The sequence below is a fragment of the Diadema setosum genome, chromosome 20 (assembly GCF_964275005.1).
Source record: "Diadema setosum chromosome 20, eeDiaSeto1, whole genome shotgun sequence".
NCBI classification, from domain to species: Eukaryota; Metazoa; Echinodermata; class Echinoidea; order Diadematoida; family Diadematidae; genus Diadema; species Diadema setosum.
The window spans coordinates 4,131,231-4,193,439 of NC_092704.1; the positions used below are offsets into that span (position 1 = coordinate 4,131,231).

The window sequence follows — 62,209 nt, forward strand, 5'->3', positions numbered from 1 at the left end:
TAAATAACCTCAATGCAGTAAATACGTATGGCCTTACCAGTGGTCTCCAACAACAGACGGAATGAATAAATCAAACGAAGGTTTATGATTATCACATGACATTAAACTTCCAATAGATGCCCTTCTCATGAAATTGAAAAGCAAAAGATATCATGATTATCTAGTGGCATTAAAAAAAAAGTTAAGTTGAAACGTAATTGCACAGCTTTTAAATGAAGCGTTCATCTCCCATTTCCGGATGTTGTCTGTGGACGAAGTTCGTAAGATGTTAACAACTGATGACTGTAAAGATGGCGAAGAATATTTCAGTTTTAGTAATAAACAAAAGTACTTATTGGCGCTTTCAGATAGGTATCACAAATTCTAGGAGTAGGACGTAGCACTCGTAAAAGCCTTTGGATATCATAGCATTTCCCATGTGTTTAAGGAAGTGCAATGAAGTCACAAAATGAAATTCGAAGTAGAATGAAATTCCCACCAGTCCCAGTTGACTTTAAAGGCCCATGCCACGGACAGACTCCAACCTTTCAAGGAGAAGAGGCTCTAAACAGACCAGCAATATCAGTTTTTGACGCAAAATGCAGACAAACTCACTAGTCATTGCAATCATAAACCAACAAGATTGACTACACAATCATTGCCGTTCAATATACGTGATGCAGAACAATCTTCAGACATCTCATCTAGTCAAACATCCAGCCAGAGCATCACGGCCATGATCTCGCAAAACTACGTATCTCGTTTGTGGCGATTTAGAGATATTCAAGTTATAAAGTTTAAACGCTTGCCGTTTTACACAAAGTGATTTACATAACTTGGAATTGTGTTCTATACCAAAAAGGGAACTTCTATGTCGTATTCAACTCGAAATACATGCTCATTATCACATTATAGATAAATTTTAGAGTTTTTTTTAAAAGATATGTAGTTATGACAGATCAATGCTGATCAGCTTAGAATCGTAGTTTTAACTTCTGTACAGTGTAGGACACGAAAAGTCTGAAATTCGAGAGTATATTATTGAGTGTAATGAGGTGCTGAGTAGGAATGTCTTCGACTTATATACATTTCAGTGTTACTAATACAATTCTTATCAAACTTCGTATACAATATGTGCAATTCAGGAATTCACACGATACGTATATCAAACAGTTTGAAAACGAGTAGAACCTGTGATCTAATCAAGTCACTTGTACGGTTCCTGTAGGGATAGTGTTCCTGATATTGGAATCAACAGTCACGTTTCCGCACACCATTCAAAGTTTCTTTACGTGTGAAATAAAAATATTCCGAAATGATACTGACTGACTATGCTTCTTTTTCACGTGTTCCCCTTTGACTCTTTCCATGAATACCCTTGAACAGGCTTGTCAGAAGTGAACAAAAGATGTGAAATTGCAGCAAAATCAAACAATTTTGTGGGTTGTCTTGCACAGTGTATCGTCATTGTGGGCTCCGGTAGGACGCACATGAGTTCAGAAAGTTTCCGCACACACCCAGAGGCTGATGTTCTATTTATCCTGACATGCATGAAGAAACGTCGTTTTTAGCGATATACAGTCATCATTAATCATGGGAGTTTTCATGTGAAGATATTAACCCTGTCAACACCTCTATATGTGCACTGTCTCTAGTGACGGTCTTCAGGGGGTTAAGTTGAGCGGATCCTATCGTTTCATCCCCCAAAGCACTATAGAAAACAAAGGAAGTTAAAGAGGAAGAATTATCAACAGAGGACACAAAATGAAACCCGTCCCCTCCTCTCTCTCTCTCTCTAAAAAAAAAAAAAATAAAAAAAAAAAAAATGAAAGTAAAAAAAAAATAGGGGAATCTTATCATTTCATTCATTCATCTATCAATAATTTACACACAACTATACCATGGCAGCCCGCATGCAGTCGAGTTGAGATAGTTTCATTAACATGATTACATATCAATATTGAACATCAAAATAGGAAACATGATGAAACAAAGTAATATTTCATGAAAAGGGGATGTCTAGATTTTAGATTTTAATAGTTAAAGCGCGTAGATACAACAACTGACGTGATGAGATTATCATGCAGGTGCAAATTAGGTGTACATTAACATTATTGTGGCATTATCATCAAAAAGACATGCCCGCCTTGAACTTTAAAATTGTCACCTATGAACGTTCTAGTCATGTTCGTTCGTGCCTGTTTCTGTTAGGACGTGTTGTCAGAAACACGCCTAGATTCCGTCTCAGCCTTTGAAGTTATCTGGGTTTACTTTTCTAATGTCATCCATACAGCCATCTCAGTCAGTTCTGTCTAATTTTTCGTCTTCTTCACTATATTCATATCATTGTATCAACAAAAATTCTCAGAGGTGTTCATACATAATAATTCATGTCGATGACTTAACGATTATGAAACCGATAAGTCCATATTTGAAGATTTTGAAGTACGATCTCTGTCATAAAGTACAAAATAATACCTTTTAAATGATATATTGCTCACTACATATACAGGTATATTTTTTAAGTTATGGCCAAAAGAAGCAAAGATTTTCTTATTATTCTCTTTATTTTTCTTGACCTTTAATCGCAAATATCTTCATTTGACAAATATGGACTTATCGGTTTTTGCAAACAAACTCTTCATATATATATATATATATATATATATATATATATATATATATATGTGTGTGTGTGTGTGTGTGTGTGTGTGTGTGTGTGTGTACTGAAAGAAATTAGACTGAGGCGGACGTTGCTCTCGATCTTGAGTCTCCCTTTTAATCAGTCGAGCTTTCGGCCTGTCATCAGGCCTTCCTCAGTCTAATTTCTTTCAATATATGCTACCCAAAATGAGGCACCGCGTACGTTTGGGAAGGGAACTATCTCTCGCACTATATATATATTTCATACCCATGGTGTACAAGTTTTTATTGTGTATTTGTCGTCGTCGTTATTTTGTTTGAATGTTAATATGTATATCGAGTGGACCCCTTTGAAAATCAGCCGTGCGGAAAGGGCTGTCCACCCTATTGCTGAAAATAAATAAATACACAAATAAATATACAAAATGTATACATGAAGAGCTTGTTTCCAAAAGGCGCTAAATCCATCATTTTCAATAGATTTAGCGCCTTTTGGAAGCAAGCTCTTCATATATAATATATATATATATATATATATATATATATATATATATATATATATATATAATATATGTACATGCATGTAGGTAATACTGTAAGCTAGTCAAATATTAAGATTGGTTGAAGCTAATTTAGGCATGACGTAATCTGAACATGCTAAATATACCAAAAGAAGTCTTTTAACGCCCACTTTCAACGGTATCTCAAAGTAACTTTCTTGCATGAAAAGTCTTGTACGCAAGAAGTCTTCTTTGTTTAATTAGCGATCTACCGTGCTCAGTGTCCTTTTTGTCTTTGTGCTCTTTTAATGATGATATCAGCTGGCGAAGCGATGACAATCAAAAGAATAAAAGGATGATCTTGGCCCGGATGTCAGGCACGTTTTTTAAAGACCGCGAGATTTTTCATTGCCATTGACCACAAAGTGTTAGTGGCAAAGTTTATAGAGTCCCATTGTAATTCTTAGCATTGTGACAAGTGACCTCGCATCCTCAAAAGGTGATAAATATGCTCGCTCAAGTTGAAAGACGAATCACTTGTCGCGCCTCGAAAGCTAACATTCTCACGACCACTGCTCTGGACTAACCATTACACACCGTCTACAGTCAGCCAAACGGCATTGAACGGGGGCCAATGGGGGTGCAGGAGACAACTACGCCCCTATGTTGCCGGGCATCGTATATGTGTCAAAGCAGACAGTAATACAATTTGAATACCGGTGCCTGTCATTGTTAAGTCATTGTATATTTTACTCTTTATGTGCACTAGTATCTCATGTATGTCCATTCTGGTAGTATTACTGGTCACAGTCATTCTGAAACAGAAGACGTTATGCTCAACACCAGCAAGGAAGTGGTCACCAGAGTTAAGCTGTATAAGTTTCTACAAACTCTCCTCTTTAAAAAAAAGAAAAAGAAAAAAAAAAGAACTGAAAGACCACGTTCACCAAATTTGATATCGACGATGTGATTTAAAGAAAAGATTCAAGTTTGCAAATGACTTTGATTTCTAGATCTACCCAGATTTCTTTTCTTCCTAGCATTCAGAGAGTTACATTTTCCTTGCACAAAAAATGACACCAAGAGCACGTAGGCCATCTTACAAAGAGAGGAAAACGTTCCACAATTTCACCGCACCCCCTTTTCTAAAAAATTGTTGGTTGCGCCCTCAGCGCCGGCCAAGCGTGACCCGTGAGTCACACCGTGTCATCGCCACACTCGACTTTGATGTGAAATGGGAAGCATTTATAAAAGTGACTCTTCTTAGATATGAATTTGTATTTTACCCCAGGGTATGCTATGAAAACACGACGGTGGACAAGATCAGAACCAAGGGAAAGCCCAACATTAAAGACTTAATCGTGAGTAAGTATCCTGTCTCGATTCTTGACACGGCGGCTGGTATGCTACTTTTGGTGTATGGCGGGTATTTGGTAGATCAAACCTTTCTACATTGTTAAGTTTACACTCAATCATTGTGTTCGCATTTGCTTGACCACAAGAAAACAAGCAAACGAACAAATAAAAAAGGTGCATAACAGTGCATAAGCTTAGTCTTATATTTTTGATGTACCTTACATTTCAATGACAAAATTATTACATAAACCTTTGCCATTATTTTGCAACCATCTATGACGTGTTTAAGATTATGATTTTCAAAGGTTTGGTTGAATTTCTCATCAACCCACCTTTCATATCTATGGTTAATATAACCGATGTACTATAGAGTCAGATAGTTTAGGGAGAACAAACGAAAAACATTTCTTAATGTTACTAAGCCAAAGAATAATCAAACGTGGTTGTGAATGCCCTTGTGTCAAACCGAACCACGCTAAATATCGTTGTATGCAAAGAACTTTGACGCAATTATCGACAATTCTTGGAATATCTAGGTCTACATTTGCTGGCATTACGGGCACCAAATCTTTCACTCATCAATTAGCCTATTGGTCTTAGCACACATGAATAATATAAAAGTATATTCACATTTTGACATTCAGTGATTATGTCAATCAATTAATTCCATACAGCACACGTTGCAGACTATTTCGGGCCGGTCTGAAGTAACGTTGTATCGCTTTTCTGCTTTTCTGCTGCAGGAAGAAAACCTAATGGTCTGTGACAAGGCGCTTTCTCACAAGTGAATCTCAGCACAGAGGAAGATGTTTCAAGGGTCTACAGAGCATACCGGAATATTGGACGATATTGCAAATACATTGTTTAGCGACAATTCATCCACACTTCTCCCATCGTCAACAGAATCTGGACAAAATCTAACACCGTTCATCGAAAGAATATTTGGCAATATGGTAATAAATGAATGTCATGCGAATGACTCGACAGGACTTGCCAAATATCCTCTGGATGATTTCTCAATCAGGGTTACCTTGGCAACAATAATATGCGTCATCTTCTCAGTTGGAATTTTCGGCAACACACTCGTCATTCTCGCAGTAGCCCTATCACGCAGACTTCAGGACACTACCAACGTTTTTGTTGTGAACCTTGCTGTCGCTGATCTCTTCACATGCTTGCTTCTTCCTGTTCACACAGCAACCCTGCTCCGCCAGGACAGCTGTAACATCCCTCCAGTTCTTTGCCAGCTGGTTGCTGCAGCCACGCTGACAACGCTGGGTTGCAGCGTTGTAACTATGGCCCTCATTGCCATTAATCGCTATCACATAATTCACGGCAGCTTGAACTCTCATTCGACGCTAACCAATGTCTTCAAGAAACAAAGCCTTGGGATTATGATCATCATTTCTTGGTTATACCCCATTGTGTTGATAGTTGTTCTCGTGCCTGTAGGGTTTGGCTCTCTCGGTTATTCGCATGAATACAGGGTGTGCATACAAGACACTGGTAATTTGCATTCCGACACTCTCAGTTTAACGGTGGGACTGCTCGTTCAGTTTCCCGCCTTCATCATCATTGTCGTTTGCTACTCGCTGATCCTCAGAACCGCGCGACGCAACAGCCGCGTCATGATGAGGCGAATGTGTGCATCTGCCAAGTCTATTTCCATAGTGCAGTCAGAGATGAACACTTACACAGTATCCGAAGAAGATATTTCTGTTGCATCCCTGCCGTACCGTAAACACGAATCATTTCCAGCACTGCCTCCTTCCAAACTCCTGACCCAGCATCCTTCCACGTCATCTCTTCAAGCTCCTCCGTCTCTTCATTCTTCTCTTCCAGCCCATCCTAACACCAAGCGATTCCTTCCTGCGAGTTGTCACCAGACATTGGAATACAAACCAGGGAGTCCTTTGCGGATATCCAAAATGTCCCCTCCCAGGAGGAAGGCTGTGACGTTGGAACGGATCGCTGGCGAGAAGATCAAGAGAGTGTACAGAAAGCAAATTCGGATAACGCTCAACTTGTTCATGGTGGTGTGCGTCTACACTTTGTGCGTGATGCCCGCGGCCGTAGCCATCGTGATACCCGCCAGCGAGCTGGTGATCCCTTGGATGGCCGTGCTGTTCCTTTGCAACTCCTGCCTTAATCCTATCATTTACGCCCTGAAACATCCTCACTTTGGGAAAACATTCGTCCGCATTCTTAAGTGTGATCTGAAGAACATACCAGAGCCTTCGCGATATCTTCAAAACTGTCGCTTGTGGTGCTGAAAGAACGGAAGTAGTAATCATTGCCTCCTCATTTGGAAATAAAAGGTGCTCACATCCTAAGCTTACGTCAAACATCGAAAGTATTTCAATTGCCTTTGAAAACAGCTTTCTCTTCTTTAAGTATTCCAGAATACTGCAGAATGCAAGAGAGAGAGAGAGAGAGAGGGAAGGAGAGATGAGAGAGAGAGACTAGCTAGACATTTTAGATCACGTCGATCGTCACCATCTAGGTGCAGGACTGACCGTATGTTAAGTCCAACCAGAGAGGGACAATGTATGGTATAAGGATTAAAGTTTGTAGTCCATGTAAATTTCATAGGTTTAAGCGATGGCATAGCAGACTCCTTTCACGAAGGATTCCAATGACGACCAACAGAGTGGTCTGAGATGCGCTTGAAGCTTTACCTCATGCTGTTGACAATAAGCCGTCGCTTGTAGACACATTTAGCAATATTCTATTCGAACCAGGCTTATTGGATTGCGATGAAGCAAAGATAGAGAAAAAATGAAGGAGAAGGAAAAAAAGTCGTAAATAGTAAAACACTGGGAATCTTCCTGTCAGATGGCACGCCAGTCTGCTAGTTTTAGTCTCATCAATTATTTATGTTCTAACTGTTCTCCGAAAATGTGTATCCCAAACCTAGTTCTAGACCTCTATAGAAGGGTAATGTCTCTTGCCCCCACTGTCAAATACAAAAGAACAGGACAAATCGAACCATCCAATGTATGTTGCGGAAAACTCGTCAAAACCAATGATCATGTCTGTGTTCTGTGAAGTGATTTTCACTCTCCAACTCAAAATCTCTTTCGTATGTAGTTGCATGAAAGTCGTCTCTCCACTGCAATATATAAATTCACAATAACTTTTTTTTTTCACATAATGCTAGCCTTGACATTTTTTTTTTCACTTTAAGTGACATAATTGAAAATTTATCATAACTGAAAAATGCATCCAACGGATAAAAAAAAAAAAAAAACTTGAAGAGGGAGAAACAAAAATAGTTAATTGTAATTCGAAGGAATGAAATACAAACATGTTTCGAAATCCTTGGAAAACCCCAACAACCGTTTTGCTCTTATTCCGATCTTTAATCTAGTAATCTCTTTAGACATTATAAATACCATTGCTTCTTGTGTATTTATTGCTTACTAATTACTGTAATGTAAACTACTAATGGAAATCGGACCATATTGTTGTGAACTGTGAATTTCCTGTTTGTAAAAAGTGTGAAAGTGTGAAAATTACAACAGCAAAATTGAGAAATCAAACACAAATTGATTACTGATAATTTGACAGTGACTTCAAATCGGTTTTTAACGGAAGCCAGTGGTAACTTCTTTAGGTCAAAATAGAGTTTTCTATGACGTGGTAATAAACAACAGTGTGAGATAGTCACTGTCCTCCAATTGTCTGTAACAATGTAGGCAGAGGTTTAAGCTTGAAGAGGACTTCAAAGGATACGGGATAAGTCTTGAAGTCTTCATCAGATCATGAAAATATAATAATCATTAGGAAACACTCGTTTGATCTGACACTTTTGTTTGCCAAGCGAGAGATTTAAACAACTCAATGCCAGCCATGAACCACTAAAGAAATGCATGCAATCGTCAAGGCATTACCTAGTGTGTAGTTTGTCTAATAATACTTTTCCAAGTTGTAGCAATAGGAGAAAGTTAATCAAGCATTTGGCTTCCTTCTTTGTACCTTGCTTATTTGTGTCTTCTTTTTCAATTCTTCTTTTGTGTATGTTTATGTGTATGTACGTAATTGTCAATTTTATTCACACGGTAATATTAGGGCATTCCAACACAAGTTACCTGTCTGTGTAACTGCTCTGGACGTGTCCTACTCATCAGATCATTGTATAGATGTCATGTTCCGTGAAAATGAATTCCTGTATTTTCGATCCAACTGGAATAAATTTATCTGAATTAAATTTGAAGATTACAGATATCAGACTGTCACTTTGATGTCTAATGCGATTGTCACTGTGTGATTCAGAAGTCATCTCATCGCCTTGTAGTTTTGGCATTACAGAGTTTGACCTTTTTGACGAAAATAAGTTGTTGAAGATAATAAGGAAGGCCGCAAAAAGTCATGTTGACTTGATGCTCTGTTCATGCTGTTTGTCTGGCTGCTGAAAATGCATGACTTATCGTTATCACCAATACATTCCATCGTTAATAGTTCTCTGTGGTATTTCTTTTCCAGCAGTGTAAAAAAAAAAAGGCTATTATTTTCCCTGTCTCAAAAAGCCTTCTCTGGGTCACTCGGAGCTGAAAAATTATAGTTCGGTCTCGAATTTGTCATGTAACATATAAAGTGATTGAATCAATTGTGACATCCAGATGATTGATCATATTGATGCATTTGATCTGCAAGAGGAATATCATTCTGCCTACTAACAGTCTCATATACAGAATCAGCACTACCTCGTGTTAAAAACAACCTGCACCAGCTTGATAACAGGAAGGGTGGAGTTTTCGTTCAGTTGAATTTACGCGCCGTGTTTGGCACTATTGATCACTATACTGATTGATTGACTCCACACTGACTTTGGTATTACTGGATTTGTGGTGAATGGGTTGAAGCCAGATCTTAATGACAAGCCTTTTCGAGTATAATGTTTATGGAATAAGTATTCTGAGTTCTATCCTTTGTTATATGGACTTCCGCAAGGATTTATGTTAAGTCCTACGGTTTTCACATAATAAACTTAGCCCATGGCCACGATGGCAACAATCAAACGACATGGACTCCAATATCATGGATTTGCTGATAACACTCAGCTGTACTGTGAATCCTATTCCGAAAGACATGTCAGTCTGATGAATGTAATTCAATCTTGAGAGGGTTGCATTTCTGAGTTGAGTGAATGGATGGTTCAAAATAAAGTGAAACTAAGTGAAAACAAAGCAGAGTATCTTATTGCGAAGAAGTTCATAACAATGGGTGATGAATATAAAGAGTTCTCTGAACACATCCAATAGTTGCATTTACCTGTGACAGTTTCAACTACGGGCTGTCATAGGTAAATATAACTATTGGATGTGTTTGGAAAACTCTTTATCAGGAGTCTTTTATTGTACTGTCGCCAGAGTCTCTGTCATTGTCTGTGTGGTCTCTGTCATTGTCTGTGTGCGGTGTCGAGATTGAATCATCCATTATTTTAAAAACCTTGGAGTGCTTTTTGATTAGTCACTAATGTCTTTATACATGAATCAATGTCTAAACAACTAACCACAATTACTCATTACGCAGATCTCGAAATCACGCTAATAATCTCCCAAGAGTTGCAAAGTTCCTGATCTTGAATGAAATGTGCAAGGCTATGTATTCATTTTTTTTTGAGTAAGTTAGAATTTTGTAACTCTGCTTTGATTATAATGTGAAAATGGGGGATAAAGCTAGACTTCCGCGTGTCCAAACCGACTAGCCTCACTCTATCCAGTGCTATCCGTCATGTCCGTACGCATGCAGAACAGGCTGGCAGGATAATAATGTGGCAACAAGGCATGTTAGATCCTAAAATGTCACCGTCTTGCCCTCCTATGATACTGAAGTACAGACACTATCGGCGTGTGAATAGAAATGAATACAAGATAATTATGACTGTGAATATGATTGTAAAATATGTTTTTAGTAAACTGATAGACATGTTAGTTGTTATAGGCTTATAAATCTTGGACCCTATGAAAAGATTTATCATGTAGATAGATTTGAAATGGCAATCGACTGTTGCATATTACATCATTTGTTACATGTCAATTTTTTTTTCATTATGTTTGATAATTTGCATTTGATTCATGTCTCAATATTATCATACCATGTCAAATATGGTTGGTTTTTGTGTATGACTTTACTGTCTCGGAAATAAAAGTTAACAAACAAACAAACAAACAAACAAAAAACTAAAATGTTTAAATCATTTGTATGAGCTCTTGAGCTATGGTTTATTTCAAGGTTACAAAACTATTTTTTTTTCTTCATTCGTTCTGTTTTGGAATGGATCTGGGAGGGGAGAGAGCGGGAGAGAGGATGCAACCCAAAAAAACTTTTTTGTCATGTTCGTTGATATATTTGGGAATTTGCATTTTTCTAATTTGTTGCCAAGAATGTGTGTGTGTGTGTGGGGGGGGGGGGGGAGGAAGATGGCGCGATGATTAAAAATCTATTTTATATTAGGTTGGTTTTGTTTTAGTATAATCATTGCCGTATCTGGCATGTCCATATGTGTATTTTCTTTTACTTTTTTTGTGAGCATTTCATGCTCACAAAATCTAGTGTTGCTTCGCTTGCTTTCTAAAAAAAAGAGAAATAATTGGCATGAGTACACAGTTTATGAGCAAAGCGATACAAGATTTGTTTTCTTTTTATTTGACGAGAAATATTTTCATGGAAATAGAAATATTCTAATTGAAATATTTAGAAATAGTTTAACTGAAATAAATTTTTGAATTCGGTGAAAACTTGACATGAGAAGTTACGCAAAAACTGCAAAATTTTCTATTATCATGATAATAATTCTTCAAGTCCCTTGCCTTTTCAAGTGGCCATGAGGCACGTAATTACAATCCTGAACACGACTCGAAAGGTTACCATCTTTGCCCTTCCTCCTCCGTAAAAGTCATAGTTGCTAGTGAGTTAATGCACATGACTACTTGACTACATGACTACGTAAATAAGTAATTCATAAGTGTTCTTTTTTTAGTGGTTCTCAACATACCAGCTTGCTTTTTAGTGGACCTCTCAATTATTTCTTTTTTTCTCAACTGAAGCATAACTTTGTACTTTTTTGCCAATATGCATTCTTTTGTTTATCTGTATCATTTATCTTTTGCAAAGTCGAATGTTTATGTTTATGATGTAATTCAAGATTTATTATGTGTTATGTTTTGTTGGAAAAAGAAGAACCCTACCGATCACTTTGTCTGATTTTGTGCTGAGTACTAAAGCCAAAGTACATTTATGCAGGGAGATCCCATTACAATGAAAACCGATATGCGATCGAGTGATTGAAACTTGTTTAAGCATTAAAGATTGATATGATTTTGTAACTGCACTTCCTCGTTTCCTTTTAAGAAGATCGATCTTTCTCCCCAGCATTTCGAAAGCATTTGAAACTCGGGACAAACAAAGAAGATTTCTCGTTAATTGCTAAGCAGAAGTGCAGGGAATGGCGTTATGTGCTTTAACCCAGTATATCCCAGGGGAATCTGGGACAGATATTTTTTTCTTACCCTCGCTAAATTGGCAACATCATTATGATTTTCTTCTTTTTGATATGCACTGTAAGTTAAAGTAAAGAATTACACAGATTGCCAATTTGGGAAAGATGCTTTGACTATATTCTTCTTTATGTTGCTAATGTATGGTTCAGTTTTAAAGTTAGCGATTAAGAAGCTAATTTCAAATCTGCAACCAAAATCAATTTTTGTTAGGTGACCAAAATAGAGCTCAAAGGATAGAAAAAATTTAAGTCCGCCTTATGAAAGTTTTCTTCATTAGCCTGGCAGTTTCGTCTTATCTAATCTATATCAAAGTTGGACAAAGTCATAACAAAATTACCAAAACATGCCAATATTAGACATACATCTTAATTTTACTCTTTTAAAATGCGATGCCTACTTGATAAGAGTTGTAAATTCAGCAATTTGGGTCATTTATGGGGTTAAAACGAGGACTCAAATAAAAGAGCATTATTTAGACTACTCTACGAAAGGACTACTACAATGATAAAACTTATAACACAAAACTCCTACACCAAACCATCGAAACGTGATATATGGGATTTGACAGGTTAAAGGGTCGTTAGAGACAGGTAAATGATACTACAGATCAATATAAGTATGTTAAAAAGCGAAACAAATCATTTCCCTTTGTTTCTCACCTAAGCTGGCTATATAGGCGCGTCTCGCGTTGCAAAGAAGACTTCGAGGAGACTGCAGTCCGCAAACTGAGTTGATAATGCTAAAGATCTTCCGTAACACACACTTTCCTCGAGCCTATCTTGCTAACGAATGGAAGCTGCGAGTGTGAATTGCACTATGCTCGCATTGTGGGTATTTGTGGAGATAGTCATCTTTTCAGCCGGATTGCTGGGCCAAGAGCTTGTTGGATTGTCTGAAATCTCAAAATACCGTGTTGAGGGTGAGGAAATTAATGTTCAATTTGATTTGAAGTAATGACAGTCATTGCCTTTCTTTTTTTTTTTAACGGGGCATTTTTAATTTCTGGAGGATTCCATTAAAGATAACAAGTCGTTAACCATCAACTATTGGATATTAGTGTAATGTGGGTAAAAGATCCTGGCAAAAGGTCTGCCTATATAATGGCTTTTCTATAAAACTTTGTCGCTATTCAAGTCTATAAAATGAATGTTGCCTGTTTCCTCGTTACTTAACGCTTTAATAAAGAAGAAGCAAATCTTTTCCGATAAATGAAACATTTTGAATGACATAATGCACAACGCAAAAGCAACAGCAGAACCCCCAAAAAAGTGCTATGATAGACGGTCTTTTTGTAATTAGTAAAATTCATTTGTTTCTGCACACTTCAAATAATGATTATTAATCAACGTTATTATGATCAGCGGTTACGTCATTCTTTAGGCGTGTACATAGTTTTACAAGATGAACTAAATAATGATTCACAGAGAGTAAGGTTAACTTTCATGCCTACACACTTTAAATGCCTCCCATTTTCCGTTACCATTCCATTCTAATTCAAAACCTATCACATTGAATTAAAAGGAGAATTACTCTATCCCGGTATAAAATGATATTGCTTATTGATCCCAATTCATTCAAAGTTATGGCAGCATACAAACATCCACAAATTAATGTGGCGTTCCCCAAGGATCAATCTTGCATCCGCTCATCTTTCGATTTAGCATTAACGGAGAATGAAATAATAATGAGTGATGATATGAATTATTCTCAATGTGAATTGAGGAAATGCAGCAGTTGTAGGTCGGTTTTGATTTGAGGAAATTAAAAATTAAAAGTCAGAATTTCAAAGTTTGGTGCGGTAATTCCTACTTAACAAGAATACAATACGTTTGGAAGTCGTATATAATGGAAAACAATGTAAGAAATATAAAGAAAATCAACAACTTTCCACTTTTCTACCTTGATAAAAGAGGACTTGGCTTACCTCTTTCAGAAAGCAGGGAAATGATATTACCCCTCACGTAAGTCAGTAAAAGCAATGTATATTTTGATTAAAATTAAATTTTGTAGAATACTCTTTTTTTTTTACATCGTTCTACATAGGTGATGAATGAATTGTAGCAGTCTTCTTATCCAGCGATTTCTGCACCGAAGCTTTAAAAATTGATAAGAACTTTCAGCAAATTTTCCTGAAACTTTGCTGATGTGTTTTACTATAGAATATTGATTTTTCAAGCAGTCCACATAAATATATGCCGACACCGTCATTATTATGTATCATTTGTAGATAGCACTATTTCGTTCCCACAGTTATCTGAATGAGATCACTGAAATCATTAATATACAAATATTTAATGTATCTTTTGGTTGAGTTGTATCAAGCTTCATTTTACAATGAAAAATACTTTCTTGTATATCAGACTATCTGTTCGCCAAATTGTGACCATGATGTTATTTTAAAGGTGTTGCCCTCATTATTAAAGATTCAACTACATGAATCAGCGTATGATAGATTTAGATTTAACGGGGAAGAAGCGTTTCTTCCGTTAAAGTCTTAAGAGGAGAATGAATATTATCCAAGTAATGTTGTAAATACTTTTATACATATAAGGATTCGCTAGTTTCTTGCTATTTATCTTACTGCAAATAAGTTGGGGGAGATGTCATGGAACAAGAAATAGCGCTATTTTACTTCAGAAAAAAAAAGAGGATTTGCACTTCTTAGCATTTTTCAGCTTTTGTACAGATCCAATATCTTAAGAATTTCATACTCTTGAATGAGATGATATAAATTTCTAACGGCTATTTTATATTTCAATCTTTGCCTTTAATTTTGCAAGACGCTTTCGTACATGACACCTGAGTGTCCATCTTTATGCGACTCGTCATCATTCTGATGTTCGCTACAATAACCTTCCTTGCGACTACTCTTAGGCTACGGTCACAACTCAGAGTGGCGACCGACCGATTTGTAGCCTTCTCGGTCGCCGCTGAAGAGATGTCGAGCAGGTTATAAAACCCCAGCGGTGCCCGAGCGATGCCCTGTCGATTTCCCGTCGGTCACCGATGGATTTTAGGTAAAAAAGTGCGAAATATGGGAATCTTCTCCGCGCAGACACTGAGCAGTCACCGAGCGATGTCCCATTGGTAACTGGACGATCTCCCACCGGCCACCGGCCGATTTTTACGAAATCGCTCAGCGACCGACGGGTGATCGGTAGGTCATCCACCGGTGTGCCGTAGGCGTACCTTTGGCCGTCCGCCGGTCTCTGCCGGAAATTTCTCGCGAGCTATCTGGGTATATTCATGTACCTATGCGATTTGTGATATTATAATTAATTAATCAATTAATATAGAACTCGAGACAAAAGATTTAAGAGTTAAATCACCAACTACCAAACCTCAGCTGCGTGAAACCACAGATAACTAGAAATTAGGAAATCCAACAAAAGGGAGAAAACCCAACATGGAACAAACATAAGAACAGATTAGAATTTTCAAAAATATCTTTGTTTGCTTCTATATTTTACAGTATTTTTCTATTCCTATCTAATTTCATATTTTCATTTCCCATCTTATGTCTCCATTTCTTCTGCATTTAATAGGCCTTTAATAAATTATAAGATAACCAAATCATATATTACTAAGTCTACATGATATTGACACTATATAGCTTTCGTCTCTTTGCACCAAAGTGGTTATCCCTGTCTTCTATGTCCCTCATGTTGGTTGCCGAGATGATGAGATGATGAGATGTTGGTAGGGGTTCCTTGCCTCTATTCCTCCCCCTGCTTCTTCCACACTTCCCTGGCTTCTCTTACCCATCTACTCCCTGGTTTTCTTCAGTGTTTCTGTCATTTTATCGTTATTATTTGTTGTTCCTAAATCGCTCGACGGCGACCGCTCTATCTATTCCATTGGTTTTCTTCTGTGCTTTTGTCATTTTTGTCTCTATTATTTTTAATTCCTAAATCACTCGGCGGCGATCGCTCGATTAGGTCAGTGCCTGGGCGGTTGCCGCTCGGACACCGAGCGTATTTTGGGCAGCAAGTGAAAACTGGTCGGTCGCCGCTGAAATTTTAACTCCGCATTAAAACTTCAGCAGCGACCGACCGATGCCCTAAAAATCAGTGGTGCCTGGTCGGTCTCTGGTCGGCGTCCGACCGTAATTGGCTAAAAACTCGCCGACCGGTCGCCGAGCAGGCTGATCTTAGGGGTTGTGACAGTAGCCTATCTAGTCCTGGTGAATAATAGGCGCCTCTTCTCTGCTCTGTTAAAATCTTAATGAAAGCAAAAAGCATAATGTTTAAATGCAACCATGAATAATGGATTTCAATGTCAAGACATATATCCATGGTTTCTTCACTTTTCTTTTTATAAACAAAATCCTCTCCTTTACAGTGCAATAAAGTTATAATTTCGCAGAGTCCCAATTCCCATGCTGTCCCAGTAAACTTTGCACATGCAGCAAAATGTATGGAGTTTTCTTTCAAATTATACGAAGTGGCAAATCATGAATATGATCACATTTATTTTCAAACTCATCCTCATCAATATGATTATATTTTTCATTAAAAGCTTTAAGCAATGGATTATGACACTGTAGCAATCTGCATTCATCAGAATTGTGTTTTCTCTCTGATAGCAAACAAGAATTTGTATCGAATGTACTAGTATGTGTGTACACTGTATAATTTGTTTTGTTATCACTTATTACTTTGTCATGAAAATTTCAATTCTATGTTAACATCTATTGCGAGATTAATGCATGAAGTATTTGCAAGCAGTCAATAAGTTGCGCAGGGATATGTTTAAAATTCATAGGTTCAAATCGATCATTTCTAATTACATAAATCCGATATTCTCAGAGCATATCATATCAGATGAGATGTCAAATTGGTATTTGTAGCCGTTATGATTATGAAAGTTACACAATGCATTCAGGTGCAACTTACCTTGGCTGTTTCGACGAACGTTGTCAGACTGAGGGCACATATTTAAGCCTCAAGAATTCTTCATATTTGACCCCAACGAGCTGCGTTATGCTCTGCACCCACACCGGCTTCGTATTTGCGAGTATCCATGGCAGTGTATGTACCTGCTCATGCCATTTCAACTGTTCCCACCTATCTGCGCTGGCTAACAACATCTGTGGAAGGCCATGCTCTGGTAATCCGGCTGTATTTTGTGGAGGCATATCCAAGATCACTGTCTACAAGGGTAACGTTAGAACAATTTATCTGTCGCTTGAAGGGACTATGCAGTGCAAATGCATGCGGACGTGTATTAATTCAATATAAGCTGGTCATCCTTAATTTGGCCAAAAGAATGATCTGAATATGTGTTGTAGAATATTTAAAAATACTTTTTTAAACATATTTTTCCTCAAATTTCTTGGAAATGCCGACAAAAAAACAGAAAAAAAAATCAAAACAAATTAAAAAGCAAGATTTTACCAGTGCTATGACATTATCTGTCGATCAGTGTACTAATATGATAGGTTGATTAATGAAAGACATTCGAATCCACATTCCCGTAGACCGTAGACCAAGAATAATTTGCATGTTTCCCTGTAATGTCTTTTGTTAATCATACAGTCTATATTAGTAAAATAGACTCATGAAATTTATGCTCACCTTAGGAAAAGTTGCATCCCATTGGTTTTTTTAATAATCATAGTACTTCAGCAATGAATGACAGATGATGTTACCGGCAGAATATTGGTGTGGATGATTTTATTGGGCGTATCCATGTAATCTGAAGAAAGTTTAGTAGAAACATTATCATAAAATAAGAGGCATGTTGTTCATATACTTAATTTTGCCACATAATATGACATTCAGGGTATCATGACTCAAGTCAACATGATTTTGCATTATACAGTTCTTTTAAAATGCAATCATAAGTAAACATTAATCTAAGCAAACATAAATTCATAAGTGCAAAAAAGGGTATCTAAGAGTAAGATGGGTTCTTTTTTTTTTTTTTAAAGATATGTGTGCATACTTTCTAACTGGTTTGTGATTTAGAGTTTTCACCACCTGATATTACCGCAAGTAACATACATTACCAATCAAAACATGATTTGCAAATATTGTACTCTTTCTCTGTTGGAACCATTGCCTACGACAACCGATAAATGCCAGAGATTATATACAAGGCAGATGCAAATTATACAGCACAAGTCAGTCGTTTCTTTCTGAAGGAGAAGATGCACTAACAAAAATGATAAACTATTAGCTGGAGACAATCAAACTGCCTTTCAATAATGATATCTTATGAGTGGAAAACTGTATAGATGTCATGTTCCTTAAATTTCTCTGTCAGTAGGCCTACTAATCGTTGTTATTAATATTTGTTTAATGTTTGGTTATTTTTGCATTCTGAAGAAACGAAAGAACAAAAGAAAACAGATTTTCTTTTATATGTTAACGCGAGTGTTAGCTTTTAGGGGTGAAATGAAATGAAATGTTTATGTTCTTAGGGGTGAAATGAAATGTTTATGTTTATGTTCTTTTCGAAAAATGAAATAAAGTTTGAATTGAATTGAATTGAATTGAATTGAATTAACAAGCAGCTGAAATTCAATGTATCTAAAATATATATAAGTTCAAATTAGTCACTCGATTAGCATGGAGAAAAACCTCCATTACTCACAAATCTCCAAATTGTAGGTAAGTGTGCTGGACATCAGCACTATATAAGGAAATAAAATATCATGACATCACGAAACATAATTGAAAGTGACAGTTCATTTCATAGTTAAAGTGCAATATGAGTAAGATGTTTCCCTCCGCACTTATTCAATTATACATTATTTTCCAGAGACCGTTTATATCAAAATAAGTTATTGACGAACGTTTCCTGAATAGTAGTTTCATTGGTAAAATAACTTTCCTGTTCTCACTCTTTGTTACAGTAAAACTCCAGCTCAACACGAGTCCTTGCTGTCAAGGTGCGCCCACAACGAGTAAGAGCGTTTTTCAGATAAGACATTAGTGATAATAATTTATGTGTTACGTATAAAATACAAAAACTCAGTAATATTTACTCGATTTCTATAATTTCACATAACAAAACATCCATCTTTAATGTATGCAACAAATTAATCAACAATGATTAATCAAACGAAAACGAATCAACCAATACATACATATCCCCAAAATTATATCATACATCCTAGATCATACACAAACTTACTCATTCTCACACAAACTTACTCATTCTCACACACACACAAAAAAAAAAAAACCCATCCTGAACTACCTGCTCCCCCTGTAGTTCTAGGGTACCTGCTCACATCCCAACCCTACACTTCAATGAATTACCTTTGATCATAAAATTCCGTAATATATTCATCGCACATAACCCTACAATAATTAATGTAATCACAAGTAATATAGGCGCCAGCAGTAAACAACGGAGAAATTAAAAAAAAATACAAAAACGAAAATTTGAGCCGTTATAAAACTAATCTCTCTCCTTACAAAGCCCCAGCCGCTCTCTACCAATCAAATACGTAAGCTTTAAAACACTTCTGTTACTAATATATTCAAATATCTCAACTAATTGACATATTCCCACTTAATTAAATGCAAACCTGATTTCTCTCTCGCAAGTGCCAATTTTGTTATCTTCATCAATACTTTCGACTTTACTTTTTCTGAATTGTGTTAAAAAGGGTTAAATACCTATACTTCTTGACTGAAAAATAATACATTTCAGCAAATAATCAAAGAATGAACAAACTTTATTCTCAATGAACTACCGGACAGTACTACGAAAATATCTGCCCAATGCATCTCTCGTATTTCTTTCATTTAATATCATAACTTTCCATAGATCTTCAACTATTGACATTGCAAACATATACATGTTAATAAGTTTCTCTTTATGGATAAAAAAAGGAACACAAACAGTTTGCTACAAAAGCAAATTCTAAAAGTTGCTCTTTGTTTGTAAATCACTCAGTGTAATAACTTAAATTGAAATTCTCGTTGTCTGCCATGTCAAAAACAAACTATCAGGTTCAATGTGCGTAGTTGCTTTGCAACGTTGACTAGGCACCTCGAGAAAATACATTATGTTAGACCTAATTCAGAAATAAACGCATACCAAAGGAAGTGTACACGATAAAGAAGTACTATAGGCGAGCTCGCCTAGTACCGAGAAATATTAATTAGCCAAGGACACACACATTGGTAACAGATTTCGTGATTGTAGTCAACGTGGACGTAATATTCACTGTTGTGTAGACGAACAGATTATTAGATCAAGCGAGTATAACAGTTGGCAAAAATGTTTTCAGTGACTGTCACCTAATTATGCTAGATATGCGTTGATTAAACGAGATTTGTACAAACCATTTGATCATTAGACCACATGACGACTAGTAAAGTGAATACTATCTCGACTAATTGGTAAACAGACAAACAGGATGTGGAAGAGTCATGTTTAGACAGTATACTGCCAGACTGTTGTTACTTTAATAAAAGGGTAAGACCTACTGCCGCAGACTAATAAGATTCAACTATTACGTAACTTCAATAACCAAACATACTCTTTATGTAGCCGTGGACTTTGTATCAGTTTTTGAATTTGCTGTCGTTAAACTCCCTTTTTTTTCCATCTCTCTCTTTCCATTCTATTATATAAATAGTGAAACCCTCGATCGTTGAGAGTGATGATTGCCAAGACGCGTTTTCTTCCTGCAATGGTATGTAGGTTTTCCCGATCAATTTCATTAAATTATTTGTTTTTGTTATAGATTTTCCCGTTGTCACTCAAAGCCACTATTGAATGCCCTCAAATTCAGATACTGTCTTTCAAATTTTCAGTCCAGTCGTTAGTATTTATTTTGATACACTCGAATTAATTCATGAACATCGAATTCACTACTATCGACCAAAAAAAAAAAAAAAAGAAGAAGAAGAAGAAACTCACAAGGGCATTCGATTTTTCGTTATCCCCATACCATCAATATTAAAGATATTCAAATTAGCAATCGCTCTTATGAATTCGTTTCAGTACTATGCGGTTTCAAATTTTGTGAAGTGGATTTCAACGTCTGTGCACCCAAATTAAGAAAGTACCTCAGAGGAGCCTGCTTGGGCATTTGATTTCATTTTCAGGGAATTCATTTTAAAATCATAGCCTTCACGGACTTGATTGTTTATGTTGTATGCATGCGTCTTTACGCTTGTCTCTTCGCCTCTGTACACGTCGTTTTGCCCTTATGCATGTAAGATATACAATAACGATATTGCATAGACATGTCACAATTTTGTATGATGACAGAATCATTATTGATTTCTCATAGATGATTGATTTTTTTTTCAGTGTTAGTTTTTTAACCTTGCGAGTGGAGTCTCTTTCCTTTCACAAAAATTATGTTGTCTACATAAAACGTTATAAAACGTTGTTTTTATGTATATATTTTTTCGATCTGTGTTTTATGTAGGATAGTACAGAATGTGTCATCCTCCTTTTTCATCTTTTTCATCCATTTTATTTTTATTTTTCATTTGTAACGTAACCAGTCCAGGGTATGCAAAATCATGATATACATTCAATGCACTTATTTGAAACATGTTTGTCCTTTCATGAATTTGAATGACGGAACAGAGTCCAAGGCAATGGGCATCTAATTTGAATCCCCATTTGCTGAATATTATGTTTTTATTTGAATTTGAATGATTTGCTTGCATTTTGATTTACACGGATGATAAATTCGAACGGGGGGATTATTTCGTATGCACATTCCTTAAATCGTTTGCTTTTATTCTGATTTTGGATTATTCATTAAAAGTTTTTTTTTTTTTTTTTAAACGAAAACAAATTCGAATGAAACAGATTGACTCTATATGCTCCAAGCTTAAATGATGTGCTCCTTGTAAATTTTGTTCGACACCATTGTAAGGCGTATTGTACAAATTGTAACAAATTTGAATAACTATTTTATACCTATTTTCATTAATTGGAATGCTTTAAGAGTTTAATTGAATGGCAAAAATAAAGAATTGGGCTGGAGACATACATAATATAAATATCGCTGGTGATAAAACAAGAGACAGCATACTACTTTCCTCTCAAATTGTGGTTCCATGATTCATATTCAAGGGCTGCAGTATTGTCTTATTAAGTTTGTTATGTATGTTATCGCATTGTGCGTGTCTGTATGTCATTCTGTACTTGTTCATGAAAAAGTTTAGGTATATTTTTGTTTCCCTCGTTTTCTCGACCATATTTCTATTGCGGTTTGTTTCACTATATTTTGAACAAAGTAAAATTGTACCAATAAGAACCAGTACATATAGCTAAGATCATGTCTCACTAGTCAAGTACATCGTGTAAGTCTACATGTAGCTGATGAAATCAATACTCCTTGTAAGAACGACATAAATATGTGACTTTAAATCATTCTTCACAATACATTCAACTTTTATGTTGAAGTTGTTTATTTTTCATGGGTACTAGCATTAGTAATATGGTATTAGTACCGCTCTTCTTTAACCTCGCTTTTACCCGTTTCTACCTGTACATCTACCTAATATACCAAGTGATTAGGCATGCGGAACACATTTCGCCACGAAATTGTGATATTGCTTGTGTCAGAGGATTCTCTTCTTCAATAATGACATTTCATATTGATCACGTTGATCACAGTCTGACCGAGGAGTTGTTTTTAGTTTGAGGTTGCGAAGGACTGTGAGTGCCAGTAAAAAGTTGAAAGTTTCTCTGCATCCTCTAAAGAGGTCATTTTCTGGAGAAGCTCACAACATTTGTATGGTCATTGATGGCAGTTGTATTTCTTTACCGCAGGGGCGCCCGAGAGTCATTGCAAAGCCAATGAATTTGCTTACTACATAGCAGCGGCCGCCGTCATGTGCGTTTCGTTAGTCATCGTGGTCACCTTCTTCGTGTGCATAAGGTAATGAACACAAATCAATGAACACAAATCAACCTGGCATAGTGGTTAGGGCTCTGTACTTACAAAAGAGGAACTAGGGTTCGAATCCTCTCAGGTTCAAACAGTTCTAAAACAAATTCTTACACACAATGCAAATCTTTATCCCTACCCCCACCCCACTCAGGCGGTCAACCATGCACACAGGCTTGTTCAAGATTCTTAGATACCCCATTAAGGATGGAAATGGGTCAAGATTAGTTTTTAACTTCACTCAGAAATTAAATCTTGTTTTCATGCCTTTTATGTTGTGTTATAGAGTTCCTCTAGGATACATTGGTCTGAAATAAGATCAATACCACAGATTATAATCTATATGACAACATGTAATTTGATTTTTATCAAAACAGATTTGAAAGGAAAACGACAAGAAAAACAATTTCAGGGTTACATTTTTGGATGCCATATCGTATTCGAATTACAGGTGACGCCAACAAATTAGCAAGAGTCTACTTCTGTGTAATACATAATTTCTCAGTTTGCAAGCTTTCAAAAGCAAAAGCAAAACAAAACAAATAAAGCCATGAAACAAAACGACAAAACGGATTTTGTTTGCAAAGATGTGGCAACAAAGATATCATTGTGTGTGTGTGGGTCTTATTTTGCTCTTCAGGTGTTCGAGGGAAACCCAGTCGGTGGACGTGTGACCACATGCCTAAAGTTAGTCACGGAAAGTGCAGGATAGACACGGACATTGACCGGCACAGAATAATGTGTTTGTATGCATACCCTAAACTGTGTGCCGTGTTTGATATACAGTAGGACCTCGATTTTCCGGCCATCGATTATCCGGATTCTCTGTTATCACCCGGAAGTCAACTGGCTGACATTTTTTTTTTTAACACCTCTGTCAAATGTCGCCGGCGGCATTATGTTTTCGTGTTGTCCGTCCGTCCGTCCGTCCGTAATCGATTTTGTGAACAGCGTGACTAAAAAAAGCGTTTGAGGTATTCTAATGTAGCTTGGCATTATATGTTTTTAAATGTTTTCATGTATTTTCAGTGCCAAATCTCTCTAAAAAAAAAACCACATGTTCAACCATTATCGCGCGAATACACGACAGGAAACATTCCAATCATCGCAGCGGACTGTAATTTTAAGTCAGTTTGTGAGACGATGTCAATGATTGGTGCCACGCTCGTCACTTGGACTGAGTGCACAGCAGTGGTTACCGTACAATGCAGTATTCGACGAGTCGCATTATCAATATGCTGTCCTCGGTCATTATCATTCCAACAAATAATACATGAAGGGATACTTAATTATACTTCGCTTAATTTTCCGTATCAATTATTTTTATGTATTTTTATGTATTTTTTTTTGTATTTTTATAATAAGAAGCATACAAATGAAATGCAACACTTAAATATTATGGTGGATGGTATATTATGGGAACAAAAAGAAAGTATCAAATTCCTTGGAATATATATATAAGTGAAAATATGAAATGGAACGTTCATGTGCAATTATCTCTGATAAAGTGTCTCGCAATGTTGGTATACTTCATAAGTTAAAGGTAGGGGATACCTTTTACAGACCTCCCAAAATGCAGCTAAACATTAAATATGAACCTCAGGGGACTTGGTTAGGCCACTGCTGAGAAATTTGGAAGTCAACAGTTATCTACAATTTGAATAATGCAAAAAACTCAACTACTCAGTAGTTCTGTGTGTCAGCCACACTTAAGCCTTTTTGTTGCAGTCTTCTGTATTTTTTATCTATAAACACAAATCTAAAAGTATAAGAGCTGCTGTAATAACATATAGAGTGTGTGGCAAGAATGTATATAGAAATGTTTGTAAGTTTTGATGAACTTTTTTCACAAAATATACATGATGGACACACATGCAGTGCATGGGTCTGCAAAGGTAGCCTAGTAATGTACTGGAATTTACGGTGAGCCCCGAAAAAAAATCAATTCAAAATCTAACGGTCAATAAAAATGTACTAAATGTTACCTTCCACTTTCAGTACTTTATGGGAGTTTGCTAAAATGATACTCTCTTCAACATACCACTGTATTTATACAACTCTTCATTTGAGGCATGCAAATGGGATTCCCTACCTTTAAGGTATTATGTCCCTCAGAATATTCTATTTTATGTTATATAATTTGTTGATATTATCGCATACCTCATATTGCAACATTGTATGGGCAACTTCAAAAAGCCACATTGATAGTATATTACTTGTACAAAAGAAAGCTATACGTATATGCACCAACTCAGGTTATCGAGACCATTCAGATCCTTTATTCGCAGAATTAAAAACACTTAAGGTGAATGACATTAATTCTTTGCAAAACTCACTCTTTATGTTTCGCTTACATAATGGTCAGTTGCCATCTTCTTTTTTCTCACTATTTCAATTAAACAAGGACATACATTCTTATCCCACAAGACAATCTGACAAGTTTCATTTGTAAAATCCCAAAACAGTGATGGCTCTGAAATCTGTCAGACACACCGGACCCGATGTTTGGACTTCTCTTCCTTCTGAAATTCGAAGTTTAAAGTCCATGTACTCTTTTAGGAAAGCTGTAAAAACAATGTTGTTTTCTGGATATCAGTAATTCCATTGTCATTGTTAATGTATTATACACGAAATTCTTTCGCAGAAGTATCGACGCATTGAATTTATTACGTAATTATGTAACCAACCATGACCTGTATCAACTGTTCACCTGCACCTCGGTGAGAAAATATTTTGTTATGCCTTGCTAATCAGTGATACAGGTGATCTTACTTTGTAGAAACCTTTAGTGAAAGCAGACAGACCTCTCCTTTCCCTTTCTCCTTTCAACTATCCTATCTCTATGCAAGTCATCCCTCCCTCCTATTCTCCTTCCGATGTATATTATAATAATAAGTATGTACGGGGGCTGCACGCAAGTCAAGCCACGCTTATGCTGTAGCCCCACTGTATTATTCATTGTTGTATGTTTGTTGTACATTTTGTTGTACATTGCTGTGCAAAGGCAATGAAGGAAAAATATTCTGTGAACAACTTGTATTTAATTTATGCTTGTACATGAATGTGCATGTGCAATGATGAAACAGAAACCAATAAATCAAATCAAATCAAATCAAATTATGAAGTATGAAACATGACAATGCCATGATAATCATAATATTGATGAACCGGTAATAACATGATGTGTATGCCCCTAGCGTGTTGTGTTAGAAAGTGCTGTATTTGAATATATCTCTCTTATCCGGCCAAATCGATCATCCGGCCGGCCGGTCCCGATGTGACCGGATAATCGAGGTCCTGTAACTGCATAGTCCAACAACATTTTGGTCCTTGAGTGCTTCGGTGTCGCAGAATCATTGGATCGCAGGAATTTTGTGGCAAGACAGGGTATTGTAAATGTCGACGATCGAGGTTTGAAGGAATTGGTGTGTTGAGGGCAGTGCCACTGGGTGTATCCACCTTACAGTTTACAGTCAGTTTATAAGCCTACATACACGTATCGTCACAGTCACCTGCTGTTTAAGATGTCATTACCGGCAGTGGCTTGTGTGTCTTCCCATCAGTACGGATAGAGTATCAAAGTGTGATGTCATATCCATTCCTTGCCATTGAAACCGGTTCTAAACAACCTCACCTGCATGATCAGAGTTTAATGCGCGCACCTTGTTCTAACCCAATTTTCTATAGCAAAAGACTTTGACATCATCACTTCGGTACCTTATTCTCTGCCACTCAAACGCCAATCAGGGCCCAATTTCATTATGATTTCATTGATATGATAGCAACTCTTGCTGGAATGGCAATTGTCATAGTAACGACAAGAATTCAGCTTCTTGGTTGCCTGTTGATTCAGGAAGTTGTCATTCCAGCAAGAGGTGCCATCCTAACATCTTTTATGAAATGAGACCCAGATGCACATGGAACACTTGAAGGCATTATTTATCATTTGCAGATAAAACATAAATGCAGCTTAAGTGTTTCAAAATTGTTCTAAAATGTGAGTTAGGGATAGAAACAACCAATGTAAAATTTTGAATCAGTAAAATTAATGTGAAGTATTGTTGAGAATACAAAATGTAAACAATGGTTATAATAAAAATGTTTCTATAGTCTAAACTGTACACAGTTATGGTTTATTGAGAAAAATAGTGATATCTCCTTATATTTAGACTTTATTGCAAACTTTTCACATTGTAGGATGTTCTGTGATACAACTGACCTAGACACATATGCATCAAAATAATGTGATATCTCGAACATTTTTTTTTTTAAATTACTGCTCCCAATGATAAACAGTCCTTTATTGAGCTTCGTAGAACATTTACATTGACTAGCACTGCTCCTTGGTAATGGTCCTGTCTCTTCATTCAGACTGAATAGATCATTCTTTAAAATAACAATACATACATGACATAATCTTTATGTAGTCACCCAAGATAATCGTGCAATTTTGTCTCTCTCGACGGCGATAATTTCGTCAGAGATCTCGTCTGTAAAGGGTACAGAGTGATGGGACTTGATCAAATTAACAGGGTCTGTTCCTTGCAACTTGCAGCATGCAGCAGTTATGCTGCAGAAAGTGAGGTCCACATGTTTGAACACAGTCCGTGGGCACTCCGTATGTAAATAAGGGTTAATGAGGTTCCGCACGCAGAATCTCCTTCCTGCGCAGGCCGTCTCGTGAATTGCGAAGTTTCACGGGATTCTGCGCACCTCGTTGCAGACTTGCAAAATGCTTGCATGCAGCTTTCGCAGTCATCGAGGATGTCGACATGGTAGGGCGAGTTTGATTTGCCGTTCCTTGCTCTTAAATTTGATATAAATTTGCCTTTGTTTTGGGATTTTAAGGCTATGTAATTCGTCGTTGAACTGACATGATATTTTGAGTGATTTTTTACTTGATTTTGAACTTAAACCTCTGTTCTGCTGGATCCTCACTGGTATAAAGCTCGGAACACTTTATTTTTTGGTGAATTCCGTAAATGACACACGTGGAAATATATATTTAAAAAATGAAAGGGATGCCAAATTTCTAACTACCTTTAATCCCGGTCCCAATTTTGACTAAAATAAGTGCGAACCGGAACAATCAGTCCGCACAGCGTGTGGATCTCGAGCTGAGGATGCACTATGTATGCTAGCTCGAAACGGTCATGCATACGTAATGAGCTATACTACATTGCTCTTTTGAAATTATTATTATTCATTATTATCATTACTATTATTTATAGTGCGCTTTTCCCACAAGGCTCAAAGCACTTACAATCAATTCAAAACATATACGATTGTATGTGTAATTGGATAAATGTTACAGCTACGAACTATTTGCTACTAAAAAGATGTGTTTTCAAGGCTTTTTTGAAAACACTGACTGATGGAGACTGTCTAACGGTAAGTGGTCACTGTTCCAGTGCTTTGAAGCAGACACAGTAAATGTCCTATCACCGGCTAAGGTGCAAGTAACAGAGTATGTGAGACGAAGCGGATCACTAGATGACTTCAAATTTCTAATAGGTGTATATAAAGTCAAACAGGCGTCTAGATATTTCGGAGCTTGATTGTTGAGGATTTTATAGACAAACAAAACTAGTCTGAAAATTATCCGTTGCTTCAAAGGAAGCCAGTGCAACGACTTCAGAAGTGGCTGAGATGGGTAGTCCCTAGAAACCTGAAACACTAATCGGGCTGCCCAATTTTGAAGTCGCTGCACACGATCCAATTGAGTTGAAGGAATGGAAGAGAGAAGCCCGTTACAATAATCTTTACGGGATAGAACTAAAGAACGCACTGCGTTATGACATGCAGATTGATCAATAAATGTCCTAATTCTAGCAATATTTCTTAAATAAAACGAAACAGTACTACAAATTTGAGAAATATGTTGAAACATTGACATTCGACGATCAAAAATAACACCAAGATTTTTTTATTGTTTCTGAGGGGCTAATTATAGTGTGCAACCAACATTGAGCTGAATGTTTGGAAGACCGCGCAGATTGTGGGCTGAAGCTGCAACAACAAACTCAGTCTTCGAATCGTTCGACACGTTTCAACTTATTTGCTACCATCCATTTCTTAATATCTAAAATACACGTTTGAAGTTTAGTAATGACATTAAAAGAAGCTCCTAGAGTCTTCGGGTCGTAAGAAATATATAACTGTATGTCATCAGCATAAAGATGATAATTAACATCGTAATGTTGGGCTATCTCGCCATTGTAGTCTGGATAATACATAACATATTGACCCCATTTTCATACCAAATGAAAGGAGAAAAGTGGCTTTTTCATCAGATTGCTATTATAAAGTAAAATTCGAAAAGGAATCTGGGTAAAAAGTGAGTGGAGTTTAATGTGTTCAAAACTAAATACAACGGTCGGAAAGAAGTGCGGTAAATGAAGGTTAAATGACAATGTATCTCTTCCTTAATATACTTACAGGGTGCTACGTGTTTCTTCTGTCAAAATATGGGCAAGTTTAATCATTTAATCTTGTAAGTATGACACTATGTCACAGCGCCCACCGTTCGAAATCGTCCATTGCAACCGCTGTGAGATGATCGCGGACTGACTGAACAGCGCCATCTATCGCTTGAAATGATCCAGTGCCCCAATGAATATAATTTCAAAGTTACACAGCATGCTGCAGCTGAGTCAAAGCGTGACCGCATTCCTGAAAGCCGCCAAGAACACAGCACTTACGAGTCGTAGGTACAAGAAGCCATCCCAATCTATTGATTTCCTTGAAAAGTTAGAACATAATTCTGTTATCTGTTGGTGTGCTGACGTATTTCTTGCGCTTTTGATTGGCACTTATTAGAGTTTTAGAGATTGTATAATTATGTAACAAAAGCCAGCCAATATCTGTTTGTACCATTTTCAATTTATAAGCAGATAGGCCTATATAACATATCAGCTATTGTTCAGTTTATTGGTTGTTACTTCTATCATACTTGCTAATTGTGTAACTAGTTTAATTTGCGTTTATGCCTCTGAAGTGTAAAGAAACAATTAGAATTGTTTCCAGCTATGTTGATTTCTCTGACACCCCAAGCAAAAAGCAACAACAACCATTATTTTCCTAAATGATTTAGTCTTAATAGACATCCGAGCTAAATATTTCAATTCACCTGATTTATTCTGTGACCTAGAGCAAGGCTGCTTTTATTTAGGTCTCATCACATTACTCCTACTTGTGAGATTATATAGTCACCAATGTATTGTAAACACACTATAATAGTTTCATATTAATCAAGACAGTAGTTGTGCATCGAGGTGAAAGTGTTGCCTATCTAATGCAATTCTTGAATTGCATAATTGTATTTTTATTGCAGTCCTTGAGAAATATTAAAATACATGTAAATTGAAATTGAAAGCAGTGTTCGGAGATTAAGAATAAGACAGAAAGTTATCATTACTTGGGAATAACATTATCATGAGACCTACGAATTCAGTAACTTCAAGTTTGAATAATACTTTCATTTTGCTGATATTTGAGAACTCTCGCTTGTTTGATTTGGCCCTATTTAAGTAAACTTTAAAACTGAGCGGATTTCTGCGGTTACAAAACCTTGAGAGTGCTAGTTTGGGCCACAGTTGTGGGTTCTTGCAATATTAAAGGTTACTGTCACAGGGAATGGTTAACATTCTCTAAATCAAAATTGCTTTAAAGGGCCATTTCAGATGATTTTAATAATTTCACATTATAGTATATAAATCAACAGCTCAATCCTCCGTGGAATTTATTGTGGTTCTTGAGCAGAGAAACAATACTCTAAAAACCTTTAACAAATTACACTGAACAAGGATGATGACATAGGAAGCTCACATATTTCAGAAATGTAGCAGTGTAATTCCATTACAATATCGCTTGCTTGCGAGTTTACCTGTGTATAATCTGTGCCTGCCTTCTTCTTTTGTTCTGCTTCCTTTAGCCCAGGCCCATGTATTCTTATGGTGAGGCGGCTGTGTCACCATCCTTGTTCATTGCAATTTGGTATAAATTTCGAAAATATTCTAATTTTTCATCCCAATAATCATAGAATCTGAAACTCTGTCCTCAATATAACCAATTTAGAGTTGTTCAAATGTAAAAATCTGAAAATCATCCCGAGATCTCCTTTAATTGCGCATGTACATACATGAATCAATGCTGCTTTGCTGTACACTAACAGCGATTAGATCTTTTGAAAATGGCAAAAGTATCAAATTATGTACAAATCATTTGGTAGCTTGTTGGAAGCTTGTTCTCTGATGGATATTCATTGTTGTTGTCAGCTTCCTCTGTAATTGCCGGCGTCTGTGTGCATATGTGTGTTTGTACGTGTGTTTGCATGTTTGTGTGTGGCTTCTGCTAATTTTTACTTCCTTGGGGTCATTGTTTAGCTTCGTAGGCGACGTGTATTGGTGCACTAGGTTTACAAACTACAGTGGAATCTGGTGGGTTCTCCTGAGGGCGTCCTAAGGGCGATTTGATGCTCTCTATTATTTCTTTCTAGATTTGATGCTCTCTATTATTTCTTTCTCTCTCCTTCCTCTCTCCTTTCGTTCTTTAAAACAACAGCAACAACAACAACTCTCTATTATTTCTTAAGGCCGTTTTTCAAATAATGTACCATTGTATATGTACAACACTCTTATTGACTCTATTCTATGCTGCTTTGCTTTGATTTTGTACAACTTTTTATTATCATTTATTATTATTAGTATTTTTATTATCTCGAATTTTGTTGTGACGTTTTTGTAATCCTCTTAACTTGATCAAGAAAAACTCAATGAAAAAAAAAACAAACAAACCCTACAGTGATTTGCAAGGTTCTGGTCTCCAAATATGACTGAGTTCGCGCACCTTAATTTTGAGTTTAACCGTGAATCCAAATTGCGAGTGCACATGCAGTTGAATACAGAGTATAATATGAGAGAATTACACAATGTAATGATATTAGCTGGCACTCCCGGCTATTAAATGTATCCGGTGTTGGGTCGTCCAGCGAGACGGACACCCACGAGTCATACGGCCACGAGTTAGACATTGAAAAAAAATCCCATGAGTCATGCAATCCACGAGTCATACAACCCATGAGTTCGACACTAGGCAAATCAGTCCCATGAGTCCGACACTAGGCAAACAATTTCAGGCCCACGAGTTCGACGCTAGGCAAACAAGGCCTATGAGTTCAACACTAAAACGTAAAGCAAACATAAAAAAGGCCCACGAGACCGACATCACATCACGCGGCTTTATGTGCCGGTCTCGTTGGCCTTCGTTGGCCTTTGTTGTTTGCTCAGTGTTGAACTCGTGGGCCATGTTTGCCTACTGTCGGATTCAAGGGCCTTATGTGCTTAGTGTCGAACTTAGGCTGTGTGACTCGTGGGCTGTATGATTCGTGTCGAACTCGTGACGTGCACCCGCCGATGTCAGGCGACGTGGAAACATTTGAAAAGCCGTCATGTATTTGTTTTCTATTCTTTCTATGCCCAGTCGATTGAAATATTTTTGTCCTCTCATCCTTAAGCTTGCTTAAAGGCATTATTAACCATTTGCAGATGAAACGAAAATCCAGCTTTCGTGCTTCAATAGTTCCAAAGTGTGAGTTAGGGATAGAAAAAAAAAAACAATGGAAAAATGTTAATCAGTATAACAAATGTTAAATATCGTTAAATGTACAAAATGTGAAGAGCTATAATGAAATTGTTTCTAGAATATACCATCTATAGTTGTGGTTTTTGAGAAAAATAGTGATATCTCCATAAAATATTTTAGGCTTTATTGCGAAATTTTCATATGGTAGGGTGTTTTGTAATACAACTAACCTCCACATATTCATTTATTGTGCATCAAATCTGATAACTCGTTTTTTTTTTTTAATCTGTCCTCCCAATGGTAAACAATACCTTTAAATCAGTCGGTTCATATTAACTTGAGAGGTGGTGATCAAAATGTCCGCTGCAAATGCGAAGGTTTACATGGTTTAGGCCTATGAGCACGACATTAATGAATGCCTCGTATGAGTACAACGCGTTTATAAAGAAAGTATTTATTACGCTAAAACAATTACATGGCTCTTACTACATTCTTCGCTAGCATAATTATTGACAACGTGAGTTAAATAATTTATACCAACACATCTTCCACTGGTCCAGTTTATTATACACTCTCGTCTACATGGCTTACGTCATACGTTCATTATGACGTAGACAACAATCGCCGAAACGTATCCAGACCTGATAAAACGACTTCGAGGCCGGATATTGAGTTGCCATTTTCATCCATAGGCCTAAAGAACTTTATTCGCCACTTTAAGCTTTGCCCTCGATCGGAACTCCTCGTATATACTTGATCTTCTTTTTCTTTTTCCTTTTTTTTTTTGGGGGGGGGGTAGGTTTACTTCAACAGTTGATATATCTTACAGCCATACTATGTTCTCGTTATTCAAAGTTGAAATATTATCAACATAGAAAGGACAAAGAAATAATGATTGCTACTTTTGAAAACCGTGGATATACTGTGACGAACCTTGTAGGCCTACATACGTCATGCATTATCATGATTACAACTCGCGTAAAATTTCTCAATTAATATTTGTTTTATTTTCAGTATTGTAACGAAAGACAGGTTATTCAAATTCATGAAATTCTTCCGTCGAGATGCTTTCATTGCAACTGACAGACAAATTGCCCTACATCGACGTAAATAACACTGAATTGATCAGTGTTTTAGTAGTAGCCATGATAAAAAATAAAAAAAAAAATCATGGGCGTACATACTCGAGCAGGACTGGAACCTACCACCTCCTTATCACCGGACGGTCGTAATCTCCTTCGATGTAATGCAATTTGTCAATCAGTTGCAATAAAGAGGAATACTACGAATGAAAATAGCCACTAAAAAGTGACAAATCATTGATAAAGAAGACTACTGTAAACCCACTGATGACAGCTGTCCAAAGATGTCATTCTAATATGAAATAGGACGGATTATAAGTTACGACTAGGAGGCATTTCATTGTCATATTTCTTTCATGTGTCCAGTTTTTGCCCATCATATATACACTGTAATTTCCTCTTCCAATTATTTTCTGATATAGCAATCACGAAACGTTGACAACTTAACCAAAAAACGCAATAGGGAATGCCTGCTTCCTACAGACTAAGAAATCATCGGATTTTATTAGCAGCATATAATATTGACCAAATCTTGACGTTTGAGTAAAATCTTCCGTCTGGAGATATGTGAAGTTCGGCTCTCGTTCTCCTTTTTGAAGACGAGTGTCCCGTGGCTTTTCATGCACTTCCATCAAACCAGAATATCAATAGTGGGCGCTATTGCATAATAGGCTACCTACAATAGTACCTTACAACGACAGCCAATCAGTTACAAAAATTTCTTCTACTTGTTCAAACAGAATTGAGGGTCTGACCAGTGATCACTCATTAGTCCGCTGGTCGAATTTTCATTTCAGTGCGTCTGAGGGAATAATAGTAGCCTCGCCACTGGTACCAAACGATTCCCGTGCCGTAGCTCTCCGATGAGCCCCGCAGGTATTCTCCATTGAGCGAGGCGTAGAAGCAGCTGTTGTACCACCACGCACCGTGATACTCCTTGGCGCAATTCTTGCTAGCCCAGTTGTCATTGTCGCGGTCCTTGGTCGTAAAAGGTTGCCCGCTGTGCGTCGTAAGGGCATCACCTGGTATCGAAATCAAGCAACAGAAAGGTTAAAGAGAAAGAATCATAAATGATTTACTGTACTACGACATTAAACGTGGATAGAACGAAAAGATAGAGACGAAATCGAAAGCAAAAATAGTGGAATATGTCGCTTCCCAGCTAACATTTGGACGTTTTCTGAACGTTCTTCAAACGTTCCAAGTTCGTTATTTGGACGTTTTGTCAAAACGTTTTCAGAACGTCTTTTTTTCGAAGGAAACGGGCATTCAAAACGTTTCAAATGGAAGTTATAAAAACCTTGTTTAAACGCATGAAGAAAACAATTAAAAAACCTTTCAGAATTTTTAAGGACCTGCAGAAAACCTTTTAAGAATGGATTTTCAAAATGTTATGTGGACGTTCTGCCGACGTCCAGAAAACCGTTTAAAACCGTCTGGAACGTTCATTTCATTTATTTCATTCCTTCTTTCTTTTTCGCCAAACATAACACGAAATGTATCAGAAGATATAACATAGGCATGTATTCGACTTTACATGGTAGATAATGGTTAACAAATACGAAATTATACATGCATACCGGCAAAATACAAAGTTATGTTTGGAGGAAAAAAAAAAAGAGAAAGAACTGAGAGGTTCACTGAAAAGCATGCTTGTAAATTGTGAACCACCCAAACCACTCAAACGTTCAAGAGAGAGAGAAAAAAAAAACAACAACTAAGAACATAGATCTAAATAATCAAAGGATTTTCAACATGTTTTGGACGTTAACAAATGACAAGAGAAAAAAAAATAAGTTATGACTTTTACAAATACATAGCTTCTACGAAAAAGGTTTAACAAAATACAGCCAGTATAGACGCTTTTTTTTTGTTCTTTCTCTGTGTTGGGTGTGTCACACAGAATGATATTTTCGTCTTTAGTCTTCTTAATTGCTTTTCTCATTCTTATGAAAGCAAAACGTATCACTGAACAAGTTCTTTTTGGTTTTGTTTGATAGAATAATGACAGTGAAAGAAAACAAACCTACATCTCGACGTACATCCGTTTAACTTGGTCTATCTTTCTCCATGAAAGAGTTAGAACAGTCTAATTAGGTTATAGCAGTGTTTGGCTTTTGACTTTGACCCTGAAAATCCAACAGAGTTGAATTCCAAATCACCCTGTCCCATAATGACTGTCTTGTATCCTGCCTCATAAATACCTGTCTACATAGGTCGAGTTCAGGACAAATCAAAACCAAAGATAGCTCTTGACTAGCTCGATACCGACTCAAACTTCACCAGTACAAGATCTAGTGTGCCATTGAATTTTGATGTATTTAGTTCATGGAGGTTTTTCTTTTCCTTTAACGATTGGCCTTTTTTTTGGGGGGGGGGGGGAGGTAGGGGTAGCGTGGGGGTTGTTATCCAAACTGTAGTATAAGTGATTTTATGCCGTCTACAGTATAAGCACGTAAACAATCGCTGTTTTGTCAGAAATACACGCCATGTTATACTCCTGGAATTCGATTACTTCCCGCAGAAATCAGAGGCATCGCGTTTATTTTGAAAGAGACAATGGTAAGCGTGAGCCGGAGGCGGAGTTACACTGTTCAAATTTACTCCCGCCATTTCCATTTTTGGCGCCCCGAGCGCTACGAGAGGTAACGCGAAACGCCACGTAGCGAAGCAAAAAGTGGTTATCAATGAAAGCCATTTTATCAGCACACTCGCGCCCTCCCTCACACAGACCAACGGTGCCCACTGCAGAGCAAACAACAACATTATTTTTGTTATCATTTCACGAGTTTATTTTGCAGTTTTCTCGAACATGCTTTGTTTGAAATGCCTGCCATGTGTACAAACCTTAGCCAGTTTCCCTTTTGCAAGCCCTTAATACATGTTTTCTCTACCGCTATATTTTTCACATTGATTTTTTTTTTCATTGTCAGGAGGAGAATGCCATGTCAAGGGAACATCATTTTATTATCGCATGAATAGTACACGCTGCTTGCTAATAACTGGAAACAGAACCCAGCAATATATTTATGTGTTTAATGTGCAATTTCACTCTTTATGGCTTAAGGCCGCAGAACGTCATCACATAGATCACGTGTCGCACGGAATACTTCGTTACGAAATTGGTGACTTCGTCGACAAAATGACCGTTTCGTTAACGAAATTATCATTTCGTGGACGAAATGTTCATTTAGTTACAAAATGTTGTCATTTCGTCACAAAATAATTATTTCATCGACGAAATGACTGATTTCGTAACGAAATATTCCGTGCGACACTTGGCGCTCCACAGTTTTTGTCCATGGTTTAAACCATGGTTTATACAGATTAGCATTAAGATAGGCGTGACTGCTTGTGACGTTTTGGAGAATACCACTAGTATATTTTTCTTTTTCCCCTCAAAACATTTCTTAAACCACATTATGCTACGTGTATATGGACACAATAGACAAAGTGAATACGTTCCTTTCTCAGCTCGGGTAAATTCAAGTCTTGGTCATTTTCACACAATGTGAAGGCCAGGAGAACAAACGTGAGGGACGTCTCAGTATTGGCAGAAACAGGTTTTTTTTTTTTTTTTTTCTTTTTTTTTGTTGAGAATCTCATAGGACGCCACTTTCATCATTTTCGCGCCATTTTTGAATTCTTATAACTGGCTTATCATTCGATCGATTTCTCCACTATTCTCACTGGGTCACTATTTCTGAGTCAATGTCCTGATTTAAAACAACTCTCTTATTTGGATTTTTGCTGTTGTTGTTATTGTTGTTGTTGCCGCTCCCTATAATAATAAATGGTAATCTGTCTTGCTTCGAGCTGTAAATCCCCGACAGGGTATATATCGATTTTCCTCTGAAATTCTTGTGGCTAGACGAAACCTCAAAATGTATAGTCTCGGCTGTACGACTTTTGTTAATCTGTTTTTGCTCCATTAACACATTCAACGAAATATCTATAGGATTGTCATTATTTCTGTGAAGAAAAAACAAACAAACCAATAAATGATACATGGTGCTGCGGAATTTGACATTTAATAGAATTCCATGCATGACTTCCGTTTGTTTGTGGTTTCAGTAATGTGCGTATGTTCATTGCTTCTTGTTTCTTAATTATCGGGTCAACTGTATCGATAATAGTAAAGTAACAGTAGGTATAGACTTATTATGATATATCATGCATCGCGGTGGTTTCGACTGGGTTCACGAAGCCCCTGGGCTACATCTATTCATGCATAGAGATGTATCGTTACAGAGCGTCAATCTGGTAAACGATTGCGTAATCTCGTTCTGTTGTTGAGTCGGGAGGATATATATATATATATATTTTTTTTTTTGTGATTAGATCAAAGTAGTTATGATATATGCGTATGAGGTGTGTATCTGTCCTGTTGTCAAGGTCAAATAATTTGAAAGGCGGTAACCTGAAAACGTGTCTAAGTCAGCTTGATTGCCACTTTTCTTCTGACAACAATGTATCACAAATCTACTTCAGTAGTTATGAGTGCTTGCATGTGTAAAGATTCTTTTGTTTGTTTTTTTACATGAAGGTTCGTCACCATCTGCGTAAATCTCTTGTCCACAATCCCATGGACAGAAAAAAAAACACGAAACCACACACTGACGCACACAAACGAACACATACATACGCACAAAATAAACAAGTTCTGAAGCCATAGTTGCTTGCTCTTAAAGGTAAAAGAACGTTCTCGTACGCCTGCAGAATTGTCAAATTTCGCTCCAAAGTGTACACGTATGTCTAAGAAATGTGTGGAATAATGCTGTAATAACGACGAAAATGCAAAATATTAAGCAAAAAGGTTTGCAGGAGTCGCAATCTCAGAACTTACCCGATCGGGGTCAGGCTAACTCAGACATGGGGACAACTCGGCCTCGCTTTGACGCCAGGGCCTAGTTGTCCCTCTGGATTGTACAGTGTTGTACTTTGGGAGTGCTTCGCGTTCTGGCTGGTCGCAGTTATGGGCCGAGCCAACGCGCGCATCAAAGAACCTCTTGGTGCGCATATAAAATATGGCGATCACGAACTGCGTGTAAATTGTCTGAAATAGGGCCGTGTCGTCGCTGAGACCGGTTTAGGCTGGATCTTTCTGGAATAAAAGTCGGTACACCGACTTTTATACTATTCTACACTTTTAATCTCAAAATACTCCATAACACTACTCATCATCCCGGCAAATCGCGTCAAACAGCAGGTAAGTTTCATCTTTCTTCATATTGCAAGAAAAAATTAAATTAAATTAATAAGGGTTCTCAAACTCAAACTTTTACTTTAAGTAGGTTCCATCATAATTTTCAGCATTTACAGTTAGATTCGAACTTTTATTAAAAAATATATATATATATATTGTAGATTGACTACAATGATCTGTATGTTTAGAATGACTTATTGTGCATCCTTTGCTGGATATTATGCGTCATTTCACTTTGTTAGACTATTTGATGTATTTTTCATTGAGAAATATGAAAACAAATTGATATTTCATTGAGAAATATGAAAACAAATTGAAATTGAAATTGAAATTGAAATTGAAATGTGTTACCAGCAGTCCCATAGTACGAGCCGATTGTTAATCGGTAGTCCTCGTTTGCGTCTGACACTCTGAAGATACGATACTCAGCGAATTCCGTGCCGAGGTCAAAGTCCTCCAGGTCAATGCGAAGGTGGTATTCATCTTGTGAAGTGAGACGATGGATCTGGTCGTTGCCCAACCAGAACTCCCCGTTCAGATCCCCGAATCCCCTTCTATAGCTGGCGTACCCTCTGAAGAAGTCAACTGATCCATCCTTGCGTTTCTGAAACACCTGTCACGTCAGAAAGAAAAGACACCAAATTCTATTTCGTTAAGCACCTTTAAGTGTTGCCTTATCAAACATGAATTCTCATTATTATGTATCGCATTTTATGAAAGGGATGGAACATCTAAGGCGTTATTCTTCTTTAGTTCAAAAGTAAAAAAACAAAACAAAAACAAAAACAAAAAACAAACAGAACTGAGGGTGATACTATCAACATACGTGATACACCTGAATGCCAAGTTCGAATGAAATCAATGAGTTATAACCAAGGTATTGCATTACAACTGTTTATCTGCTCAAGGTGTGCTTTAACCCTGAAAAGACGAATGAACGAAGGCTGCGTCTTAAACCATACTGATTACAATCTCTGCGAAAATGGAAGGAAAATCCATTCAAGACAATGGATAGTAGTCAACGTGGGTCCCTTGGAAAAAAAAAAAAAAAAAAAAAAAAACTATCCGAGGTCGTTCACAGCCGAAATTTCACAATGTCCTCCTTTTTATCTCTTTTTGATTGAATGATTGCTTTTCAGTTTTTCCGGTTTTTTTTTTAATTTGTTTTTTATTAAGTTTTTTTTTTTTTTTATTGTTGATGTCTATTTACATGATCCGCTTTACAATACATGATCGAAGCCAGTTCAAGACTCAACATTCCCTCCACTATGAAATCCACTGATTAACAGACAAATGAGTCTCCTAACAAGCCTAATGCACCTTGGGTCTACAACGACTGGATTGTTGTTATTATTATCATCATTTTAAGTTAGAACTACTGGAAATCTTTGGAAATTTATGAGTAACACTGAACATTAAAAAAAAAAAAACAAAAACATATTTTCCATGTATTACCCCAGATCATCTACGCTTGATTAAAAACTTGGAGCACAATTGCCTATAGAAGTATACATTCGAAACGCCTGTATGAGAAGAGGGCAACAGGCGCACACAGATGTTGTATTTTTGTTTATTTGTTTGTTTGTTTGTTCGTTTGTTCGTCTGATAATGATGATGATAAACAGCATTTAGATAGTGCCGTTTGTCTGTAAAGAATATTCAAATGTGCCCGCTCCAACAATACATCACACATTATTCACAAAGTTGCTGGTAAAGATAGGTAGGCCTTCATTGTTCAGATTTGAAGGTATCAAGGTTGCCACAATTCCGAACTTGGATTGGTAAAGCGAGTTCCACAGATGTGAGCAACTAAAGAGAATGCTCTATTTCCGCGTGTTTGATTGTTTGTAAGAGTAAACAAATATAGGGTAGGGGAGGTATGTTCCTGCTTCAGTCATTCATGATGTAGGTTTTCATCGTGGTCACAACTAAATTTGTTTACCACATGAACTTCCATAACTTTCGAAAGCGCCTCCTTCCAAGTGAGTGCTAGCTGACGCAGAGCAATGACATTTACCGTAGGCGATCACGAGGTGTCGGCCTACTGATACTCACCGTCCAGCCGCCGCCGTCGGTTTCCATATCACAGTAGACCTGGAACGGCCGACCAGAGTCCAGGGTCTGGATCGTGTAGACTCCGCTGGTAGTGGCTCCTCTAGATAACACCTCGGAACAGTCCTTGGGCAGCGAGATCAGTGAGCCTGGATTATTCGTGGAAAGCGAGAGGAAAATAAATGACAAAATTTTCATCCTCTCTTTTGGTCCTCGTCGTACATAATTATGCGTTTCGATTGTTCTAAATCCCTCTGTTCATGGCTATCAAGTCGGAATGACTTTCCTGTATGTCTGTCTGTCTGTCTTCAATTCCAATAATTCAAATTCAAGGAGTTCTTGCGTCGATTCAAGAATTTCGTGAATTTGAATCAATACGTAGTAGCCTACCCGCTGCATGCTTGAAGGATTTGAAGTATGTGTGCCCATGATTTTTATCATGGCTTCTACTAAAATACTAATTATCACGGTGCTTATTAACATCAATGCAGGGTATTTCGTCAATCAGTTGCAATTATTCCAATAATGTTTGCTTATGTTTGTTTGAAATGCCGCTGCACCGTGCATCACCGTAAAGAAACCAATAAGTCTTATTCGTGTATAGTGACAAGATTAATAGCGATGATGTTACAGGTTAGTCCATCTTCCTGACGAAGGTAACAATATTGGCTTGTAGTCCAAACGGAAAGGCCACAAGAAGCATAGACAAGTGTGTGGAATTGTTTGAAAGGCCATCGACGTGTGAAACTACGGGAGACTACGTCAGCCGAGAGAGCGAAGGACCATAGTAATGACATTGTGGAGCGATCTCACAGTTGGGTATAATGATATTCGCCAGGAGAATGGCTTTGGTATAATATTCACATTTAGTGTACTAAAATCAAAAGTATTCTAGTCATGGCATCACCTACAACATTTCAAATGGATTCTGATTATTGAAATGTATTTTGCACTGACAAGTAAAATGAATATCTTTAATAGTGGTGAATCGATTAATTTGAATTTAAACTTATCCGCTATCGCGCACCCCGTTTCTGATCAACAATTCAGCTCATAAAATACTTTACCCACATCTTCATCAATGCACATCTTTACAAGAAGGTCTTGTCCAAAAACGGGAAAACCTGCCCGAGGCTTACCTGAAGATCGGCCGGTTACAGTTTGTTATTCCGAGGGTTCGTCATTCAGAAAGTTCACTTGGATTTATGATAGCGACCCTTTTCTATCTTTCTTTTTTTTTTTCTTTTCTTTTTCATTTTCGGATTAGAGAACCTTCAAAATAACTAACCTTATTGCAATTCCAGACTAACGAACCTTCTGAGTAACAAGCCTAAATTTCATTTTCGGACTAACGAACCTTCGAAACAGGGCTACAAATCTTCGGATTATCAAACAACACATGGGTGTACGGAATTTGTGTGTTTCGGAAGGAGGAACCTTCGGAATTATGAACATCACCGATTGGCCGACATCACAACCGAATTATGAAAAGAGCGTCCAAGTCGTGATATGTATTGAGTATTTACAGACTCGTGGATGAGCTCGTTTACTGTATCCTCAAGAGGGGAAAAGAATTCATAAATTGTCTTACACTGGTAAACTTCAACTGGCTTATTCAATCCATCAAATCTCAAAAAGAAAGAAAGAAAGAAAGATGCCCAAGCGCATCACGTATAATAGCATTGTATTCCCGGCTCATGACAAAAGCTTTGATCATCATTGTGTACAAAACAAAAGAAAACGGGACTGTAGATAAGGCACATATCCTTAGCTGTCGCTAAATTTCCCCTTTCAAACAGTATAGGCTGACATTGTACAATGAATGACATACAGTGCTTCTCTCCATTTCAGTCGTACATGTTTTGACCCCACTACCGTCCAATAAACAGGATAATGACCTACTTGGAAGCGATATGGAAACAATTGTTAGGATGTCAGGTCGTGTGATTGTCTGACTGCTGTGAACTTGGGTTTAGCACGCTGCATTATAGTAACACTGACCATGCCATCAAAACAAAGTCGGACTAAACCTCAATACAATCGGAAAGTATTCCTCTGACCTGTTGGTCATTGGGTTGAAAAGAAAGAAATCCAGCACTTTAACAAAATCTTCAGAGAGGCTCCATGTAATTATTACATGATTGTATTGTATGTTTAGTGGGTCCATCCATTACTCGCAAGCTACGTAATTGTTCTCCGTAATGATTCATTGCAATACTTTGTGACTGAAATGATGTATAAAAGGTTTGCCTGTTTGATTTTCTATTTGTCTCATAGGGAAATAGAACATAATAGGGAAATGCACACCGTAGGAAAGTTTAGGAGAGTACATAGTCCAGATGTTGGATATTTCTGTATTTGTCGTTGAGTAATGGCTGCAATGAAGATTGGCATTACCAGATTCAGCACGCTACAATATTTGCCATTGCATTCTTCTTTTACTCACTCTACGTTGCAAGAGTTGCCAGCGACAACGATCAAAGTCACACAGACATAAGATAAATTACAAACCGTGCCACTTCACTTGAAATACATTCGTCATAAAGGCATTACCATTTGTTGTAGATGAAACAATAGTGCTTTAGTGCTTCAAAATAGTTCTAAGAACGTGAGTTATGAAAAGAAACAACCAACTGAAAAATGTTAATCAGTATAATCAATGTAAAGTTTTGTCGAACAATAGTGTGAACAATAGGTATGATAAAATTGTTTCTAAGATAAACCGTCTACAGTTATGGTTAATTGAGAAAATAGTGATATCTGCTAATTCTTCCGGCTTTATTGATATTAAGTTGAATGATGAAATCATCAGTGACCCTGTTCACATTGCAAATGTTTTCAATTCTTATTTTTCAAAGATAGGTGAAAATTACGCCCAAAATATCCCTACGTCAGAGCATCACTTTACTTTATACCTAGATCAGTGTAATCCCAATTCTGTTTATTTTACTCCAACCAATAGGCATGAGATTATGGATATTGTATCTTCCTTTAAGATCAAGAGGAGTTCTGGTTATGATGATATAGATAATTGTATTCTTAAAGGTGTTATATCTTCAGTTGCTGATCCACTTGTTCATATTTTTGATTTATCAATTTCTAATGGTGTGTTTTCTGATAAGATGAAATTGGCCAAAGTAATTCCATTATTTAAGAAGGGTGACAAATATGAAGTCAGTAATTATCGTCCAATTTCACTATTATCATCGTTGTCCAAAGTTTTAGAGAAACTCATTTACAAGAGAACTATTAATTTTTTGAAGTTGCATAATATTTTGACTAATTCTCAATTTGGTTTTCGAGAGAAGCATAATACAACTCATGCTCTTTTATACTTTGCTGATCAAGTGGCTCATGCAATTGATAATCACTCTCATTTAATTACTATTTTCTTGGACTTCTCCAAGGCCTTCGACACAGTTGATCATGATATTCTACTCCACAAGTTATCACATTACGGAATACGTGGGAAGGCCTTGGAGTGATTCAGGAGTTATTTAGGAAATAGAAGACAATTTGTTACAATTACAGACAATCTTTCAGTAATAAGAGAAGTGAATTTTGGCGTTCCACAAGGAAGTTTATCAGGGCCACTATTATTTATTGTTTATTTCAATGATTTTTGCCAGGCATCCAATGTACTGTCCTTTATCCATTTTGCTGACGATACCAGTGTATTTTTTGCCCACAATGATGTTAATTTTCTTGTTCAAAAAGTCAATGCTGAATTACAAAAAAGTGAATAATTGGGTAAGAGCCAATAAATTATCATTGAATACCCAAAAAACGAAATATATGATTTTTAGTAATACTGTTGACATTTTGAGTACAGCTATAATTTTGAATGATTTTCATTTAGAACGAGTTTCACATTTTAAATTCCTTGGAATTATTGTTGACGACAAACTTTCCTGGAAGTTACATATTGATTATATATCCAACATAATCTCACGTAATATAGGTGTTATAAATAGAATGAAATTGTATGTCCCACAAAAATCATTACTTATGTTATATTCGTCACTGATATTGCCATATCTTAATTATGGTGTTTTAGTTTGGGGCAACACTCACCAGAACCTACTGGATAGAGTGTTCCTTCTACAAAAGAAAGCTCTACGTGTCATCAGTTATCCTTTCACACCCTCCCACTCAAATATGTTATTTGCCGCAAACAAGCTGCTAAAAATTAAAGATTTGTATTTATCTAATTTGGGGCAATTTATGTATACGTACAGTAACAACTCACTCCCCTCCATTTTCGAGAAATCAATCATTCCATGACTATCCCACTCGACGTTCCAATGAATTTCACTTACCTCTCTTACGAACGATTCTTGCTAAGAACACACTTATTTATACTGGCCCAACATATTGGAATTTTCTGAATAATGACATAAGAAATTCACCTTCTATATTTTCATTTAAAAGGAGATTAAAGTTGTTTTTATTGCAATGTTATGTTCTTACCGAAGTGAATCAGCCTGTTGGCTCATTTTAACCTTTTCCGAAGAATTTTGATTACCAATAATATACTCTCACATATTTTCTCGTCCCTGTTGTCCTGAGACTCTTACTGAGTTGATTCAATTTTACTTGTATTACCTCCGCATCTATTTCTCTCTATTTTTCCATATTTATGTATCCCTTCCTCGCATCCCAATATTTTTTCGACATAGTTCTGTCGAGGATCGCTGGATCTGTTTTTCCTTTCTGTCCGCTGTATTGTCTTCCTATTATGTCAACCTTGTCTCGTTCTGTCTTGTATTGAAGTCCCCTTTCATAAGTTTTGTCGTCTCAGTCTCGTTTAATGTTCATTCGCCTGTGTATGTGTGTCTGTCCGTTACTCTGTCTTCTTATTGGGCTTCCAGACCTTTTTTTTTTAAAATCTGACTTTATTCCCAATCTTTTTTCCCCTTTTTGCATCAGTTTATTTTCTATTGACATTCTGTACCTGAGGAGCCCACATTCTACAAGCATTGCCTTTTTAGTGGGTCCCTCCATTTTTCGATATTTTATGTAATGTTATATCGTCTTTATCACTTCAGTCAATTTTCATTACAACATTATTTGTTACCCCAAGGTTCCACAATTATGTTCTCTTTTCAATTTTACTTTGTTTTGATTATATGTAACCTTATTCTCTGTTACCAATGAAAGTGAAATGTTTATGTTCTTTTCGAAAAATGAAATAAAGTTTGAATTGAATTGAATTGAATTTATTGCTGAATTTTTATATATGGTAGGTTGTTTATTGATACAATTGACTTACAAATTTGGATCAAATGTGATAACTCGAAAAAAAAATTAAAATCACTGCTCCCAATGGTTAACCCTTTTACCTTTACCTTCTGATTTTCTCCTCAAAATTTTCCTCATCATTCCACTTCTCTGTGGTTCATTTCCACCACCTCCTCTTCCTCCTGTTCCCTTTCCTCAACTTTCAAACACATTCATCCCTCACTCGATTATTTTTTTTCTCTATTTCCACCAGCTCATCTCCCTAAAATTTCCATCGCCTATTCCTCTTCCTCCTCACCCTCATCTTAGCTCTTTTCACCTCCTACCAATCCTCCTCCTCCTCCCAATCCATTTTATCCAATCCCTCTTCGTTCTCTTCCTCCTCTTTCCTTTCTTTCTTCATCCCCTTTTCCTTCTCAGGTCATCCCACGATCTACCCACGAGTCATACAGCCCACGAGGTAGACATTGAAAAAGTATATATGGTCATTAACTTAGGAGTCAAACAGCCCTCGAGTCATACAGCCCACGAGCTTGACACGTAGTAGAACACGAGTTAGACACCAGTAATCAAGCCCGAATCTAAATATTAGGCAAAAAAGGTCCGTGAACGCCCATATTCTTATGGGCTTGATATAAGTAATGATGAGCTCGATGACATTATTTGCCTAGTGTCGAACTAGTAGGAAGTGTCAAGGCCGTGGACCTTATTTGCCTAGTGCTTAATTCCTTGGCCCTATTTGCCTAGAGTGTCTAGCTCGAGGACCGTGCGCTAGTTGGCTAATTTGGCTTGATGTCGAGCTCGTGGGCCTTGTTCACTTTGCGTCTATTGCTCGAGGATAAATGATATGACTCATGAGAAGTGTGACTCGTGGGATGTGTGACTCGTGAGCAGTATGACTCGTGGCTGTATGATTTGGGTGCTGTTTTACTCGTGGGCTGTTTGACTAGTAGGCAGTAATGTCTCGTGGGCCTAATGAATCGTGGGCAGTATGACTCGTAGTCAGTATGACTCGTGGCTGTCTAGTCTTTTTCCTTCATCCTCCTTACCCTCTTCTTTCCTCTTATCGTCCACTTCACCCTCCTCCTTTTCTTTCTCCCCTCCTCAACAGTCAATCGGTGAATTCACTTTTTACAAAGGAATTTAAGACAATCCCTTCTTAACACTTGTCATCACTGATGTATACTCTAAAGGGATGGTACAGTTTCGGTTGAGATGGGGCTTCAAGTTTCCAACTTTGTTTGATGACGAATATTCCTATGTTGTTGTTGTTCGCTCTGGAAATTCTTACTGTGTCGCATGTAAGAGTTTACTTGTTATTTTGTTTTCGGTCAAAACATGAAGCATCCCTTGTTTGGATTATGGCAGGTGAATAGAAACAAAATATCAAAGTGGAATTCATGTTTCAGTAGTTTTAGCATTGTACCGAAATTTTTTCGTATCTGTTCAGCAAATTGTGACTCAAACAAAAGTATTATCTGCAAACCAGTTTGGAGTCTTGTGTACACCTCAGTTTCTTTGTATTGGCCAAAATGATTAACAGTCTCAACAGTGATTCATAAAGGACCATTGAATAGAAAAAGAATGAAAGACAAAAAAAAAATCATTGATAGTTGAAGAGTTTGTTTGCAAAAACCGATAAGTCCATATTTGTCAAATGGAGATATTTGCAATTAAAGGTCAAGAAAAATAAAGAGAATAATACGAAATTGTGTGTTTCTTTTGACCATAACTTCAAAAATGTACCTTTATGTAGTGACCAATATATCATTTGAAAGGTATTATTTTGTACTTTATGACAAAGACCTTACTTCAAAATCTTCAAAAAATGGACTTATCGGTTTTTGCAAACAAACTCTTCAGTTGTCGTTCATTCATTCTGTGTACGTTTTTGAAACAACACTCCTGCTACTTGTCCTGAACTAAAGAGAACTAAAAAAAAAAAAAAGACTCAAAACATAGTGCTAAAAGTACGAAGACACTTTTGCGAAGCAAACAATTTGACCTCTAATTTTGTTTTTGGCCCATTTCCGCTGCGAACAGTCGTGAGGGCCCTTTTGTAGGCAGTAACAGGGACACAGCTGGGTGAACGGAAGCGTAGGTAAACCCTAGAAACGAAGTCATCTCGGAATTAGCACGGTATGATTGAGATGACCTGCTTTAGAAAGGATGAACAGCCTTCGAAAAATGGAGATGCTTTGGTGGCGTGTATCCATGGTAACATAAGAAGGGAGGTTAATCTCTGATTGATGAAAGCAAGCTTCGAATCTCTGCTCTTCATTTTTTTTTTTATAAATATGTCACCATCAGCTTCATCTCATTCAATGTCTCTCAATCATAAATTCTCATTCTCTTCCATTCTCTGTGTTTTTGTCGATGTGTGTGCCCCTTGTATGATATGATTAGCTGTATTGACATGGACAAAATTTATATATATATATATATATATATATATCCTCCCTCCCTCTCCTGGCTGGGCTGTTATACTCATTTTGTTTCATAACGTTTCAGGTCCAGTCGGTTGCTCTCAAATACTGACAAAATGTAAAACTCAGTATATGAGCTAATTCAGCATTTAGCAATGTCCTGTAGTTTCGATGCATACTTTGTCCGATAATAACCTTTGCTTGTACTTTATTAAAAACACAATGCTTTCAAGTATGACATTTACATTGCATAGGATGTAGGCCGGCGCATTCCACATGTAGCTTCCTTCCTTTTGAAATGGCTGGGAAATCCACAACAAGCGATCCAAATAAAGAGTGATGGGACCCACCTTTTATTACGATTAATTTGTTTTACTTTGTTTTGGATGTGTCAGTCATTCCAAAACTGATTTTCATCTAATAAATTTTGAATACCTCTTAGAATGGCATGCTCTGTGCTATTTCATAAGTGGTTTACGAATTCTCGCAAAAAGTTGATAGCTCAATCCTCATCTCCACCAATACTGTACCATCCCTTTAACATAATGGTTAACCTCAATTTACGTCCATCCCACTGCCATTTACATCATAATATTTTTTTTTCACCCAGTGTAAACATACTGCTCTACCTACCAACAGGCCATATCAATTTAGCTATATTCAATTCAATTCAATTCAATTATTTGCATACTTCTCATTTATGAATATTACATCAGAAACAATAGTGTAAGTTCTTTTACCTTATCCAATGTGAAAGAACAAAAGCATGGTAATAACACAGCACTTGTAGTGATAACTGGTCAAAATGGAAATGGGGTTAAGCAAATAGAAGTATGACGGGCCTACAAGTCTACATTGTATATGAATATAATCATATAGACGCCCATTTTATATACAACCAGGACCGAGAATGGAGAAAGACGTTAAATCCTCTTTTCCAGGTATGTGTACATGGTGTAATGTACCAAGCAAGATTTGAACCTGATTATGCAAGATCGCTTGCACAAGTAGGTTTCTGCATGTCCTAAATACTATACAGCGCTTAAAAAGTCGATTTCCTTAACAAAATACAAACAAACAAATAAACAAACAAAAAAGCTCGCATTACATCGGTACTGACTTTTTCCCCGGGCAAAGCTTTTAATGAGCTTGTTTGTCTTAAATTTGAAGACAATTATAGCAAATGATATACAGCGCTGAGCGGTATTTTCTATTTCTCCCATGCGTTAAAGTGCCCCTGGTTACACTGCCTGTCTCATAACTTGATCATAATAAGCATAATCACGGGGTGTCCTCAAAAAGACCTATTCAAATATCGAAAAATCCAGCCCTGGAAACCTCAAGGTGAGCCGCAGTATAGTGCGCAGAGTCTCGGACAACCGCTTCGACAGGATGTACGACTTCTGGTCGCAATCCGTTGTGCAGTCTCCGAACGCCTCTTTTGTTTTTCCATGCCGCTTTAAGGTCCTAATTAGCTCGGAGTGATTTCCTCAATTACCCACTCCTTATCCCCAACGGCTTGATTTTTAACCTCCAGGTGTTGATACATGATAGCGAGTAAGACGGTTACGAGAACAAGACGGTACAAAACCAAAAATCGGCATGTCGTGCACTCGGCTCTTTCGCCGCGCCCAAGAGAATGACAAAGCGCAAAGCCTGTCCCCTTGTGTTGGCGTAACACTCCCAGACAGACCTCATCTTAGGAAACGTATGCAAGTTTAAATTGTACGTGCGTGTGTGTAATGATGCTTGTGTGTGTATGTGTATGTGTGTGTGTGTGTGTGTGCGTGTGTGTGTAATGATGTGTGTGTGTGTGGCTGTGTGTGTGTGTATGTGTGTGTGTGTGTGTGTGTGAGAGAGAGAGAGACGGGGAGTGTATGGTATCAAAACAAAATTAATAATGTTTCAATATATGGGGCCTACTTCCGGAAATAACGTATTGCGGCAATTAAACAATGTCTTCAAACGGACTGAATTCTTGATCAACCACCAGAAATCCACATATCATCTTCTTATGCCACGCAATAGTAAAATAAGACTCGTATCCAGTGACGAAAAGAATTGATGAGCTCTATAATTAATTTACTATGAATTGCATGTAACAACTTCATAATCAAACGTCTAAAAATATTTTCAATTGAAAGGTTTGATCAACAACGTGACTCTTATCAAACAACTCTACTCAGACAGCTCTATTTGAGCTTTGTAGTTCTAGTTTTGTTTGCTTTTTTTTTGACCGTCAGCACTTGTGAACATACTAAAAACTGTTATTCTTTTTTTTTTCGACATTTGATTTTGCCAATTTCTGAATGTATTGTATATATAAACGTATACTCTCCCTGCCGCTGAGCAATAACTTTAATCAAGCTATCAATAGACAACTTTAAATGCAAGAATAGTATGAATAAATGGATGGTCTGTTATATCTCCTTAGCTTAACCCTTTGACGTGCTTTAAGTGCTGATCATCACAGAAAATCCCATCACGTTTTAAAGACTATGCATAGTTCCTGGCACAGAAAGTGTTAATAAACTCGGTTTAACGACTTTGTATGCTGCATGTCAATGGTTGTCATCTTTACGATGGCGAAATATCGTCCGTAGGCCTATTTGTAAGCTTTCATCAAAGTTTCGAACAAATACGATTCCATCCCAGCACGAAAGCATATCAACAACATACATTCTAAAGAGTGAAATTGTGAATCAACATTTTTAAGGTTGTCATTTCTCCAACCCTAGTGTAAATGTTAAAATCAACACCCGAAATGTTAAGTTTACCACTTCTGAAATGGTAGTTCAACATTTTTAGTGTTAAATTTAACATTTTGAGTGCTAAATTCAACACTCAAAATGTCAGACTTATCATTTCTGAAGTGATAGTTAAATACTTGGAGTGTTGAATTGAACATTTTGAGTGTTAGATTTAACATCTTAAAAAAAGGTTGGAGCAGGAATGGAAAAATTGAAAATGTTGATTTACCTTTTCATTTTTTTTTTTATAGTGTACCGTCTCATTCCCTGTCATGACATGAAAGTTACCCTTTTTAATTCTGAGACACAGTGAGGGGAAGGGGCGGGAACTTGGCAAGCTAGCAAGAAGGCAGGCAGGCGTTGAAGACCAAATAGGGGCATGGGAGGGAACAAACGTGCATGCATGATATGTGGCAGTATACATACTCAAAGCACGCCCGGCTAAGCCAAAGGATAACAAACAGATGAATGAAATAAGCTTTCCATCCCTCAGCTGTTCGATAACGATATTGAAACGTCTTGAGGCAAAGACTACTATCTATACGTCTTCACGTAGTCAGATGTAGATATGAAGTGACAAGTAAACTAAACAGTCAAATCCCACACGCAATAATAAGGAGGAAATGCCGTAAAAGGGAAAATCTTAGTATTCAAACAATTTGACATAAATCAACCCTCATCCAGGAGAAATTGATTCCAAGATATTTCTCATGCGCGTCTAAGAAACAAATTGAAACTTTTGGCAACTGAACGAAATGTCTGAACTCAATGACAAGAAGTGGAAAAAAGAGGAGGTTATGGAATATCTCAACGCATGAAATCTTCTAAATCTAATGCGAGTTTGAGGTGATATGTCGCACGTGTTTATGTACTGTCTCTACATGGAAGCTGGAACGGTAACGAGGGTTACTTCCGCCAAAAACATCATATCGGTTTATGTGGTTTACAAGGTCATATTCCCGCCAGTCAAGGTTTAGCTCGAAGCCAGCCTACAAGCGCATCTGAACCGGAAATGAGGTTCCATAAGCCAACCCAAATTCGGAAAGAGCGCGTTATAATCGTGTCCTGTTTTCTAGGGTGATAGGGCGACAACATGAAGCATTACAACACTCAGCCTTGTTTCATGATGTACAATGTTTGCATGGATTCAGGGGACGTGAATAAATATCACTTGAGTATACTAGTACGCGTGTCTGAAATCGTGATGCAGCTTAATCATTGAGTATCATAAATCCATGTTACTGACGTCCTCTTACATACTGGTTATTCGTGTATGAAAATATAAACAACGCTTTACATGACTGGACAGGTATACCCATCTCTTTAAAAATAATGTATGCGATATGATTGGTTATACAAAGTGGTTATTCCTCTTTTGCTATGTAACATAGTCACAACACATGCATAGAAAGGGAGTCGTATTGATCGTTGTAGCTTCATCTGTTGTCTGTACGTAAAGGGATGGTATCTAGCCCCGCTGGAAAGAACACAGTGTCCCCAGTGTGAAACACAATGACTGTGAAACAGAATGAACGCATGGTGAGCACAGCGTGAAATCTCTTCACACTGTTTGATAAATTTGAGGGTTTTAACATTATGAACACATTTTGAATCATCAATTCAACAGAACAACATCAGTATGTTGTGTGAAAAAAACTCTCTGTGAAAAACCACACCACAGTGTGAAATCATCTTCACACCCGTTAGATTCGAGCTTTTTGAAACAGTCAACTATGCGAACACATTGTGAACACACTGTGACATTATTCTTTCCAGCAGGGAGTTTTGGTTGAGATGGGGTTTCAGGATTTAACTTTTTTGCGAGATAGGTTGAAGCATTTATGGAATATTAAAGAGCATTATTGTTCAAGGAATTAAAAGTTTATTTGATGGAAATCGCTTTGGAAATGGCTGAGATATCCAAAAACAAAGCCCAACAACGTGATCTAAAAAAGGTGGGTCTAACTGAGGATTCTTAGTTCGATTCCTGCCCTGTGTACTTGACATCATTTGACAAGGCAAGGCAATGATACAGTAATGATAGTGACTGAGTCCTTCAATGGGGGCTCTCCCGCGAAGGGTATCATTGGTAAACAAACCATGCCGTATCATCATCTAAATGTCAACGCTTGTCATAATTTCAGGTAGAATCATGCAACCTTCACTTCTCGTTAAGGAAAATCCCGCGCTGACATCCAGGAGAGCAATGGGGTAGGGTGTTTGCAAAATAGACATCGATTGTGCAGATCCTATACAAAATGGAACCAAAAGTATTCTTCATCAGACTTTTAAATGAGGGGACAATGTGCATGCGTGTCTATGTGTAAATAATGATATCATTAACACATACAAGTGGGAAGAGCCTTGCTTCAGTATACAAATTGTAGGTCTAGTATGCCTAGTCTAAGATTAAAACTCACCTGGTACAGGTATCCCGGGAGTCTGGAATCGCTTTAAGACGGTGGTCAAGTCAGTGAGGGCTTCGTATATTTGTCGACTACCATCGCTACTGCCCCCGATCGGTTCCCCAGCTCCTGTTTGTCTCCCACCCTGGGTACCGCCATCACCCGCTCGGCAGAATTGCACTAGTTCCTGCAGCTGCCTGACCAGATTCGCCGTTTGTTTCTCCGCTTCGGCACTGCTTGCTCCGTCACTGCAGTTACATCCACGTCGGATAGGTCGGGAAGGAGGCACCTGGACGGTAATGTGTGGCCGACATACAAACCGTTCTGAGCTATCCACGCTATGGTCCGACTGAGCCTCGCCATCGACGACGGCGGCGTGGGTTACGTCTTCCACGTTCACCACATCCACGTCTGCTGATGTGGCTACACCACTCGCGCGTGTACCATGCGCCAGGCCTACTCCAACATCTTGAGCGTAGCTCCTCGACAAGCCAGTCAGAACTACGGCTACAAGGATGACTCTCATACCGTGCAGGTCCATGATGCCTTTGTGTCAGTCAGTTCTAAAGAAATTTTTCGAGTCTGCGAGCGAAGCTGACATTCTACACACGACTTCCTCGACGCACACCGAGGCGAACGCGCGCCAGGACCCTTAACGGCGGCAATCTTTACTGATCGATCTCTTCTCCGGTAGAAATTGCTCCAAACTTAACGATAGTTTTCTTATTTCAGACGTTCATAAGCAATCATTCCTCCAAGACCTCGCGCCAACACCACTCTTAGATCCTGTAAAGCGTTATTAGTTCTTCAAAGTGATATGCAATGATAGTGTTACGTATGCTCAGATATGTAACCTTGATCACAGTCGAAAGCATCGTGCGTGTCTGCCACAGAGAGCGTAGTGATACATGCAGCTTTTTATCGGAAGTAAGGTTTTTGACCGATAGACTAGCGGAACTCAGCTCGATTCCAAGCCAAACAAAGCAGTACAATGTGAGTGGAGGCAGGAAAGTAAGAGGCGGATATACGGGCAATTGAAAGTGACAAGCTCTGCTCCCTCTGGATCAGACTTAAAACGCACCGGTGATAACCGACTTTAGGCTAGTGCGAGTAGGAATCTGCAAAATACCTGATTAGGACAAGATTTTGAATAAGGAGACAAAGATAGAACTTTTTATTTTAGATTGATGACATACCAGCATCGGAGTGGAGGGGAGCTGAGCTGAACTCGAATATTCATATCTGATGCTCACGGCTCATGGGAGACTACATCAGTACTTTAATTGGGAATGGATCAAAGCAATTCTTTTCGTATCTCGGCCTCTTCACTTCAAGCGATGTCAGCTTTATATTTTATGTATCCCCAAAAAGGAGGAGTAGTATCAAGGAATGATAATTCCAAGCTACTCGCCCTCTTCTTCCTCGTCATATCTCATATATGTATCAGTATTTTTTTCACATACATTGTCAGGCCAATATCCCTATTCATCTTACTTCACATCTTAGCTCTGCAGTTTGATTTTTTTTTTCGTGAATTGGTTTATCCTTTTCGGTTTTTTTTCAATGTTTAGTTCGCTATTTACATCAAAACTTCGCTTGAACAAAATCTAGCTGCTCCACGGATTTTATCGAATTGTTCGGACCTCTTACAAGTTCATTTAATTATCTTAATGAATTGGATTTCTGATGCCGACGTAGGCCTTTATGATATTTCTTTTACATGTGTGTATTTGAGTTTATTCGTTTACGCAAGGCAAGATTGGGGGGGGGGGGGGTTCAACTTCTCGATCTTAATCAGGAGATTGCTTATAGACTGTTATGTAAAATTTGGAAAAGATCAGCCAGTTTCTTATACTTACCACTAAGCTTTGCGAGAAACCGTTATAATTGTGATTGAGTGGAACCGTTATTTCAGCGTTCAGTTTCGTTTCGGAGCATCTAATCTAACATGATTCATGATCACACATACAATATAGCTGCTGAGTTATATGATTTACTTTGTACATCTAATGATAAACAGTCATATCTACCAACTGCTTTTTTACATTACCTTTGAATTTCAACGCTCAAACAAAAATGTCTTTCCTACAGTATAATTTTTGAATGGGTGTGATACATTTTAACTGATTGCCATAGTGCGTTATACTCTTTCGAATTCTTAGAGGAAAAATTATATTTCAAACAAACTTTGTTGACTTTCATACATTTTTATCATCTGATTCTTGTTTTCACATTAAATTATAGATTTTGATTGATAATAATCAATTCTTCGAACATAGGACCTAAGTCCTGCTGTGTCTACTGTGTGAACTTTGAATGACAATACATGCAATTTCATAATTCTCAACTGAATCTCCCCCGTTTTAATTAGGTATGTTGAAAACACAAAGCTAATGCAAAATCAATTTGAATGATATTGTTTTTCTATACCAACTACCGCGAATTTAGATGCATTTGACACGCTTTAAAGTCGAATGATATGGATTTTATATTCTCAAATAGAAGGGTAAACCCGAATATTGTTGATATACGTCTTTCTAATGACTATTTCCATGGCGCTACTCCATTTTGTAAACTTGAATGACTCCTGTATGAAATATTGTGAAATAAACCGCAAACGCGTATAAGCTATGTTGTAAAGCTATGAGCATCATAACAGGGTGAACGCGCTTTATTGGAAGGTGGCAAGGAGCAGTGCTATAGTTCGATTTATTTCGTATTTCTTTGGAGTCTAACCTGGTAAGGCCACTGAAAAAACCTGACCGCAATATATATATATATATATATATATATATATATATATATATATATATATATATATGTATATATACATATATATCCTGCATCTGATGATGAGTAGCCTTCGAGGCATATCATTAGCATCACTACAGAGGAAAAAAGAGAAGAAGACAAAACCTTTCGACCAAGCGAATTATAAAACTTCGAGAAATTGTAAACTGAGATGGAAATTGAAAGCTTCTGTATACGCAGCAAATTTAAAACTGGAACAAAAGATATCGAACCGGATCAAATTATTTCTTGTGCGAAGCGTTTTGCTGAATTTCCAGTGCATCGAATTTGCTTGCTCTTATCGTTCTTCCGGTCACTGAATGGTTAACACCTTATTTCCCTACATTGTATCTGATATTGGACCTTCAAAAGAATTATTTAATTGACGGGATACCTCTTCATCAACAACTGCAATCAACCAGTATTTAGTAAAACCCTTGTCATTTTATCCCCTTAAAGCAGGGGTTACTAACTATACTTTCATGTCTTTGCGACACATTATTAGATAGGCCCTAATTAAAACACGAAGAAAGAGGGCCTTCAGACTTTCCATTCAAAGAGAAGCAAGTCATTCCCTTGCATTGATAAGAATCAACAATGGTTGTTATCATAGGCATTTTAGAATCAGACCACTTTAATTTATCACATGGAAATATCGCATATTTAAACATCAAAAAGATATTATTTTGAATGTCTTCAAGAGAATGGGAATAAGATTTCACCCTTTTCCAGGCCTGACTTAATGTCATGAATGTGTCAGATAATTTTTCTCGTATTACAAAGATCCGTGTTTGTATTCATAATGTCCTCTTTGACATGTGGCTAAGTTGTGAATGTTCAAATAATGTCTCATACTGGAACTCAAAATTGCGAGCAAACTCTTCTATATATGATTATATATATATATATATATATATATATATATATATATATATATATATATATATATATATATAAACCTCTCGCGGTGCATAGGCAGAAAGAAAAGAAAACAAAAATGGAGTCCATCGCATGTTGTACGTGTGTCAAACGTTGTATCTGTGCCCACAAAGCACGTGAAGAGTTTTTCTAATGGAGTCTTTAGAATAATTGATCATTTGTGAGATACCTAAAAGATGCCAAGAACTTATATATTTATCAAATTTGAAATAGTTTAGATCCTTTTCTATCACTCGGACTTAAACGTGCATCTGCTCATTGTCATTTTTTTGTTGTTGCTTGTAATTATCTTACCAATTCTTAAGAAGTTGTGAACGTTCAAAGAATGTCTTATACTGGAACTCAAAATTGAAATAAGATTACCTTTTTTTTTCCTGCGGTCTATAGCAAAAGAAACTTAAAAAAAAAAAAAATCCGAAGCGATACAAACCACAATCAAACCACAAAACAATACAATGTAATGCAACAGACAGAAGGAAACACAAAAACAAAAACACAGTTATCATTCGTTTGTGTGTTTTTCATGTGTACGCAATTTATGTATCGCCAGTGAGTACGTGGATTGATCTTTTTCGCTATTGTTTAGACGAAGGATACACCTTAACCTGCAGGTATCTTAATATTGTTCTTGATGCAGCCCTATGTAGAAACTTCAAGGACCCACACCGAAAAAGGTAGAAAGTGATCACAACAGCAAAAAAGACAACCATCAGACAAAGTGACTTTCTTACAAAGAAAACTGAAGGCAACTTTGGCGGCTTTGTGCGGAACAAAGACGTGTACCTATACAGATTTAGTAAATTTTTGTGAAGTTAGTCAATGCTTAATTTCGAAAAGTGAGCAAAACATGAACAATATTTACATGATATGAACGACACGACGCTATTTGTGTTCCGTTTATTCATGAATATTTAAAAGTGATTCATCAACTATAATTTCAAGAAAATTTGCGAGCAAACGCAAAAGGTCAGAAAGAATATTCAGAGGAATCTCAGAAATGCATGTTAATGAATGAGCGTCAGAGTGTCGGGATGGTATTTGACTAGGTGAGCAGGTTGTAGTCAAGAAATTTCGACATCAATGGAGATGCTCTCGTCGGTTTTGTACGTGAAATGATGCTAAATGAACGTTTCGTGGGCAAACATGTTTGTTTCTGTCGTAAACGTGCTCCCCATGCATATGGAGGCAGCTCCGTTGCTTTGATTCCGGACGACTTCTTCGTCTGGTTGTGCTGTATGGTTTCGTTGAGAGTACAAGGCGTTTACAAAATTTGACCCAATTTCGTCTCTTCTGTTTGTTTGCTTTTCGTTTTTGGCCTAATAACCGCAGTCTGTGCAAATACCTAACTCCATATACATATTCAAGATGATGGACAAGTGGACTGTCCATGAACAAGACTCGACAAAGACACATAATTCGCGAGGAAATTAGAAACGGAAACTCCCAGAATTTCCGCATTCGAGGGTCAATAATAGGTCAAAAGTTCGCCCACATATATGCCTATTACGCCATGATGTACTCTGAGTTTGGACCAAGATCCCAATTATGTTCCGAGTGCGATATAAAGTTCGCTTGCGATATAATTTCACGATCGAGGAATAAAACAAAGTTCACGCATGGACGCAGTCAAAGACAGACTGACGTCATTTCCTTGGTAGTCTGAAGCAAAATGTATTCAAGAATGAACACAGACTGACAGTTGAGTGAGACAGAACTTAAAGGCATAATATTAACCATTTGCAGATGAAACAAAAACCCAGCATTAGTGCTTCAAAATAATCCTAAAATGGGAGTTAGGGATAGAAACAACCAATGTGAAAATTTGAACCAGTATAATCGATGTTAAATATTGTTAAATATACAAAATGTGAACAATAGTTACAATAAGAATAAACTGTCCACAGTTACGGTTTAGTGAGAAAATAGAGATATCTCCTTTTATTTTAGGCTTTATTGAAAAAAATGTATATGGTAGTATGATTTGTGATACAACAGACCTACACATATGCATCAAAAGTGATATCTTGAAATTTTTTTAAACCACTGCTCCCAAAGGTAAAGAGGACCTTTTACTAAGGACCAACGGCGAGAAAGGCGGCATTATGTAAAATGAAAGCCGATGACCCTGAGAACTACCTAGATTTTTTTTCCGACGTGCCCCATTTATGAATGATAATCTGTCAGTGCTAACATCTCTTTCAACTTTTTTTCCATCACTCTCTTGTATGTATATATCTATATTTGTATATAGTAGGATGATGCTGATATTGTTACCGAACGCTTCTGTCATCTTGGGATGAATGATATAATATTGAGACAAAGAAGACATTATAGATTTCGAGATTTCGCACGATGCCGGCTTTTGGTAGAAGCATATATATATATATATATATATATATATATATATATATGTATATATAGTGAGATATGAGAAAGGAAGGAGAAATCGGTGCGCAGCTTTGACATATTTATTCCTCTCACAGTTCCTCCATTTCGGAAATTTGCAAGAATTGAAATATATATATATATATATATATATATATATATATATATATATATATACATATATATACTGTAAACCTCTCGCGGTGTGTAGGAAGAAAGAAAGAAAAAAAAATGGAGTCCATGCAATGTACATGTGTCAGACGTTGTAAGTGAGCCCACAAAGCAAGTGAAGATTGTTTTTTTTTTCTAATGGAGTCTTTAAAATCACGTGATCATTCCTGCTTTGTATGAGATACCTAAAAGTTGCCCAGCACATTATTTATCAAATTTGAAATAGTTTAGATCATTTTCTATCACTCGGACTTAAACGTGCATCTGCTCATTGTCATCATTTTGTTGCTTCTAAAATCAATTCTAAAACAAGAATAATCTATTCTCCTTTCAGCCACCAGCATGACCAGGCTGCTTTGAACACTGTGGATTATGACTGTGCATGCGTACCAAGGGACTCGAAAGAAGTAACGTTATACTTGTCAAAATTTGCTACTAAACTCGGACTCAACATCAACACGCGTATAGAGTTTTTGTCAGGCCCTAAAACTTACACTTAATATCAAAAACATCAACTAGACTCCTTCATGTCATTATTGTTTAGCTAGCAGTTGAAGATTTTAGTACCAAGTGCCAGGCATATTACTTGTTTTATGACATCTGCGTTGACAAAATATTGACTGTGGGCCTCTTGTCGAAGGACATTAATTGGAGATGTGAGGGGGGGGGGAACAAAACGGGTGAATTTATAAATTGAAAACAGTACATTGACACTTTGTGACACAATACTAAACTTTCAAGCTACGGATATCCGTCCATGTATAGACAGAACGATGCAAACTCATAACAAAATTGTCAGTATACCCCACATGGCATGTATTCTAAAAATAACGGGAGGCAGTTCTTTCCTGTACAGCCGTGAAAGACATAAGTGGTCTCATGTTTACGAATCTTGCAAAACAAAACCTATTTGATTGCTATCTCGTAATGCAAAGACAATTTGCTTTATATAATACACGTACAACATATGTATCCGTATATTGTATGTCATTACATTTGTTCATAATACTTGACTCTTCTATGGAAATTCTGTAACTGCGCATGCTGAGTAAGGCGCTGGATGGAGCCTGGCATAAAGTTGTAAATCCATGACTGATATTTTACGAGCACATTAAGAGAACAATACAAACATAACTCTCGTTGTGAGGACACACATACACGCACATGTAGCCACAACAGACAGACAGATAAACACAGACATAGACATAGACATACAGACGCAGACACAGATACGCACATACACATACACACACACACACACTCGCGCGCACACACACGCACACACACACACACACATCTCCGCTCCTGCTCCTGTCGAAAGGGACGTTCCATTTCTTGTTCAACTTGCCGCTAATAACAAAAAAAAAAAAAAATGAGTAAAATTTCGGTGAAAGTTTGGTAAAAATAAAAAAGAAGTTTATCAAAAATCCAAATGTTTCACGAAGAAGTAATATCGGTCATGACTATCGATAGGGCAAAATAATGTGGATGCCATACCTCACAAGTCTTCCATAAACAGATTAACTTGCACACAATATGCATGTGTTTTCTGAAATTTCTTTTCTTAATATGTGAAAGAAATACTTTCGAATCCTTTACTATTGGAACCGAAAGGAATACCTTACAATTGAGGAACAATCATTAATGGTAGCAATGTTACTGCATGGTACATAATAAAGGGATTGTAGTACATTATAGTGGGAATGATTTTTATCATAATCGTGATATCGGTATCGTTATCATAATATCTTCGCCTTACTTCATTTGTATAATTTTTGTATTTGAAACCAATGAATTTGTATTGTACTTTTTGCTTTCGTTTTCCTTTAGGCTTTAATATCTGTATTTTGTTGTAATATCGCAACGAAAAAGAAAAGATAAGAATGCAATTAAAGTAACTCGACTTTGGGAGAAGTGTAGTTTATAGAAAATAAATAAAAGTCACTGTTAGGTTCATCTTTCAGCCGCGCACTCTTTGACCACGGAACGTTTGGATTTGGTTCAAGTTCATGACTGTCTGCAAAGTACACAGATACAACTGGATTAAAGATAAAACTTTTATTTGCATGTTTCTCGTAATTGAATCACTCAACATATTATGATCATATTCACCGACTTGCAATGTTGATAATAACCATGGTCATAATTGCAAACTTACAACAAAAGGGGCAAAAATTATCATCAACCAGTCACAATATTGCCTCAAAATATAGTGTCACTGATACAAGGAAAGGCATAAAATTATGTCAATCTTAAAACCCATAAAGAGAAACATTATTTCCACTGCTTATATAATTATTTAACCAAAATCAAACAGA

The 62,209-nt window shown here is 37.1% G+C and overlaps 3 protein-coding genes across 3 annotated transcripts; 2 read left to right on the forward strand and 1 right to left on the reverse strand.

Annotated features, from left to right (window-relative positions):
• Positions 1-5,428: 5,428 nt before the first annotated feature.
• LOC140244023 (D(2) dopamine receptor-like) lies at positions 5,429-6,751 on the forward strand. Its single transcript, XM_072323677.1, has one exon. It carries the CDS (start codon positions 5,429-5,431, stop codon positions 6,749-6,751), a length of 1,323 nt encoding a protein of 440 aa, XP_072179778.1.
• A 6,048-nt stretch (positions 6,752-12,799) lies between these two features.
• LOC140243768 (uncharacterized) lies at positions 12,800-23,536 on the forward strand. Its single transcript, XM_072323436.1, has 5 exons — positions 12,800-12,902; positions 16,868-17,143; positions 18,843-18,893; positions 22,745-22,853; positions 23,503-23,536. Exons 1-5 carry the CDS (start codon positions 12,800-12,802, stop codon positions 23,534-23,536), a joined length of 573 nt encoding a protein of 190 aa, XP_072179537.1.
• A 9,320-nt stretch (positions 23,537-32,856) lies between these two features.
• LOC140244091 (microfibril-associated glycoprotein 4-like) lies at positions 32,857-54,465 on the reverse strand. Its single transcript, XM_072323739.1, has 4 exons — positions 53,622-54,465; positions 40,788-40,933; positions 39,084-39,345; positions 32,857-34,548 (listed from the first exon to the last, which is right to left on the reverse strand). Exons 1-4 carry the CDS (start codon positions 54,145-54,147, stop codon positions 34,295-34,297), a joined length of 1,188 nt encoding a protein of 395 aa, XP_072179840.1. The 5' UTR covers positions 54,148-54,465; the 3' UTR covers positions 32,857-34,294.
• Between the last annotated feature and the right edge of the window lie 7,744 nt (positions 54,466-62,209).

Bases quoted from the DNA above. Each gene is read 5' to 3' on its own strand.
- LOC140244091 (XM_072323739.1), bottom strand. From the start codon at position 54,147: ATGGACCTGCACGGTATGAGAGTCATCCTTGTAGCCGTAGTTCTGACT. The intron at 40,934-53,621 runs GTGAGTTTTAAT...CGAATAATCCAG, and splicing joins TCCCGGGATACCTGTACCAG to GCTCACTGATCTCGCTGCCC. The intron at 34,549-39,083 runs GTAACACATTTC...TTTCGATACCAG, and splicing joins CTCGTACTATGGGACTGCTG to GTGATGCCCTTACGACGCAC.
- LOC140243768 (XM_072323436.1), top strand. From the start codon at position 12,800: ATGCTCGCATTGTGGGTATTTGTGGAGATAGTCATCTTTTCAGCCGGA. The intron at 12,903-16,867 runs GTGAGGAAATTA...CAATGCATTCAG, and splicing joins CTCAAAATACCGTGTTGAGG to GTGCAACTTACCTTGGCTGT. The intron at 17,144-18,842 runs GTAACGTTAGAA...TCTTTGTTACAG, and splicing joins CAAGATCACTGTCTACAAGG to TAAAACTCCAGCTCAACACG.
- LOC140244023 (XM_072323677.1), top strand. From the start codon at position 5,429: ATGGTAATAAATGAATGTCATGCGAATGACTCGACAGGACTTGCCAAA.